This window comes from Zeus faber, assembly GCF_960531495.2.
Source record: "Zeus faber genome assembly, chromosome: 12".
Taxonomy (NCBI): Eukaryota; Metazoa; Chordata; class Actinopteri; order Zeiformes; family Zeidae; genus Zeus; species Zeus faber.
The window spans coordinates 24,773,402-24,845,490 of NC_137196.1; the positions used below are offsets into that span (position 1 = coordinate 24,773,402).

The following is a 72,089-nucleotide window of genomic DNA, read 5'->3' on the forward strand; positions in this document are numbered from 1 at the left end:
AGAGACGGTTCTCTCCCGGAGAAAACCAAGATCACCCCCAAATCCTCCCCCGTCGTCACCCCGCCCGAGGCTCCGCCCGCCGCTCCGCCCGCTCAGGAGCGGAGCCCGCCGTGCCCGCGCCAAGAGCCCGAGTCCGCCAACTCCACCCTCACTCAAGGTATCGATAAAACATGAAGACTCAAACTGTTCTGTTGGACTCAAGACCTGCTTGAAAACCGAAAAAACAAAAGAGACAGAAATTTGTTTTATATGCGGTGTGTATATATACTTTATTTATTTAATTTTAGTATTTTATCATTATAATATTAATAATAATAATAATAATAATGTTATATGTTTTGCCAATGATTTGGCGTCCCATTTGCAGTACTTTTACAACCCACTGGGTGGCTGCAGCGACAGGTTAAATATCACTGTTTAAAATAAGACTGTCCAGCTGTAATATGATACATTACAGTCTGGTGCAGAACAAAATAGGACAACCACAGCATTTACAATTCAATATTTAAAAAAAAATATTAGTAAAAAAAAAAAAAACCACATTTTCTAATCAGATCTAAATAAAATAATTAAGATAATGATGATGTGGATTTTTAAAAGAAAAAGCTCATTTCCACATCACATCAGTAAAAAATGGTGGTGATGATGTTGACATGTGTTTCACCACTCAGAGGAAGATGGGGGCACTAATGGATTTCCAGCTCAGTCACTTTACACCAGGAGAGCCCACTCCTGTGATATTGGTGCGTAGGACTTTAGGGATTGCCTTTAGGATCTATCTATGTCTGCGAGCATGTGTGCTGTGTGTATGTGCGATGTGTGATGTGCACGTCAACATTGTTTTTAAGAGTGTGCACGCACCTCTTTTCGATTGCCTGACAATCAAGTATCTGGATTATTTAGCTTCCCCTCCCCCCCTCCCACACACCACCCCCACTGTGTGTGTGTGTGTGTGTGTGTGTGTGTGTGTGTGTGTGTGTGTGTGTGTGTGTGTGTGTGTGTGTGTGTGTGTGTGTGTGTGTGTGTGTGTGTGTGTGTGTGTGTGTGTGTGTGTGTGTGTGTGTGTGTGTGTGTGCGCGCCATTTTCAGGCATGGAGCGGGAATGGTCCTCGGATGCTAAACTGCCTGTGAAGAAGCCCTTCCACCCCCAGCTCAGAAACCCTTCTCTGGACGGGAGCTGCTGTATGTACCCCCCCTCCCCAAAAAATGAGTACCATGAAGCACGTTTAATCCAGAACTCTGAAACCTTTTCATCGTTTGCCAATTTTTAGGTTTAGTTTTCAGTTTTAATGTCTATTTTATGTATATATATATATATATGTATGTGTATATATATCTGTGTGTGTGTAGATATATGTGTAGATATATATATATATATATGTATATGTGTGTGTGTGTATATATATGTATATATGTATATATATGTATATATATATATATATATATATATATATATATATATATATGTATATGTATTATCCCTGATGTAAAGAAGAGCAAAGAATTCTTCTCAAAGCAGTGACTTTTGCCATCTTGGAGTTAAATGCTACCCGTAGCACTTACCGTTGTATCGGTGAGAAGTTCCTCTCACAAGCAAGTTCCTTTTTCAAGTTTAAAGCCAACCTAAAATATTTTTGACTGTTGCCTGTTAACATACCCTCTGACAGTGTTACGCTTCTTCATTTTGTACGACAAGCTGACAGTGGAGCTGTTTCCTAGTCCTGAGCACTGAAATGTGTGTTTGCCTTTTATATATATATATATATATATATACGTATATATATATATATATATATATATATATATATATATACGTATATATATATATATATATATATATACGTATATATATATATATATATATATATATATATATACGTATATATATATATATATACGTATATATACGTATATATGTATGTATATGTGTATATATGTATGTGTGTGTGTGTGTGTGTGTGTGTGTGTGTGTGTGTGTGTGTATACATGTGTGTAACCCTGTATGAAAGGCAGAACTCAAGATGCGATTCAGGTTCGGCCACAGCCTTTTATTGCAGCAGTGCCTGGTAAATGAAAACAAACACAAAACAAAACTTTTGCACACGGACTCCTGCTTCGCTCCAAATCAAAATCAGCCCTCTGGTCCACATGGATCCAAATGTCAGCGACTTCACCCTTTCACCGTGTTACCCCGGAAGTTTAAAACTTACAAAAACAAAAGTACCAGGTCCCAAAATAAAAGTACTATGGAACATGTGTGTGTGTGTGTGTGTGTGTGTGTGTGTGTGTGTTGTTTATTAGTATACATCGTTTTGCCTCCATTTTAAAGGGCAAAAGGCTAAAATACTGGACTGTGATGTTCCGCTCTCGTTCGTCCAGGCCACGACAGTCCGCAGCGTGGAAGCAGAGAGCCGTTATGACGCCCCCTGGAGGAGCGGCACGCCCGGAAAAGCTCTTAAAACTGTGTGGACGTCCACCACAAGTTCTGTTTGCTTGTTTTTATTTCTCTTCTCCTTTTTCCTCATTGAACAAACATGCATGTCCGCTTGTATTTATTTTTGAATCATTATTTGTGGCTGTTTCTCAGGCAGGGAGGTCAAAGTTCAGACCTGGTGTTTTTGCTCTTATTGTTTTATGCATTTTGTAATAATGTACATTTTAATGATGTGCAAAAACCAAGCGCTGAATATGGTGAAACGTGTCGTCCTCATGCACTCTTTTTTTCCCTGACAATCTGTGACTCAGCGTGAGTTTGTAATTATTTAAACACAATATGTAAATAATCTAACGCACTAACCGATGTGAAAGAGTAACCAGTTGAAGCACCGTGTTTTTGTTTGTGTTGTTTTGTTCGAATTTAATTCTGTTCTGAGCTGTCGTTGTGCGTGTGCTTTTGGTGTTAGCATCACTTTAGTCATTTCCTGGAACATTTACTATTTTAATCTGCTTTTACAGGCCTGGAAATGAGTATATTTTCTAAAAATGCCTCTATGGATGAGAATAAATAAAAATTGATTTTACCAAAAGACCTGTTGAAAGATTTCTATGTTCCTCCCTGTCATTTATTTCCTGAATTTCCTGAATGTGGATTTTTGAACCAGCATTTGAATATTAAAGGAGCACTTTCTTCAAATCGTCAGAGGCCTCGTGACACCCTCTGCGATCTCTGACGACCCCCTGTGGGGCCTGGTACCGCAGGTTGGAAAACACTGCCCTAAAGTGAGGTAAGAAAATAACATTTTTTACATGTTGATTAACAGTAAGAATCGTTGACTTCTTGTATTAATTAGTCTTATTAAAGCTTCCAATTTAGTTGTGCAGAACAGGTCTTTATTAAGCACATGCCCCCAAAAAATTATATGTATATGTTTATTCATTCATTTTTTAACCCACCGCCCCCCAAAAAAAGAACAATTTTCTTCATTTTCTGCTGTCAATAAATGACATGTGCTGACTGTGACCCTAATCTGCTCCAAAAATACTCCTTTAGAAATATACATTCTTGAATATCCCCCACAAGTCATCAAAAAACTCAAATATCTTATACGTATTTACAGATTTTTTTAAATGGTGCAATACCCTTGTTTTCGCAGCAGGAGGCAGTACAGACTAGGTTGAAACGGTCTAGCTCCCCTCATCTTTCCATCCATCCATCACTGGTCTGCTGGTCTGTCTCCCGTAATGCATCCCATAATGCTCCTCAACTGCAGATAAAGCAGCAGAACAGCAGTCAGTGTCAGAGCACTGATAAAGTGGCGCGTGTTGTTGTTAAATTCAAATGATATCTTATTACAGATAATATGCTGGATGATTAAACCATTAGTGTCTGTAGCATGGACATAATATTCAAGCAACAGGTTCCTGGACACCCTGACTGAAGAAACAACAAATGCAATTAAATATTCCATTAATCTTCATTTTGTTAATGATAATTTAAAGGGAAGTGAGCTGTTTTTCACCCTGGGGTCTTTCTAAAATGCTGGTTAGATTTGATTTGTAGCTGTTCAATATATAACCTCGCTGAACACTTTACTGTTGACAGACTTACCACTCTGCTGTAGAAACGTACCACTGCTGTAGAAACGTACCATTCTGCCCCAGAAACGTACCACTCTGCTGTAGAAACGTACCACTCTGCCCCAGAAACGTACCACTCTGCCCCAGAAACGTACCACTCTGCCCCAGAAACGTACCACTCTGCCCCAGAAACGTACCACTCTGCCCCAGAAACGTACCACTCTGCCCCAGAAATGTACCACTCTGCCCCAGAAACGTACCACTCTGCCGCAGAAACGTACCACTGCTGTAGAAATGTACCACTCTGCCGCAGAAATGTACCACTCTGCCGCAGAAACGTACCACTCTGCCGCAGAAATGTACCACTGCTGTAGAAACGTACCACTGCTGTAGAAACGTACCACTCTGCCCCAGAAACGTACCACTCTGCCGCAGAAATGTACCACTGCTGTAGAAACGTACCACTGCTGTAGAAACATACCACTCTGCCCCAGAAACGTACCACTCTGCCCCAGAGACATACCACTCTGCCCCAGAAACATACCACTCTGCCCCAGAAACATACCACTCTGCCCCAGAAACGTACCACTCTGCCGTAGAAACGTACCACTCTGCCCCAGAAACGTACCACTCTGCCGCAGAAACGTACCACTCTGCCGCAGAAACGTACCACTCTGCCGCAGAAACGTACCACTGCTGTAGAAACGTACCACTCTGCCGCAGAAACGTACCACTGCTGTAGAAACGTACCACTCTGCCGCAGAAATGTACCACTGCTGTAGAAACGTACCACTGCTGTAGAAACATACCACTCTGCCCCAGAATCGTACCACTCTGCCCCAGAAACGTACCACTCTGCCGCAGAAACGTACCACTCTGCTGCAGAAGCTTACCACTCTGCCTCTGCTTCTTCTTCTCACAGCGCTTTAATGCAGTCCAATGGGGCAAACATTCATGCCTGGGGAAATAAAATAACGTTAAATCTTGTTAATGAAAACAGGAATCTCACATAATAGTCCCACGTGTATGAGTGTACTTTTCAAATATGTAATATAACATGCTAAATAATTTCTATTAAAAAATAGTTTTTTCAAGTTGCTGCATGTGGTTTGGGGATGGTCTGGGTTGAGCAGCCACACCCGACCTGGATCTAGGCAATTGGGATCAGTGTGGCTGCATATCTGTTGCTCGTTGGCTGGTCTGCTGAGCAGCAGGTAAAAACCCCATCCCCACACTCACCCAGGAGAGAGGAGCCCCGTCATGACACATGTCAATCTGCTCCTGGGCTTATTCCAACTGGCCCTCTCTCTACAATAAACCGGTGTCTACAACCCCCGTCTTCTGTGTCTCTGTACCAGAGGTCCCTGAAAAAGTCACTTGGATGGCACGTGGTGGGCGAAACGGCCACACTGCAGTATATCCATAGCCCAACGTTGGCTATAACGGGATGACAGTAGGAAGTAATGCAGCTTCCCTTTTGTAGGAACACATGCGGAATTAGCCATAAGAAGTAATTTGCAATAATAATAAAAATGATTAATGCAAGTTTTTTTATTTTATTTGGTACAGTGGAAACCGCTTATAATGATCACAGTTACAGTGATCAACCACTTATATGGATCAAAAAGCTTGGGACGGAATCAATCTTATACAAATGCTGTTTAAATTATTTACTTATAGTAATGGGGAAGTCCGCTTACAGTGTTCAATTTGGACCTTTCCATACACATTTTTTACCATATGACAACTTATGGTAAAAATATAAAACTGGTAATTATATATAATTGTTTATTTATTTTTCCTTTACTCCCATGACACTTTGCCTCGCGGTAACCCGTCTGCAGTTGCGGCGGTACGCCCCAGGCGGATCAGGATCTTGCATAGCACCACATTAAACACTTTAAAACCTGTCCGACAATTATTCTAAGTTTAAAATTGAATGAAGACTGATAATTGGTGAAACAGGCAGGTGCAGATCGATGGCATAAATGCGTAACGGAGAGGGAGCGTTCTCCGCTCCACTGCGTTTCCCTGTTTCCAGTTTGTCAAAAAAATAAATAATAATAAAAACAGTGTTTTTATTTGAGATGTGTTTATTTACCCCCATTTCCTCATTGAACTCCACAAAAAAGCCGCGCGCGTCCCGTGTCAGCCTCTACAGAGCCATTGATACCATTAGCTATTACCATTACCACTTATAGTGATCGATTTGACCGGACAGACGTGAGCACTAGATGGTTTCCACTGTAATAACACACAGACTGTCTGACTGTGTTGTGAGCTTTCTGTTTTTAAAATGGGGATTTCATTTTTTTTGTTTGTTTTTAGATTCGAACGTTCGCCCCATTGGACTGCCTTGAAGCACATTCAGAAGCTGCAGCAGACCTTTTAAATTGTCATTAAGCAATAACTATCTATACATAATGTATGAAGGTTATGTAAATGATTATACTGTATTAATATAGTGATATTGTACTGTATTTGACTAAACTCCTTCAAATATATTGTGGGTGGTGTTTTCCATCAATACTTTAGACTCGAACATGAGAACGGGTGTACGTCCATCCGCCTCCTCCTTCACGCCCTCCCTCTTGACTGATTCCTCCAACTCCACTTCCACCTCCTGCTGCCTCTCCACCACCTCCGCCCTCTCGACTGATTCCTCCACCCCGTTGCGTCTCAGACATGCCGTCGTGTCTCCAGCTTCTAAAGGCTTCCCCTGCAGCTCGCCTTGACCTCAGCGCTGTGAAGTGGCAGGAACATCCTTTCATACACGCCACACCTCCTCCCCCCCCCCCCTCTCCTGCTCTCCCTCTCTCATATGCGCATACTTGTTTTCTTTAAGGTTTCCCTAACAACCGGTAAATCTCCCAGTACGTGTGTGTGTGTGTGTGTGTGTGTGTGTGTGTGCGTGTGCGCGCGCTGAAGATGGAACGCAGCGTCGGCAGGTAAGAGTCCAGGTGCAGTCAGAGACAGAATTTATGAATGCGTGAATCGTTTCATGGCTGTTCTTTTGGAAATGGTTAATATCGATTGGATACTGTACCAACATTATATCTTTTTTTAAATATTCACATTCGTTTCGTAAATGGTTTTACACTGCTTAAAAACTTGGAAATTTTATTCTCTTCTTCTTTGACAAGGAAATACCCCACGTGACTTCTTGGAATGATGTGAGTAAGACGAGCACTTTTCAGCTAATTTTTGGGTTTATTGCGTCTTTAAATTTTTGTTTAATTCTCATAACTGTATTGTTGTTTTTTTTTACCTGTGCTGTCAGCATGCTTGGCGTACAGAGTATTTGTAGGCCAAGCATGGCAACTCTTTATTCATTCTTAAATCATCAAAAACTGCTGCAATAACTCTGTCCTGTGGACGACCTGTAGGATGACAAGAGCACAGCTTTTTATTACACACCACCACCACCAACCCCCCTCTTTTGAGAACTTTTTTACCATGTCTGGGTCTATAAACAACTAATCATTATTACTACTCCAAGAGGGGGAGAATCACCACAGGCGAGACAGATACACATAGAAACAATCATGTACATGGAAAAACGTTAACATATAAACATGTATCGACAAAACACAATTTATTAAGTAGACGGAAACTGGAACAGAAATTGTGGCACGTGGCCTCTTCCTGTCATAGTTATGGCAGTAAATGAGGGAGAAAAGGAGAGGGATGTAACCAGGAGGGTGTTCAAGGTGTGTGTGTGTGTGTGTGTGTGTGTGTGTGTGTGTGTGTGTGTGTGTGTGTGTGTGTGTGTGTGTGTGTGTGTGTGTGTGTGTGCGCACGCACCAGAGAGTTTACAGGACTTGTCCCAGTTTGTTCTGCTGTATGAGGTTGGAATTTATATCATAGCGCCTCCAATCAGCGGAAAAGGCCCCAAAGCCCCCCCTGACTCCCCCAGTCATATAGACCCTCCACAACCCCAGGAAAGCCCCGAGCACCACGCTCTGCAGCCACAGGAGACCCCCCCACGAAGCACGACGTGACCCTGCACCGCCCCCGTGGGAACACATACAACCCACATCCTCGTGCAGGCACTAGAGCCCGGGCCGGGGATGCCAGGCACTGACCATGGACCCGGAGCCCGGTCCCGTGCCGCCAGACCGGCGGCGTGGCCCCCATGCGCACCAACACAGATGCCCCATCCGACCACAGCCCCCCCCCCCCACACACACACACACACACACACACACACACACACACACACACACACACACACACACACACACACACACCCCGCCTGGTGCTCTCGGTGCAGGACACCCCAATGATTATTATATAATATTAGAAAATATCCCTTTGAAGATGAAGACTCTCTATCTTATTATCTGTCTCTATCTTTGTCTCTCTATCTCTATCTCTACCTCTACAATTATCTCTAATAAACTATCTCTTTAATTATCTATCACTCTATATCTGACTTTCTACTATCTCTCTCCCTCTGTCGCACTCTCTTTCTCCCTCTCGCTCTCTCTCTCTATATCTATGTCCTTGTCTATTCAGACCTGAATCAATCACTATCTACAGTATACAGTGTCACGTGTCCATGTTGCACATCATGTCAACTCGTTCTGTTATATTTATTTCAAAAGGTGAAACCCACGCCCTTGGTATTAAAATAGAAAACGAGGTCACGGCTGATTGATTTTACTGTGAATCCATAACTGAAAAGGAACAGTTTGTCCAGAAGTTCATCACCCCTATCAAATATTATAAATCCATAAATACAATCGATTATCTCGCTCTCCTCCATCACTTCCCGGTTTCCTCATCCGCTCGTCCCCCGTTTTTTTTCTTGCTTCCCTCCTTTCTTCTTCTTTGCGTTACTTCACTTTTTCTCTGTGCTCATGACTCATCCGGTCTCTGCTGCTGCTGCTGCAGGGGGAGAAAAACCAAACCATGTGAGAGAAACGCTTTGGAAGTGTGTTGTACACTCGCCGGCCCGCGGCTTCCATGCACAATAACATTACACTTCATTTGTTATTATATAGCGATGGGATATTTTTTTTGGGGGGGGGGGAACACCCTCCCCACTGTCTTTGAGTAGGAATTCTGGAAGCGATGATTTTTTTTTTCTTTTCATCTCCGCTTAAATATTCAGAGGCTGAAGTTGCTGTTGGCGCGTTGGAGGTGATGGAGGGAGCGGAGAGAGGCTGTAGCTCGTAATCGGACAAAAGCTTCAAATCAATTATACAGCTGCTTTATTCAAACCCCGGAGGGAAATGGCAATGTCACAGCAGTACACATCAAAAATAGACAATAAGAAAGATTCAAATTGGGGGGGGGGGGGAGAAATGGCTATATGCCATGAACTCTCTGAAGAATTAAATAAAAATAAACATGAACCACAAAATAAACTTGAAGATAGAACAAATGGAAATATGCAGTACACCTAAAAAAATGAACAAAAATAAACCCAATAATAACCAAACAAAAAAATGGCAATAAACAATAAATAAATAGAAGCCTATTTACAAAAACATTAAAATAAGCATAGAAAAATATAAATAGAATATCAACAGAAATAAAAGTATATAAAACCTGAGCAGCAAGAGCAGCAAGAGCTATGACAGGAAAAGGGCAGGGGGGAGGGATTATTCAGCTGCAGGGCTCAGTAGTGACAAGTACTTTTACTTATTTCTCTGTCTCCTTCCATCGCTGTGACATGTGTTCCCGTGTCCTTCCTTCCTGACGAGGTGAGTTGTGTCGACTAGGACTAGGCCTGATGGCTTCTAGGATCCAGGTGATCCATCCAGCAGCCACACATCAGGTGAATAATACACAAGGAGCTGCAGTTATTATTACAATAACGTGTGTGTGTGTGTGTGTCACTCCATTTATTTTCCCATATGCTTGTCATTCAGTCTTAGCTTCCTCTTAGTTATTTTCACATTGCTCACCCTCTGTCTCTCCCTACATTTCCCCCTTCTCATTTTCCCATCCCCTCTGTTTCTTCTCATCATCTTTCTTTCTATTATATTACTGTTTTTCTCTCCCTCCATCTTGCCCGTCAGGCATTCTTCCATCTCTTATTTTTGTCCATCTGTCCCCATCTACACGTTTTCATTCGTAATAATGATATTCATAATTCATAATAATGCTGTAATATCATATTAATTACTTTCTTTATTTTATATACATTATTTAGGTTTTATTTACTTCATTAATCCCACGGGGGAAATTAGTTCCTTGTTTCACCGTCCTAGTAACTTATATGTAGACACTGTAATAATTTAGTAACCACAGTAATAATTTATAAGTTGTTAGCCATGCCTTTATTATTGCATCCATAGTTATTCATCCCGTACGGTATATCCATTTATATTGGTGTTTGATAGCCATACGAGACACCACTCTGCCACTTAGCCCCTGATATTTCCTTTTAACTGAACTTGTTGTGTGCATACAATTGCTTTTTGTTCAAATAGTTTTTTATGTGTTTTGGCTATTTTTGTTTGTTATTTCCCTGTTTTATTTATAAATTTGGCCATTTTTATTTTATTTCGACTCTTGACGTCGTTTTTATGCCAATTATATGTACAGCAAGCACTAATATTCACCACACCTAATCCCTTGTTTATATGAGAATATACTCGGCCGAATAAACACATTCACATTCCGATGAAATTTCTCTCATGTTTTTCTTGCAGAATCTCCAGCCCTTTTATCCGCCCTGCATGTCCATTGCTTCCTCCTCCAACTCTCACGCCGTGACCAGACCTCCAGTCCCGAAAACCTACAAGCCCAAAACCCTAGGAGCCCCCCACCGCCACCGCCACCATGCCCGCCATCGTCAACCTCCTCTTCAACACCGTCCTCACCAACACCACCATCTCCTTCACGCTGGTGCTGCCCCTGGTCAGTGGGCTGTCACTGCTGGCCGGGCTCGGGGGTCACCTCCTGCTGTGGCTGGTCCTGGTGGGGAACCCGCGGCGCCGCTGCCGACCCAGCTCGGTGCTGCTCCTCAACCTGAGCCTGGCAGACCTGGGCGCGCTGCTCACGCTGCCCTGCGTGCTGCTCAGCGCCGCCTCCCAGGGCTGGAGGCTGGGCGGCAGGACCTGCGTCCTCCTGGGCTTCATGACCTCCCTGACGGCCGGGGCGGACGTCTTCAGCCTGGCGGCGCTTGCCGTGCTGAGGTACCGCATCGTGGTGCAGCCGGCCAGGACGCCCACCAGCACCACGCACGTGTGAGTGTTACACCGACGTACGTCGAAACCCCTGCGATGGCACCTTGCATTGCTGGAAAATCCCTTTTAGTCGACCACGAAATTGCTTTCCCTCGGAAGGCGGAAATGATGAAATTCAAACATCGGGCTGGGAAACCAGCTCTCATAGGTCCCAATGTAGCACTGCTCATGTTACCACTGAACCTCCATCGGTTTGAAAAGCACCCCTACAATTGTTCGCTGACCCCATCAGAACCAGCGTCAGAGTCCTTCACCGCAGGACCCAGGTGTACGGAGGCACGTGGCTTATATAAGTGACCTTGTTCTGCTGGCACAGAAGTGACCATTCTTGATGGCAAATAATCCTGTGGTCTCTCTCTCTGTCTCTCTCTACCCTCCTCTCAGGGCCATCACTGTTGTGGTAATCTGGCTGGTCTCGGTAGCAATGGCGTTGCCTAAGGTCACGTACATCCAGTTTGACACTGGCTGCACGTGGTCTGTGGATCGGGGTGAGTGGCTGGGCTTCCTGGTTCCAGCCTTCCTGTTTTACTACGTGGCCCCCCTGCTCTGCATCACCATCCACTGCGGCTTCATCATCTCCCACCTCCACTGCTCCCGGGGAACCCCGGCTGCCGACCGACGCAACCGAAAAGCCGCCGCTCTTCTGATCGGCTCCACGCTGGTGTTCGCAGTGAGCTGGCTGCCGTACTACGCGCTGGAGTTCGTCAACGTCGTCTCGCCCTACGTCAGCTCTGCAGCCTCTCCCGTCTACCCGGCCCCCGCTCCGACGCCGGCCGACGGCGACGCCGAGACCAAGGTGTCCCTGCTGTGGGAAGTGGCGGCCCTGTCGGCCATTTTGTTGGTGTGCCTGGCGCCCTGCTGGAACCCGCCGCTCTACTTCCTGCTGTCGCGGCCGGCGGTGCGGGAGCTCCGAGCGATGCTGCCCTCGTCCGCCCGGCGGTGTCTAGGGAGGAAACCTGTACGACGGTGGCGCATCGCTCCCGTGCCCCCACTGCACCCCCCGCCGCCACCACCACAACCCCAAAACGCAGAGTCTCAGTGAGACCACTGCATTTTGGGAACATTCAGAGGTGGAATGGGAATTTTAATTTTAATTACTTATTTTTTTCTACCTGTGCTGTCAGCGTTCTGGGCATACAACACAGAGTATTTGTTCCATGGCATCTGGGACAGAGTTAGTCTGCAAGTGGAGTTCAACTTCTCAACCTGCAATGACACTATTTATTCATTATTTAATCATCAAGAACTGCTGCAATAACTGTAGCCTGTAGGATGACAAGAGCACAGCTTTTTATTACACACCACCACCACCAATACTCCTCTTTGGAGAAGGATCTTACCATGTTTTGGTCTATAAACAACTAATCACTACTCCAAGAGGGGGGGAATCACCACAGGTGAAACAAATAAACATAGAAACAACAAACATGTACATGGAAAAACATGAACATCAGATGACATGTATCAAAAAAACAGAGTTTAAAACAGAATTAAATCCAGGAAAACTGGAACAACAATTGGGCACGTGGCCTCTTCCTGTCATAGTTTTGGCAGTAAAGGAGAAGGATATAACCAGGAGGGTGCTGGTGGTGTGTGTGTGATATGTGTGAAGTGTCCACCGATGAGTGTACGGGACTAGTCCCAATTGGTTCTGGTATATAAGGTCGGTATTATACCGTAGCGCCTCCATGCAGCAGAAAAGGCCCCGATCCCAATGACTCAGAGCACCGAGCAGGCGAGCCAGCTGGGCGGGCGGTGTTTAAAACCACTAATATGACTTGTATTAAAATTGCAGAATGGACAAGAAGCATGTGATGGGTAAGATCACAGCCACCCGCCACATCCCTACCCACATAGCTCGCGCCCCACCTGGCCCACAAACCCTAGGCCTATTGTGTGGTGTATGAAATGAGTATGAGTTTTGGCACTGGGAGAGATAGGCGAAGCACAACCATATCAACGCAGGGGTGCAGCGGCAACGCGAATCCGCCCCCACTGGACCCGACCGTGCCCCAGCGCGCCCACCTGTACCCTGAGGCACCCAACCCACAGCGACCAGCCCCGGGAGCAGAGCGGCCCGCCATGCCAGGCAGCCCCACGCCCCCATCAGGCCATCGCGCACGCGGTGGAACGGGAATTAATGCAATGTCAGTGTAGAGTTTAGTTTCACAGGCCATGTCATAGAAACATAAACCTTTTACCATATTATAGCAATATATTAAAATAAGATATCATAAATGCATTTATAATATAATAAATACAATAATACATATCATAAACATGTTACGTATTACAGGTTTCCGAGGTTCCATAAAACACATCGTATTGCACTTAGGGCACTGGATGTTCCGCTTGTGTAGTTTCGTTTAAATGTCACTCGAGGACGGTTTTTTAACAATTACGATCGTTCGTGGACCATGCAGCGCGGCCACAAAAGCAAGGGACAGTTCCACCAGAGGTTCTCGGAGCTTTCTGCGGTGCGAAAACACCTTCTGTGACCGGGTTAGCTTTCGGGGTTTTGTGAAACACAGCACGAGTTAAGGTTTTCCGAGTTTCCCCTAAACGCAGCGTCTGCTCGGCATGGCTCCAGACGAACAATTTCACCGCCGTCCCGAAAAAAAACAATTCTAACCGTCCCGAATTGAATGTGAACTGCTTAAAAATATCGAAATGTTGTTTCTTTACTTGTTTGTTGTCAGTGGCATAGTAAGTTGGTGATGAAGTTACGGAGCAGGAAAACCGACTCCAGCGACTTCCGACCAGATATCAAACCTGCTTGATATCTCGCCGGCGTCGCGAGCGGTTCACGCCACGCGCTCCTGAGCTGTGATTTTCCTCCCACCCGGGGCTTTCGCTCGCCCGTCTCCGAAGACCTGTCGGCGCGCGGGAAATCGGAGTCCGGGATCACGTCGTCCGGGGTCGGCGTTTGGTGCGTGACCTTCTGCTCCTGAGTGTGGACCGGCGATTAAATCCGTCCTATTAACCTCCGTCAGTCCGGTGAACTCACAGAGAGGTCTGCTGCTCCGGACGCACCGGCAGGTTCATTAAAGCTCGAATGCTGATCTCCCGGACTCCAGCCTTCCTAAGCTGTTTATGTTAGAATGACCGAGCCTTGTCCTGTCGCTGATGAGCCCCACTCTCCCTGACCTACCTGCATTTCTAATTGATTCGACTTTCTTGTTTAGGCTGCTACGAAATCGACTCAGCATTCCCCTTCCCTTGCCCCTCTTCTATTGCCTTACTCGAAATGATTTCCCTGACCTCTGATTTGCTTAATGCGACTTGCATATCTGTGGCGACTCCATGTAAAGCTTTGTCTCGCTAGCCCGTCCACCTCCCCATTTCTGCTCGGACCTACATGTGCCGTGACCCGCTTTAACCATATTGACATTATCCGAATGAGTCTGGAATGTACGTGTAAATAGTTTGAAAATAATATCTTGGCGGCCGGAATTGAAGGATCTCGGGCTCCAGAGGATTGAAACGGAACGAGAGCAGATCAGTGTTTCATGGTTTATTCTCCTCCAACCGAGTAGACTCGCACATCATTTGGAGTTTGCTTTATTCCAACAATTTTATTTTTTATCTGGAACTGAAAAAGCCAGCCCCGGTGGTCTGATGGTCTGGAGCTTTTGACCCGTCAGTATGTACTTGGATAATGCCGTTAACAGGTCCACTTTTCCCCTTTCTGCTCCAGCAGGCACAAGCCTGTCAGCCGCGTTGTGTGTGTCCACGGCTCAATCTCAGGAGTTACTACTGTCGGGCTCTTCTTGATATTATTAACACCCATGCCCTTTGCATATACTCTACTTTGCCGGCTCCCACCCCAAGCTTGATCTTCGTCCTCCGCCTTGTTCCCAGCACCCCCCTGTAGTTCTGCTTTCGTGTTGTCGCGTTTTGTGCCCTTTGAGGTAATAGCAGTAGTTGGTCTTTACAGTAGGTGTTTCCTTCTCATATCCAGGGGCATCTCTCCTGCCCCCGCCATTCCACCCCACTTAGACACCTCATGACATTTAGAAACTTCCCACATCCCCCATTAATTTGATTAATATGACCAACCCGTGTAAGCTTTGAATCAAAAATAATTCCTAAGCATCTGAAAACGTTCACCCTCTCCAATGTTCTTCCATCCATCTGCAGATTAATTTCAGGGAGGGCTCTTTTTCCCAGTGAAAAACGCCGTATTTGTTTCCTCAACCGAGAATTGTAATCTCCAATCGTAAGCCCACTGTTCAGGCTTTTTTGATTGCTTCTTGCAGCTTATCTTCAATATGCAAAATAGTCCTTCCCCTTTTTCCACAATGCCCCTTCATCTGCAAAAAGAGACTTCTGGTTTGACTTGAGAAAAATCATCATTGATCATTATTGAAAAATATAATGGACTTATTACACTCCCTTGTGGATTCCCATTTAGTGTGTGTGTGTGTGTGTGTGTGTGTGCGTGCGTGTGTGAACTTGAACTTGCAGTAGACAAGCTGAGCACAGCTGGTACTGGATAATAAATGGATATTTGGCGTTAAAAGTTTTTTTTTGGTCCGGCGGGCTGATACATACAAAACTCCTTTGGGATGCCGTTAGTCACGGGCCCTGCTGGGATTGTCTGTCTGCGTGGGTTGTCCGTGAACGCTACGCAGCCCTAGTGGTTGCCGCAAGTCGCTGGATGGGAGTGAGTTCCGAGAGACGAAACTTGGACTTATACGCCTTGGGATGATGATGTCACAAAGCGAGTCATTTCTCCTCATTTCTGCTCCAAATGTAGATCGATATTGATCAAACTCAAACGACAAGACGCCTGAAACGTCCCATGTCAGTGCGTGGGGAAAAAAAACGTGTGTCTGTGGCCTGGACTCCCTAATAAATAGTAGAATAATACAATAGAATAGTACAATAATAAATTTCAAATAATATGGAAATAATTGGAAACCCCCCAAAAATGACCTTTCCAACATAAATCTTTGTAATGGGGGAAGCACATGATCAGCGGCGGCCACGTAACATGGGTTGTCAAAAAGGCCACGATATGACACCGCGTCCCTCACAGAGCGTCACGTCGTGTCGGGTGTCATGTCTCACATCCCTCTTCGGAGAAGGCAACAGGGTTTCCCTCTCACCAGGAACCAGTGACAAACTAGGCGAGGCTTTGGGATGAATGATGGCACTCCGTGAACAGCCCGCGCGGTGCCATAAAAAACACCGGACCAGGCTTCCATTTCTCATCATGATGCCAGAGTCACTAAGCAACTCCGGCTCCTGGCGCTGAGCAGCGTCCGGAATGACATACGAGGACGTTTCACTTTACAGCAGAACAAACAGCTATTGGATTTCACCAGGCTCGCCCGTTTCCACATAATGCAATGTGCAAGCGACTCGACAAGAGGCTAAATGCCTCTTTTGCTCTTTTGACACCAATTGCAGGACGTCGCTGCCGGTTAACATGGCTGACATTTCAATTTGAATTTTCCTGCTTTTTCCCCTTCTTAAATCATCCAGTTTGGCATCTTGCTTTATCCATCCTCACTTATATCAGTCTATTTGCACCTGAAAGACTTGGATACATATATACACACACACACATATATATATATATAGATGGATATAGATGGATATTTAGATACACTGAGACACATAGATTTGTAGATCGATACATAAATGGAGGTATACATACTGTAGATACATGGATACATATTGATAAATGGATAGTTGCATACTGTACATAGAGACAGTACATCGATACAGTATGTAGAAAACATAGATAAACAGCATATACTGTATATACGTACATAAATGGATAAAAACACCATATTTTCTAGAGCTCTCCATAGCACAGTTTTCCACCACATCCAGTGGATTTCCTCCTGGAGCAGCCTCACAGCCTCGCAGCTTTACAGCCTGACAGCCTTACAGCCTGACAGCCTTACAGCCCTGCTACCAGGCCACCTGACACAGCAGCAGCTCTGCTGCAACACGCTCTGACGTGTGCTCTTGTTTCTCCGCAGCGGCGGCTCAATGAGGGCTTTCCTGACTCAAGGCGACTGGTCATGTCGGCCGACAGAAGCCTTTATGGAGCAGGGATCGAAGTAAAAGAACACACCAGAGTAATGAACGGGTGAAGTTAGACGTGAGTCGAGCGGGAGGGCACCCTTTGCATGCAAATCGGTTCAACGTCGCCCAATATTGGGCTGCACCGCTTACTCGCACTGGTCAGGGACTTCTGTTCGACAAATTGACTGGATACGTAATTGGATTTTGTTGTTGACGGGCTATTCATATTGAGAGAGGAGACAGTAAAGCGCTGATTTATTCCTTCTTGTTTAGAATCACTTCATTCCCCCACCACCACCTCCTCCTCCTCCTCCTCTGGCGGATGATTAGATAATGGGTTTGTTTTGTAGCAAGGGTGAGATGGAGACGGATAAAAACACGACACACATACACACACACACACACACACATACACACACACACACACACACACACACACACACACACACACACACACACACACATTAAAACTATCTTATCTACTTAAATGAAAAATGTCAAAAAGCAGATTCACAGAACATCTGCCGAGGGAAGAGGAAGCCGACTCCCATCGTCCTCGTGCTGTAGTTACAGGACGCGGCGCTGAATGGCCCAATCAGCTGGCGACGCCACTTCGGTCGCCGCCGTGGCTTTATTTTCCTAATGACGGCATTTATCGCCGCTGTGATCCTCTCAGACGGCACCGGGCTCTGGTCTCCTGAAGAGAGTTAATTAAGCCTGCCGGATTAGTGGAAGTCAATCTCAGCACGCCCATTTGAAGGAGCGGCTTTTCCGGGTTTTTTTTTTTTATTTTTTCGAAAGGCACCGACGCACGGCGAGAGGGACCCCGCTGCCGAGGGAGATGCTTTTGAGGACGGGCGGGGCCGGATCCAATTGAGCGGTCGGGATTAAAATCTCGACGCGATGGGCCACGGGCGCGGCGATTGTGGCGATGACTCCATGGGGTTCATCGCTGCGGCCAGAGGGCTCCACGTGGTCGTACCGCCGCATACGATGTTTCATAATGAAATAGTCCATCATTTGTCCCTCGCTGAGTCGCAATCTCTTGATGCTATCGTCCAGTAAGAAATGAGTCTCGATTCTCAGTCCGGTGGTTCTTGGAGTGTTTTCCCGCCTAGATCTGTCACATTGGGATGTCCAAATTTTAAAACAGTAACTTTATTGTGTGAATACTTGGCTTATTTTTATTGTTTTCGGGAAAAAAAAAAAAAAGAATGAGTAGGGCAGATGTGCATTCTTGCTTTTAGAATTAAATTGTAGTTCAATGGCTCTTGGAAAAAATTAGGTGAGAAATTCCCGCCCCCTTATCTAAAATGGTGGATACTGGATACTCTAGTGTTATAGTGATAGTGTGCCGAAGGTCTTGTGTAATACATTATTTCCTGTATTCCGAATGAAGGCGGACCCCACCCACCAACCACCAATCAATGGAAACCACGCGTGGAGGTTGACACGCATAATGCAAATACAGTGATTGACGGTTTCTTATACGGTGCCACATGAAGAGATATGGCATAAATATCAAACATGGGGATTTTTTTCACACCCAAGGAATATCACGGATTACCACTGTGCTAGGCCATCAACTAAAATAAGGAATACTAGACAGCCTTCTCGTGAGTCACGCTGCTGCATGAGCCCACATATTCAACCTTTCAAGTCTCAGTGGGATAATGGGTTTTATATCAGGAGACGCATACACAGCTGTTCAGGGTCTCCAGCTCTTGTATTGTAGCGAGAACCTTGCGTCAAGTCTGATTTAACTTCCAATCCCTTCAGCCTGATGACCCGATGGCGCAGGGGTTCCCCAAACACGTTCTTGCCTGTAATACACCGTCATGCGGTTTAACATTTCTGACAAAAAATGCAAATCTCACAACAATCTACCAAATATCCCAACGCCATTGGTGATGATGTGTATTTATGTTTTGTTTGGTCTAAAAAAAAAAGAAAGAAAAAGATTGGGAATCCCTGAGATGGAGGACACCCAGAAAATTTACTTTATTAATTCCCGGAGGAAGATTATGGTGTTGGTGCAGCTCGCATCGCAACAATAGACAATAATAATAATAAAGCAATAAGAATATAAAATAGAAAAAAATACTATCAAACAAACCTAATAAGAAACAATAATAATAACTGCAGTATACAATTAACCTTAAATAAAATTGAAAAATTTACAATATACAATAATCCTATTAATTGACAATAGAGCCCCTGTATAAACAACTCACATTCAGTCATAAATAGAAAATTTTTCAAATCTACATACATATAAATAGACTAAATACACATATGGTGGAAAGAAAATGGTTATAACAATACAGCATAGTGGTACGGTACCAGTACAAGTACATTACTACGGAGGAAAACATGGATTTGGCGCCCTCTAGAGACCACTACACAACCTGCAGCTCGAAGAAAATAAAAATCGATCCCTTTCCGTCCAAAACGCAGACACCGGCGAAAGGCACCGTTTTCAAAGCGGTTGTCACCGATTCTATTCGGTTTTAGTTTATCTCGTTTTTTATCTTTTGGGGGGAAAGTTGTGCGCGTGCGGTACGTTATGGGCTCAGGGCGTTTGACCAGCATCATCAGGACCAGGACCCGTCCAAGGACGCGCCCCCGGTGTAGTGCGCACACTTAGAGAGAGAGAGAGAGAGAGAGAGAGAGGTGGAGAGAGGTGGAGAGACCAGGTGGTGCTCTTCTGCAGGGGATTGAGGGGCAGAATTGGGCGTAGTAACCCGGCAGGGGCTGAGGTGCGTGCGTGCGGGTGGCGCTCCTTTCACACCGTGCGTGCACAGCGCGGACGCACCTCCCCAAGACGCGCTTCTTTGGGCGGATTTACGCACCAGGAGGGGTGGAGGTGGAGGGGGGGGGACTTAGAGTGGGAAAAAAAACAAAAAAAACCACACGATGTCAAATCCTGCTCGCCGCGTTTCTTTTGTGAGTCTTCTACCCAGGTTGAGGCTGTGAATCTGCACCGGGACGAGCACATGATGACACAGACCAGAAGGATTTGTTAAAGGGAATTCATTATTAACCTGAGCCATGACGGACCAGGTAAGCAGATTCCTTTTTTTCACCACCTCCCGTCTAGTCTACCTATATAGGCAATACTTCCTATTAATAGTCCCACACCCACCTTCTGGAGTGGGGAGAACTGTATGAGCTCATTATTAGACTATACACTTTTTTAATCCAACACTTTTTGTTGTTACTCATTAATGTGTTTATGTGAATTGTCTGTGTGGGAATTTTCTTTACCAGCCCTTTGCCTTTTTGTAGGGGGGGCATTTAAGAATGTATACATTTTGAATAACAATGAGCCAACATTTTAATTGTAAAAAAAAAAAAGCCAAAAAGCTATATTTTCTCTCTACATGAATGAATGAATGCAATTTTTATTTCTATTGTCGTGCCACAGAAGTGGCCCATCCCACACGGGACCGGAGAAACCATTATAGAAAACAGAAGCCTGTGCATGTGGGCTGGTGCTCCTCACTGGGGAAAGTCCCACTGAGCACATGCTGGAGCAGAACGCAGCCAGGCGCAGCCTTTAGCGAGGACCCCTAACGTTTCAATAAAACATCCCAGTAGACAATGAAGACATCTACACATGGACTGGAACCGCTGCTGCACGCTTCCAAGAACATGGGTCATAAATAGACCGCGTAGCCCTGTACAGCTCTACAAAGTACTCTTTTACTTCATAACTGGGCTAGGGCGTCCTGCAGCATGAGGCAGGCATGTGACCGGGCAGCGGTATAACAACACGGGCTGTAGTATTAATTTTGTATGGCGCGGTGGCGTTTGCCCTAGTTTCTGGACAGCCGGTGTGGTGTGACCGAGGGAGATTAACCCGTGACACAGATCGTTCACGCCGCACCAGAGGCTCCCGTCTGTCCCCGCCCGGCTCCCGTGACACTAAAAGCCATGGATAATTGATTGGACCCTTTTCAATTAGCCTAATTGGTGCCGGGGTTGGATCCCTCCTCGTGCTTTAGCAACTTGAGGGAGTGAAAAGTGAGGGGGGTGGAAGGCGGACACACCTGCAGAAGGCCACCGAGGCCCTGGGCGCTGCTGTGGACAGATTAATTGGAGTATCAATATTGATGAAGGTCTTCTGTGGCGGGCCTGCCGCGGTACGCACAGCGGAAGGCACGCTGTCGCGCGCAAACAGATGAGCCCCCACGCGGTGACACACACTCATGCATGCATTGTTCCCAGAGCAACCACTGTTCTGGGGATTTGCAGCCGTGGGGCAGCCCAGCTGGCAACCCACAATTTCTACAGAAACTAGAGAAGACAGTCTGGTGTAGGGATGGACAGCGCCAATGCAGGGCCCCCGCACTGACTTTTAGAAGTGACTTGCAGGTTGGTGACCGCGCCTGAGCTTTTGGTCGCCAAGTCTGGTTGCCAAGTTTTTTCATAATTTAGTGCTAATGGATAGATTGGTAGATTTTAGACCGGCTTTACTAAAGGACTGACGTTACTACATTTACTGTGTTTACATGACACTGGATTTAGCAGGGTGAATTCAACTATTGAGGCTACTAGAGAGTTGATAATGACCGGAATCTGGTTGCCAGGGGCAACCGGAAAACTGTTATAGTCATGCCCTCGAATTCCAAGTGCTAAACTTTTAAGTATCGACTGATCCTAAGAACCTATCTAATCCATCAGACTTGATATAATGAATTTGAATTTCTCCATTATGTCTTACATGATAATAATACGGTATCTGATACTGTGTGTGTGTCTGTGTGTCTGTCTGTCTGCGTGTTGCCTAGTGCAGGGGTCACATGTTTGTGTACTGTGAATATTTTCGTGTGTATACTTGTTTAGGAACATTCACCCTATGCATATTGGGCTATTGAAGCGGAGACTTCTCAACCTCAATGTCCCCATATATACACACACACTGTGTATGGAGACATTCAGGACATTGTGTCTTCTTCAGTGTCCACACAATTTACACACACACACAGTATGCGGGACATTGGAGCAGAGACTTCTCGGCTTCAGTGTGTGTGTGTGTGTGTGTGTGTGTGTGTGTGTGTGTGTGTGTGTGTGTGTGTGTGTGTGTGTGTGTGTGTGTGTGTGTGTGTGTGTGTGTGTGTGTGTGTGTGTGTGTGTGGACTTCCCACGTTGTGTGTGCGACCGGGGACAGAGGTCGGAGCTTTGATATATTCAGTGTTTTTTCCGGCTAATGCACTGTGCGTCCACCGCTGCGGTCACCGGACCTTCGCCCCCTCAATATAATACACACTAAGCTGGAGGCCTGCCCTCCCCTCCCTCTTTCTAACCTTTCTCACTCGCTCCATCTCTCTCTCTCTCGCTCTCTCTCTCTCTCACCCGTGTTATCTCGTCACTTCTCCTTCCCCCACCTTTCAACTGACCTTTCTCTCAGTTGTCTCTCTCTCTCTCTCTCTCTCTCGTGCCACTTTATCACTCCGCTCCACCGTTTTAGCGTCCCTCTTATCTCACTCCCTTCATTTTCGTCGGCTCTTAACACGTTTCTCGGTCCCCCCCCCCCCCCCCCCCCCCCCCGCCCCGTTTTATTTTATCTCATTTCATTCTTTGTTCTTCTTATCACGGCTCCACCGACTCACGTCTTCTATTTCTTTATTTCCCCCTTTAACCCCTTCAATGTTCATCCCATGAATACTGTTTCCGGTGCTGTAAAAATGCTCACCTCAAAACGCTGAGATCAGCAGATTGAACCTCCTCTAAAAGTCATTGTTTCCATTGATCATGATGCCACTGACTGTCATTGCAAACTTGACCAGATATTTCACTTTCTGTTGTACTGACAACCGCTCGTTTTTCACGACAAAGCACACAACGTGCACTAAGCATTCGTCCGAACTGGCCACGACGGTCATAATGTGCATGTTATATTTTTGATTTTCTGTCGTGTTTTTGCCATCTTACACGTGTGATATGTGTCTTGCGTTTGATGAGGGGCACGTTTGGAACACGAACATTTATTATGAGGAGCCGTGTCCCCCACACGAGAACAACAAACGAAACTCACATCAAAAGAGTCATCCGGATCAGTGAATGTGTTAATAACAGGACAGCACGCTGTAATAAATATATGAAGCACCGTTGTCAACTGACAGTCTTGCCTGGCGGGGGCGGGGGGGTGGGGTTGTGACCACGCTGTTTCCATCCCATCAGCACGGCCTCCCTTTCAGTCGTCTTCTTCTTCTTCTCCTCCTCCGCCGGAATGATTCGTCGCACTCTGAGTTATGTCGAAGACCGTCCTCAGTTTCAGACACTTCTTCCTCTCTCTCGCCGTCTGAGATCAGAGCGAGGGCGTAGTTCGCCTGAGAACCCTCTGCTCGCGTTTCCCCTCCCGCCGAGCGCTTCTGAGTGAGTGGGGGGCGGCGAGCGGGACCTTATTATTTTTTTTTTTTAACGTCAGCGCCGGTCGGTCCACGCGACATAGATCTGCACCCGTCTCATCACCATGTCCACGAGGCAGTGGCGAGCTTTTGGAAGTTCAGATATATCTAGTACTTTTAGTTCAAATAAAAGAGGTGTGTGTGTGTGTGTGTGTGTGTGTGTGTGTGTGTGTGTGAGCGCGCGCAAGCTTGAAGAGAAACGGAGCGTTAAAATTAAGAAGATCCTGGGGCCTTAATTCGGAGCTGATTTTTAAGAATCATAACAGGCTGTTATTTAAACCAGCTGCTGGTTCATAAAGGCCTTGTGGGCAGAACTGACCGAAGCGTCAAAATGGACTGCAAAGTGCTTGCAGACATGAGCAAAAAATACCAGGATGTTCGTGCTCTGTATGGAAGATCATGACCCCCGACGAGGCGGAGTCACCTGGCCTCAGGCTGAAGCAATGTTCACCAGCCTTTAAAGCGCGACAAACACCTCCATTCAGGTCAGATGTGTCCGACATAATACAAGAGATGATATCTTTCCTTATCAGCGCTGCCCCTCGGCTTCCTGCTTCCTCCGTCACGACTCCCATGGTTTTTATCACCCCCTCCCCTACATACATGCCGCCAACATGGGACACGCACGCACGCACGCACGCACGCACACACACATTAGTATAGCCAGCCCTTCCCCCCTCCACACACACACACACCACGGTGACAACACAGACATGGACAGACAGTGTCACAGGTAGATTAACAGCCTTTAAAACCGCTCTAGCGTCCAGTGCCGCCGCACCATATGTTCAATACCCAACGGGTCAGAGCGCTGTGGAACGACACCTGCCTCAACCCCCCACCCCCTCTCTCCCTCTCCCTCTCTCTCTCTCTCTCTCGCTCGCTCTCTTTTCTCTGCCTCCAGTACAGTATGTTTCTCACCACGGCCGCCCCCCTGCGCCGGGGCAGCACGCCGCTGCCCGTCAAGCACCAGCTGAGGCGCGAGGAGGCCGTGTCCGACGACTGCGATTGGATGCCGGGCCTGGACGCGCCGGCCATGCTGCCCATCAGCGACACGGGGCCGCCGCGGGACCCGTCGTTCGGGCCGCACGTGCACGTGCAGGCGCCGGCGGTGTCGCCGCCGCCCGGTTGCCAGGGCCACGGCCAGGGCCACGGCCACGGCGGGGCGCTGAGGATCGTGCTGCTGGGACAGAACGGCGTGGGCAAGTCGCTGCTGGCGCTGTCCCTGGCCGGACAGTCGGACAGATCGCTGTCCATAGACTCTGAGACACAAGCCTGCGGTAAAGACCTGGACGTGTGTGCGCGTGTGTGTGTGTGTGTGTGTGTGTGTGTGTGTTCCTGCGTGTGTGTTGTCGCCGCCCCCGTCACAAAATTGTAGTTGCCAATCAATTGCCATAGATTTATTTTTCAATGTTTTGTTCATTTCAAGCCATCATCACGGTATGAGTTATTATACCGTAATAACACACGCACCTGATGATGAAGAGACATTTATTGACGTACTTCATTTCCCTCCACCCATTAAATATTTTTCCAAAATGAATGCATTCTGAATTGTGTGTTTTTTATTTTTATTATTTTTATTTTTTTGGTGGGTGGGTGGGGAGGGGAGGGGGAGATTTTACACACTGCAGACAACAGCCTTCTGCTCCTCTTTGTTTTTCCCCGTAGTCGGCACTTCTGCCAGTCCACCTCACCAGAGCAGTTTGGGGACAGTGCAGTGCTGGCCATCCGAGCAGCCGTTCCATCCGCCAGTGAATCAATCCATCAGTCAATCAATCAATTAATTAATCAATGTCACAGAGGGACAATGTTCTTGTCAGTCCCCAGTCAAGCTGCATCTCCTCAGTGTTCCTCACTTGGACGCATGCGTCATAAATGGACAGGATACGTTTTTTTGTTTTTTTTTCTTTTGTCGAACGTACCTTGTTTGAATAAAATTTTCATGACGTGGAAAACGTCCCACATCCCAAACCCAAGCTCGCTTCACTTTCAATAATACAATATATAGCAATATTTCATAAGCCTGCGTTGGTTGTGTCTGTAAACTGATGGTGTGTGCGTGTGCGTGTGTGCGTGCGTGCGTGCGTGCGTGTGTGTGGGCGGTTCTAGGCGAAGGCTACGAGCGCACGGTGACGGTGGACGATGAAGACAGCAAGCTGATCATCTACGACAACTGGAAACAGGTGAGACGGTCTTCCTCCGTCCTCACCTCCATCTCCCGACGCTCCGTGCGCTGTCGTTCTGTCGCTCCTCCCTCTCCTCCCCCCGCCCGCTCCTTTCCCCTCGCCCACGGCGCCCTCGTCGGCCCCTCGAGGAAATCAAACCGGGAGAAATTCCTGTCTTGTTTGTGTGGTTTGTACATTTCGGCTTTGGTGTGTGGTGTGTGTGTGTGTGTGTGTGTGTGTGTGTGTGTGTGTGAGTGTTAGTGTGTGTGTGTGCATGTTTGTATGGGAGCACAGCAGCTGCGTCTTAATCCGACCTTTTTTGAAGTTCGGAAATAAGCACAAAATTACTTTCTCTTCAGCCTTTTCATCCAGATCATATCTGTGGAGGACGGGGACGGAACATTTTTTTGGAGAAGGCCTCAATTTGGCCGTTGGTGTCACACCCCCCCCCCCCCCCCCCCCCCCCCAAGTCTTCACACGGAGGGCATTATGCAAAACTCCCAAAAAACGTGTCGACGCGATGTTCAATGGGCTGTCAATGCGGCGGTCGAGTTCCAGGGGACTAGGCGTTCAGCTCGGGGGACCGCTGTCCACGGCTTTCCTCCCGTCACGGCCCATCCTCCCTCCCTCTCCCGCCGGAGCGAGCCCCTTTGCCGTGCTCGTTAAATCTCTCAGTGAGTTAATTACATCTGTTATTCTGTGCGTGTTAAATGCGAGGCAGGGTATTAGGGGCCGCGGCGGCAGAAGTCGGCCCTCGGGAGTCCTGGACACACTCCAGGGCCTCGCAGCGAATTGGGGAGGGGGACATCGGCGTGGACGGCGTCCCACATTAGCGACCCATGCATAAACACACACACACACACACACACACACACACACACACACACACACACACACACACACACACGATGACACACACACATGAATGCAAATGCAGTAGTAGTACAAGATAGACTCCTGTATAGACATACATCACACACACACGCACACATGCACACACACACACACACACACTAATCACATTCTGTCGCCCAGAAATATTGTCAGATGGTCGGCCCAAGCCCCTCCCCGCCGAGCTGCCTCATGTCTCGTGAAACGGCCTTGGAACGAGCTCGGCGCTAGCGTCCCGAGGATGCTAACTCGCTGCTGCCCTCCCCGGCCTTGGCAGCTCGGCCGCCAGCGCTCTCCGTGGGGGAAGCCCCGACCTGTGCCCGCGTTGCCGCGGTAACGCTTAGGCATGGTTAGGCACAGACTCTTGGGCACAGAAAGCGCAAAATGCCCCCGCACGCACGCACGCACACACTCTCAGGGATAATCAGTCAAGCATCAGATCATGTTAGCACAGTCAGTCTCCGAAACAGCTGGCTGTAGGGCGAAGGCCATTCTGCGGTCAACCCCGCCCCGCCCGCCTGGCCGCCTCCTCTCCATCAGTCACAAGAGCGAAGAAACACCAAGGCAGAAGAGGCTGTGAATCATGGCTCGTTGGGACACACGCTCGCACACAAAAATGAGAATTTACCCTACCCCACTGTGGCCTATTTGGCATTTCTCCACGGCTGTTTCACACCTTAGAGGCGCTCTTTGGTCCATGACAGTGAGACGGATTGGTGTGCAGCGAGTGTGGCGCGTGCTCGCCTCAGAACCAAAGAGTCCTCTTCTCTTGGTTCCTTTAATTTATCCGGCTTTAGTTTATTTCTTGTGTTTACGGTGTACGTGCACTCCATCCAGGCGAGCGCAGATGGGGTGCTCACAAGTCCGAAAAATCGTGTGCTCACGGGGGCTCACATGTTACCTACAGTAGATCAGCCCTGGGGGAATAGGGGGTGTGCGCGCGCATCACAAACACACAAACCGAAATGCAAACGTCTCTGTGATGCCGCGCTCCGGCAGCGAGACCCCAGGGTGATGGCAGAGACGCTGACGTCAGTGAAAAGAAGGGTTTAAATAAGTCATCCAGGGTCCAGAAATAGACCACTCTGACATCACGCCTGGCCTTGACCCAGTCCAACACACACACACACACACACACACACACACACACACACACACACACACACACACACAGTGTCCTTGGCCGTCAGAAGTCCATTGGGCGTTTGATGTATATGGTCCTTGAATGACCAAATCGACTTCGATATGAGGAGATTGCTTTTGAGGGGTTGGGGGTGGGGGGCGGGGGTGGGGTCACTGCTGGCCAAAGGGGCTTTCTGTACTAACCCCCCCGCCCTCATTTCGGCTCACGTGTTTAACCTTCAAAGCGGTCACACCTGTGTGTGTGTGTGTGTGTGTCTCTTTATTTTGTCATAGCAGATGTCCTGGTCCGTCTCCATATTGGATTTGTCCATTACTATTTGATGGCGCTAAATTAAAATATTTATAGTTTAGAACCTGAGGTGCACCCTCCAGGCAGGAGACATGTAGGCCAGTACAGTAGTGTGTGTGTATGTGTGTGTGCATGCGTGTTACTTGTGTGAGGACTGGTCTCTGAATTGCCAATTAATCAGGTTTTAAAGTGCACCAGGAACATGGGTCCTGTATTTACTCGGACCTCGTGTGTGTGTGTGTGTGTGTGTGTGTGTGTGTGTGTGTGTGTGTGTGTGTGTGTGTGTGTGTGTGTGTGTGTGTGTGTGTGTGTGTGTGTGTGTGTGTGTGTGTGTGTGTGTGTGTGTGTGTGTGTGTGTGTGAACCTATAAAAGAAAACTGACATTGTTATACCCACACAGTAACATTCAACATACTTCCACATGTAATCTTTAGAATCATCCCGGTGGCTGAACAGAAGCAGCAGCTTCTGGAAGTTTCATTACGTTTTTTCTTCAGTAGTTTTTATCGACAGCGTCTCAACTAATGTCTGTAAATGACGTTTGAGCGAAGGTGGAGTTTAGTGTCATGGTCCAGTAGTTTTCATGGTTGTTTAATGTCAGCTGTGTATCTGAGTAGAACAGTCAAACAGGACCACGTGCAAAGCCAAATCGATTGTTTTTACAGTATTATAAGTGGTTTGATTATATTATATGAGGAAAGTACTTTATTAGCAGCTCAGTTGGAAGCATGACTTACAGTCAGCGGATATATACTCAATTCATAATATATACATTCAGAAATAATAATAAAACATCAAACAACAGCTGGCCCACTAAATATTGATAAAAATATATATATTATATCACATTACATTTTCTATTTAATTTAATTGAATTTATTATACTATTATTATTATTATATATTGTATAATTATTTTTGTTAATTATATTTTACCATGGATGATACTTGGCTGACAACTGTGTCTATTTATGGACCAAAGACCATCAGTGAACTCTGGAGTGAACTAACACGCAGCCATTTAATGATTAATGGAGCAGCACAAAGAAAGAAAGAAAGCCGAAGATGTTCCTGTCACAAGATCCCATCAAACGCACTTTAAGCTTTTACAGACGCTGTGACTGATGACAGGGAGCTGGGGGCACCGGGACCTGGTGCCCACGTCGACAATGCAGCCATTGACCGGAAGGGGACCGTGCCAGAGCTGATTCTGTACCGTCATCAAGCGGGCGTCCTCACCGTCGTCACAATGCCATCCCACAGAACAATTTGTGGGATGGCTCCGAGCGCCGCAATGGTCTCCATCACACTGGGAAAGAGAGGATCGTGAGTCATCCGATGCTTCGGTTGGCACGCTTTCGGGGGTTTTCGGGCTACCCTTGTGTATGTCATCGAGGTGATTTTTTTATTTTTTTTTGAGCAGCCGCAGAAAAAACATTGATCCCTTGAGCGATCTTCCAAACATCACAGAAGATAAAAGCACATCTTTTGCCAAATGATCTGATTGTGTTTTAGGGAAGTGTTTTCAATAGACTGAGCGACAAACTCTGCATTTTAACGGTGAGAGTCCATGGTGAGAAAGCTCACCTTGCATCAAAACTACAGTAAATTAGCTGCATATGCTCGCTCTATAGACGATAGATGGATAGATCCACACACACACACACACACACACACACACACACACAGTAGATTTTGGGGGGATGCAGGGATGTGTCCCCCTCAATAATATGAACACGTGCATTTGTCCCCTCCAATAAACACATGTGAGAAGCAGAGGACTTTTAATTTGAAATAAACGCTATAACGTTACTCACAGACGCCTGTGATAGGTTGGGGGTCTTTCTGCTTCAGCACTGGGGCTTTTTTTATTCCCAAAATATGTTCATGATTAATATGTTTTCCGAAATTATTGAGAGGCTTTTACAAGGTCTCATTCCCAAATAGATTTGATCAAAGTTGTAATCGGTTCATCGGCCAAAATGTGTTGCAGTCTTGTTTTCAGTTGGCTTCAGTAACATCTTTGAGATGTACATGATCACTAAATATCATCCCAAAACACAAATATGTGTGACGTGTTCTGAACCTGAGCAGAAATCTTGCTCAAACACATACAGTATGCGCTATTTAAATCCAGGGGTTTAGAAATGAATTCAAATGAATAATTTTATCAGTGACGTGAATAGGTGCCTCACGCACATTTAAACAGCAGAGGACAGAAGCGTAAATCATGCTGATATGTGTGTTGAATCAGCAGGGATGGTTGTTAAACGAGAAAGGTCGATCTACAGGAGAGTAAATGTTGGAAAGCCATACAGAATGCCTGAGAGCCTCGCTGCTTTATGTGCCATTATATTTTGAATTCTCACCTGGCGGCTGAATTTAGTGTTTTCCATTACATGCGTAAAGAGATTTCCACCACAAATTGACGCGGAAAAGAAAAAAAAATGGTGCATAAAAATTCACCAGATTGGAGGAAATAAAGTGTTTCACGCTCAAATGTTTCCGTGGGAAAATAATTAAACATTATATCCTTATAGTGTTTTTCTTACAATTGGAATTCTCATTTGGGTATGTCTTTTAGTTCTGTGGCTTTGTTCACTGAAAAGAGCTGCCTCCAAATAGTTTGAGCTGCCTCCAAATAGGGCCTCACATTTCCTCCATGCCTGGGGCCCCCGAATCACCAGAACCGCCCCTGTTTATACCTACAAAGAAATCGACATAAAACTAAATTGCAGTGCAGTAAGAACACACTGCCCTGCACAAAAGAACTATGGGATGGATGCTGTCTGTGTTAGCGTCAATGCTCCGGTATCGCTTTCCACTTTTTGGGAGAACTTTATCTCCCCCCGCCCCTCCCCTCCCCCCTCGGGAACTATGTGATGTGATGGACGAGGGGAGTCGGGAGTTGTTGGGATGACAGGACGTTCCGTAAGGGACGTTTAATTTACCCCGAACATGAAGGACATGTTGCATAATTCTCCTTCCGCCATCCGCAGAGGCAAGGTTTTATTTTTATATATATTTTTTTCTAAAGGATAATTCTCCTTTTTATTAAATTTTATATTATGTTGGAGGCAGAAAAAATAGACAACACAGCTTAAAATCATCTGGCAGGGATTCAGGATGCTCGTAATGTGTGCGTGTGTGCGTGAGCGCGTGCGTTGGTGCATGCGTGCGTGCGCTTAGTCAGCATGATCCACGTCTCAGCCATGATGCAGGCCTTCAGCCAGAGATGCGCTCATTTACTGTGAGGTCAGTTATCGCGTGTGTGTGTGTGTGTGTGTGTGTGTGTGTGTGTGTGTGTGTGGCCAGCTCGGGCCAGATGGCCTCAATAATATGTTTTCTTAGGGCGTGTTTTTCTTAGATGCAAGGAAAGACTGAGGGACAGATGGCGAGACACAAATAGAGAGGGTAGGGATGGAAAGATAGATATGATTGAAGGACTGAAGGACTGACTGGAAGATTTAGGGACAAGGGGAAAGAGAGAGACATAGTTTAGTTTTATTTATTTGGACCGTGAAAGATGTACACTGATCAGCCACAACATTAAAACCACCACTAATAACCAATAATATTGTGTAGCTCCCGCTTGTGTTGCCAAAACAGCTGTGACCCGTGGAGGCATGGACTCCACAAGAGCTCTGAAGGTGTCCTGTCGTATCTGGCACCAAGACGTGAGCAGCAGATCCTTTAAGTCCTGAAAGTTGTGAGGTGGGGCCTCCATGGATCAGGCTTGTTGTTCCAGCACATCCCACAGATGTTCCATCGGATCGGACCCTAACCCCACCCATCCACATGATGTAGAAGAAAAGGTGATTCATCAGACCAGGACACCTTCTACCATTGCTCCATGGCCCAGTTCTGATGCTCACGTGTCCATTGTAGGTGCCTTGGGTGGTGGACAGGGGTCAGCATGGACACTCTGAGTGCTCCCATACGCAGCAAGCTGTGATAGACTGTGTGTTCTACACCTTTGTATCATAGTAGTATTAACTCCTTCACCAATTTGTGCTACAGTAGTTCTTCTGTGGGATCAGACCAGACAGGCTAGACTTCACTCCCTACGTGCATCAATGAGCCTTGGGCGTCCATGACCCTGTCGCAGGGTTCACCGGTTGTCCTTCCTTGGAGCACTTTTGGTAGGTACTAACCACTGCATACAGGGAACAGCCCACAAGACCTGTGGTTTTGGAGATGCTCTGACCCAGTCGTCAAGCCATCACAATGTGGCTCTTGTCAAAGTTGCTCAGATCCTTACGCTTGACCATTTTTCCTGCTTCCAACACATCAACTTCAAGAACTGACTGTTCACTTGCCGCCTGATACATCCCACCCCTTGACAGGTGCCATTGGAACCAGATGAGCAATTTTATTAACTTCACCTGTCAGTGCTTTTAATGTTGTGTGTGATCGGTGTATAAAGTGCAGTTGAAGTAGAAATAGATAAAAGCAAAATATAGGTGCAGGAGAGGTTTGAAGCATTGAAGTGGCTCAGAAAATACTCTGTACTTCACATTCTGGGAATTTGGCGCTTTTATGGCCCAGGCCGAGTTTTGTCAATACTGGAATTCAATACAAACATTTTGATACCCAAATAGTTAGGCTCCTCGGGGTCTGTGTATCCAAAGATAAAATTTCTATTGGGGGGGGGGGGGGTGAACTTGGTTTTGGAAAAATTGGAAAGGAGTAATTTTGTAAGTGATATCAAGGTCCTGAAGCATCAGGGCCTGGAACTGCTTAACCACACATGCAGAACAATACAAGTATGTATTTCCATAACTGCTATTTCAAAACCAAACAACAAACAGAATCCAGGCGGTGTGTTCCGCCTCACTGAGCCACGGCATCCTGTTGTCAGGTTTTAACTTGACTGCTGCAGCACACTGCTCTTCTCCTGTATTCTCTCTCTCTCTCTCTCTCTCTCTCTCCATTGATCACCCTAATTGTTCTGTCTGCTGTTTCATTTTGTCCTCGAGTGCGGGGCGACACGCCATCCCTCCTTGTAATCTATGAACAGGCATTAGCTTTTAGCGGAATGTGTCAGTGTTTGAAACAAAGAAATACAAGAAGAGGACGGACGGACGAACCAACAGACAGACAGGCAGGCAGATGGATCGATTGGTAGACAGCTAGATCGGTAGACAGATAAATAGGTCGGTAGATCGATACATGGATGAATAGATCGGTGTGTGTGTGTGTGTGTGTGTGTGTGTGAGTGACCTACGTTCTGGGGACCTTAGGGCGTAGATGAAGAAGGACATGTTGCTCTTAAATGCACGGCCACGTGATCTGCTTTGTCCAGGCCTCGTGGATCTTTCCTCCAGGCGAGCGGACCCTCGTTAAACGGTCATTAACCGTCATCCAACCATATCAAAATATTAGGGGAAAGCCCCTGTTCGAATATTCGCATTGAACAGCCAAATTGGATTCCACTGACAAAAGCACTTGATATTATTATTAATAATAATATTAATAATAATAATAATTAGACACACGCAAAATAAATCCCCCATGTGTTTAATGGACTGTCCCTCTCAGCGACGAACAGAGCAACTATAAAGTTTTCCCTGAAGCCCTTGAACGTAGCATAGAAGACAGTCAATGAGGATAACTAAACAACGATTGTTTTTTATGTTCGATCACTCCTGTAACTTTCACGAGCAAAAAAAATATATATATAGATTTAATTATTTGTGGTGATAAGGGCAATGAGCTCACCCCTGCAGTGACAGCGGTATTGCGGAAATCGTCACACTGCCTAGTGTAGTTGCACGTGTCACCCCAGGAGTTTTATTTAAGAAATTGATTGTGTAGCCTATTGTTCTTTTACCATGCAACTATTTTTTTAAATTCATTTTCTTTTTAATTAATTAATTATTTTTTTGTTGTGTATTGTGTATTGTTGGTTAACGGTTAATTATTAACATCCCTATTTTGGACAAAAAATATACCCACATGGCTAAAAAAAAATCAACAACACAGGATAGTTTATCCAGATGCAGTGTTTTTTTTTTTTTCTGTCCTTAAAAAGTCTCCGCGGACACCATGCGGTGACGTTGGTCGGAGCCGTTCAGAGCTGACGCAGAGAAGTAGAGCGATTAACCCACTAAACGATGGTGTTAATTTATTTAGTCGCTCATTAAGCTGTGTGTGTGTGTGCGTGCATTCGAATGCTTAAGTGTATCTGCTACTGTGTGTGCAAGTTTCAGTTAGATTGCTGCGTTACAGCAGCTCATGTCAAAAGAATAATAATGATAATAATAAAGTTATAACACGAGAAAGAAAAATGGCAAATAAAAAAAATAGATAAAATGGCCATATACAGTAAATGTATAAATGTTTAAATTTGTTTAAATGTTTAAATTTCATTTAAAATTAAAATAGAAATATACCTAAAATAAACCTAAAAATGTAATGTAAACCTAAAATGTAAAATATTTACAATAAACCTCGATATTATCAATTCACACTATCTTAATAAGGAAGTGTGTGCGTGTGTTTGCATAGTAAACATACCCTGTTAGTGTAATGCGGTGGATTTGATGAAGGTAGGCATGTTGGCTGCATGCGAGGTGAAAATCGTGTGTGTGTGTGTGTGTGTGTGTGTGTGTGTGTGTGTGTGTGTGTGTGTGTGTGTGTGTGTGTGTGTGTGTGTGTGTGTGTGTGTGTGTGTGTGTGTGTGTGTGTGTGTGTGTGTGTGTGTGTGTGGACAGATGGTCTGCACTCTCTGAACAGAGGGGGTCCACATAGAGAGAGTGGGGCAAGAGGGTGTTGGGAGGGGGGCGGGGTAATCTATTTACCGCGTTGTCGGAGGAGATCCCTCCATCGCGGCATCGTCTGTTCTCCCAAAGTTTGGTGTTCCCTTCACGTTTTAGGCTAGAACAATCGAAGCGTACATCAATCATTGGAGCAACACTGAACTTCAGTGCATGATCTCCTTGTTGTTAAATTCAACCAGATACAAGCGCAAGATGCTGTAAGTAACCATAGTGTTTTTCATTTTTTTTTTTTATGTTTCTCTCGATGTTTGGGCATTATGTCAAATAACAACCTGACAGCTACAGTGGTCAACGTCAACAACTCCCGCGTTGTTCGTGTATCGTCAACACAACCACTTAAGGCTCGTCAACCGCAACAGAATCAAGAACAGTCAGCCGTTACGTCAGTCATAGCTCACATGGGATCAGGTGTTCCTGAAAGAGCAGGGTGTTCAGGTGTCTCCTGGAGGTTGCGGGTGTCCCCGCAGAGCTTGGCGAGCCGGGTCGCTTGTACCACCACCGGCCGCCACTCGTTTGCGGACCCCAGAGAGCGGGGTTGCCTGGGGCCTGATACGTGACGCGGTGTGTGTGGGTGCAGATCCAGTGACCGCCCTGGGGGCCGGCGTCAAGGATTTCAATTTGATGTGGGCAGCTCCAGGGAGCCAGCGGAGAGAGAGGGGGAGAGAGGCGTGACCCAGGCGCGGCCCTACATTCTGAACCACCTGCAGAGGCTGAACGGTGCCGCGCCGGTAGAGCAGCCAGTAGAGCATTGCAGTTGTCTAATCGTGAGGTGGCAAGCGCCTGGAGAAGGAGCTGTGCCAAGTGCGCCGACGGGGTACCGTCTACCTTCCTGTACAGAGGGAATCTGCAGCATCGGGAGAAAGAGGGGAAATTTGATCAGATGAGGTCAGATGGTCGTCAGTCAACGCCCCAAGATTTCTGGCAGAATCGCACGGTATCGAAGGGTTGGACTCACCGGGGTGATGAGGGGTTCTGCCCCGGCGGGAGGCGGCGTTCCCTCACCCGGGCAGAGATCGACGGCGAGGCGCGCCGGGATTCTTTTCCCGAGACGGCGGCATCCCCCGGAGGAACGGTGGCGGCGGAGCGGGGCCGGCGGCGCCGCGGGAGAGGTCGGCGCCGCCGGACGAAGACTGGAGGGCCGAGGGCGGATCCCTGTGGGGCCCGGGCGCCTCTCCCCCGCCACGGCACCCCGTAGGCTCTACCCCAGAGTGTTACCATCTGTGTGTGCAAGTCCCTGCGATACCAGGACCAGAAAGACCGAGACAAGAGAACGGGAGGATTTAAGCTGATTTAACCTTACGAGCAGCTCTTACTGCCCACTTTATTTACTACTCTCTCTCTCTTTGTGTCTCATTGATCTCTCCATCTCCAGACAGTGACAGGTGGCCTGGCTCAGGTTCATACTGGTCTCTCCTCTCCTCCTCTTCTCCTCCGCTCCCCTCCCCTTTCTCCTCCCCTTTCTTCTGCTCTCTGCTCGCTCCTCCCCCATCTCCTCGTTTCGCCTCCCCCTTCTGCTCTTACCTCCTCCTCTCTCGTCCTTTCCTCTCCTCCTCCTTGACTCCCCTCTCATCTCCTCTCCTCCCCCATCTCTTCCCCTCCCCTCCTTCTACCACCTCTCTTTTTTTCCTCGTCTCCTCTCCTCCCTATTCCCGTTTCCTCTCCTCCTCCTCCCCTTCTCTCTCTTCCTTTTTTCTCATCTCCCTCCCTCCTCACCTCCCCTCCTGCGCTCCTCTCCCCTTTCTCCTCTCCTTTTTTTCCTGCTCTCTGCTCGTCTCCTCCACACCTCCTCCTCCCCTCCTCTTTTCCTTTCTTTTCCTCCCCTCCTCTCCTCCTCCCTCCCCTTCCTCTCTCCTTCTTTCCTCTCCCGCTCTCTCCCGCCCTCATCTCTTTTCTCCTCCCCTCCCATCTCTAATCACCGCTCGTCTCCTCTTTTCCTCTCCCGTCCTCGGGCCTCCTCTCCTCTATCATCCTTTCCTCCTTCCTCCTCCCCCTTCTCCTCTTACCTCCTTCTCTCTCTTCCTTTCCTCTCCTCCTCCTCCCGACTCACCTCTCGTCCCCTCCACATCTCTTTCCCTCCCCTCCTTCTACCACTTATTTTTTCCCTCCTCTCCTCCTCATTCCCCTTTCCTTTCCTTCCCTCCCCCCTCCTCTCTCCTCCTCATCTGCTCCCCCTTTCCTCTCCCGCTCTCTCCCCCCCCATCTCTTTTCTCCTCCTCTCCCATCTCTACTCTCCGCTCCTCTCCTCTTTTCCTCTCCCGTCCTCTCGCCTCCTCTCCTCTATCATCCTCTCCTCCTTTCTCCTCCCCCCTTCTCCTCTTACCTTCTCTCTCTTCCTTTCCTCTCCTCCTCCTCCCCGACTCCCCTCTCGTCCCCTCCACATCTCTTCCCCTCCCCATCTTCTACCGCCTCAATTTTTTTCCCTCCTCTCCTCTCCTCCTCATTCCCCTTTCCTCTCCTTTCCTCCTCCCCTCTTCTTTTCCTTCCCTCTTCCACGCCGTCAGAGTGCCAGGGCACTCCCCATGCACTTCCTGTCCTCTCCGTCCGATCCAATCCCCCGTCGGCAGCTTGAGAGGATGTGAATTTTTCAAGCGTCTCGTTCCCTGGAGGGCTGGAACCTCACCTTCCGGGGTTGTGTATCTGGGGCATGAGCGAGAGCGCGCACACACGCACCCGCACGCACACACACACACACACACACACACACACACACACACACACACGAGACAGCAAGCAGACTTGAATTAATCTGCCAAACTTTATGTGGCTCGGCGTAGACAGTGCAAGAGAAAACTGATTTTTACATTAAAAATAATAATAAGCAATGAGGAATGTCTTTGCTTGTTTTGTTATGGCGCTCGGGGCTTTCCCTGCGGTGGTGTGGTGTCTATACGGCTGCAGCACTCAGCGGTGGCTGCTTGGAGCCTGTACGGTATTATTCCGACCTCATACACCAGAACTGAAGTCCTGTGCACTCACTGGTGGACACATGACACACACACACACACACACACACACACACACACACACACACACACACACACACACACACACACACACACACACACACACACACACACACACACACACACACACACACACACACACACACACACACACACACACACACACACCCACCCACCCACCCAAGCGGACTCATTACAGACACACACACACCACCAGCACCTGCTTTGAGAACACCCCCAACACCCTCCTGGTTTCATCCCTCTCCTTTTCTCCCTCAATTTGGTCCATAACTATGACCAAACAGGCCACGTGGCCAATTGCTGTTCCAGTTTTCCTGGACTTCATTAACTCTGTTTTTCCATTTCCATTGTTTGTTTCTATGTTTCTATGTTCTATGAGGGTTGGTGGTGGTTCTGTGTAACAAAAAGCTGCGCTCTTGTTGTCCCGCAGGTCGTCCACAGCACAGAGTTATTGCAGCAGTTCTTGATGATTGAATAATTAATAAAGAGTTGCATTGCAGGTTGAGAGAGTGAACTGCACTTGCAGACTAACTCTGTCCTAGATGCAATGGCGTACACATACTGTGTGTTCTCTCGAGGCATGCTGACAGCACAGGTTTAAAAAAACAAAAAAAAACCCAACACAATAGTGCAAAACAAACATTTTTTTGGTCATTATGTAAACGGGTCATGGTATGAAGTGAGAATGGGGCTTTTTAAATTTAATTAAATTATTAAAATGCTCTACTTGAGAGAGCCGAGAAAAAACACCAAAATGCGATTCCTGAAACCTGCCGGCCTTTCAATTTTGTGTGTGTGGATGCCATCTTTTCCAAACTGGGTGTGCCTGTTCATGCCGGTTTTTGGAGGTAAACATCCTGTCAACTCAATGCCATGTGATCAAACTAGCCATCAGTAGCTCCCATATCCTCACAGGATGTTCTATATAAACACTGATCTCTGCGAGCAGGCTTTGTTCTTTTGGTTCTAATCAGTAATGTATGAGGTCTTCTGCTGTGACGCAGCGTAATGAAACTTTTAGTTGTTAAAATGAGGTTTGGCTCTGCGACTATACTACTCTACTGCTATAGAATAGCTGATTAAGATATCTGAAACTGAGGCAGGCTTTATTGGTGTATGCTTTTAATTTTCATACAAATACAAAACAAAGTAAGGCAAAGTTAAAAACTGTACACAAAGATATATATATATATATATATATATATATATATATATATATATATATATATATATATATATATATAAATTCAGTATAATAAAGTATACAGTGAGTGCAACCTGCTCTTAAAATACGCTGACGAGCAAATCTAAAAAACTGTATCCAGTGTTTTTGTTTACATGAACAGAATTTGCCTCCGTTCCACTCCTTTTTTGTTGGTGTGTCTGCATGTATTACAACACTGTTTCAACTGTGAGGATGAGGAATGACTTTAAAAAAACACGAGTGTGTGTGTCTGTGTGTATACACAGTATATAGAAATATATAAAAACACAGCATGACACCAATGGAGGGGATTGGCGTTGGAACTTAATTAAAATTTGAATTCAGGAGTGTGTGTGTGTGTGTGTGTGTGTGTGTGTGTGTGTGTGTGTGTGTGTGTGTGTGTGTGTGTGTGTGTGTGTGTGTGTGTGTGTGTGTGTGTGTGTGTGTGTGTGTGTGTGTGTGCGCCCGCATATGCAGTATATATATAAAAACAGAGCGTGACACCAATGGAGGGATGTGACGACCAGTGCATATTTAATCCATTCATACAACTTGAGGGGCGTTGGAACTTAATTAAAATTTGAATTCAAGAGTGTGTGTGTGTGTGTGTGTGTGTGTGTGTGTGTGTGTGTGTGTGTGTGTGTGTGTGAGACTTATTTAGACTAGCTGCTAGTTCATAAAGGCCTGTTCCCGTTAGACTTGAGCGCAGTAATTGGCTCCCAGTGGACCGAGCACCAGAGGGACGCTGATGGCCGCGGTTAGACGGTTCAGGGGAGTCGATGGTGGAGCGTGAAGTTCACAGGGCCCAGTCGGGGCCCAGGCTCCTGCAAGTCGTCTCATGGGGAAACAGTGATTATATCTGTGATAGCAGCCGGGTTTTATCATCTGTGATAGCAGCCGCTGGGGTTTAAATTGTTCTGTCTTTAGTCTCGGTTCCTCGCTCCATGAGGCGACGTTGTTTTCAGGAAGACCAGCATGATGCTTTTATTTGCATCATCGTTGCTGGTGTTTTTTTTTTTTTTTTTAATAAAATACATCTTAAAAATATTCAATACAATATTATTATTACCCATAAATAAAACGCCACCAAGAAATTCCAACATAGATTTAATAACTTGCACTGTCTTTTTGGAAGGAAATAGACCACTTCTATTTTGTAGTCAACGAGTGAAGTTACACGACACACTTAAATACTTAATGTGGGTTCCTAATGCACTTTACGTCATAATTTAGAGCCTGCACGATCATGAAATGTATCATGATTGTCATACAAATAATTGCAAAATTTTCTTTTTTTTGTTCATTTTATGCTCCCAAGAAAAGACTGAATAAATATTGAGGTAGACCGTTAATGGTATTGTTGGATTAGACTGTTGGAAGCTCACCTAATTCCCATTTTATTTATTGTGACATCTCCAACATCGGTTTAAAATTTCCCTTTAAGTTTAGATGAAAACACACGGTTGTTGCAAAAAGATCGCGATCAGCTCAAGTAATTGCGATCGGGCGATTATGTAATAATTGTGACAGCTCTGTTGTAATTGTTGTTATAACCCTAGGATGCTGTCGCAAACTGCGAAAAGAAATGTCTGCATACCGTCAATGATAACGAATGATGCGTGGCTTGCAGAGCCGGTTATGTCAGACAACTTGACCGCGCCACATGCTGCCACACCCGTACGGGCCGGCCTGTTTAAGCAGCCGGTCCCTCCCGCTCTGCCTGCCTTTGCTGCCTGCTCTGCATGCTGCGTTGCTGCACTCCCTCCACCTCCCCTGCACCACCTGTTGGGTCGTACTCTTCTATCCAGCGGGGGGGGATTTGAGCTCATCACTCCTATATTTCCAGCTTAGTGAGAATGCCTTTGTCGTTGCTTGCGGGACACCTCGCTGGGAGTGATGAGCAGCGGAGCACAGACGCCCAAACTCAAACGATGCAAAATCAGTGACGATCATTTGAAAGTTAATCTAAGAGTTGTCCGTCAGAAATACAATTACAAACAATAAGAATAACATCAACATATCATCATACTATTCGGCAATATTGCCCAGCGCTGCTTCACTCTATTCTACTGTCATTGGATCTCTCCTCCTCTGTCCTGTTGAATTCTAATTTCCTGAGCAATGTTATTAATTACGTTATTAATGCAGTGTGTGTGTGTGTGTGTGCGTGCGTGTGCGTGCGTGCGTGTGTGTGCGTGTGTGTGCGTGTGCGTGGCTGCAGGACCTGTCCACGCTGCAATGCGACGTGTGCATCCTGGTGTTCTCGGTGACGGACCGCCGAAGCTTCCACCGCATCGCCCAGCTCCGCCTCCTGCTGCGGGAGTCGCTGCCAAACACGCCGATCATTCTGGTGGGCAACAAGAGCGACCTGGTCCGCTCGCGGGAAATAAGCAGCGAGGGTAGGCGGCGGGTGGGGCCAGACCGTGCACGTGAACCTGGTGTAACGTGCACGCTCATGCACACGCACACAATGCACACAAACACCCACATACAGTACTTGAAAACATAGCCGGCTACATCTACAGGGGCGGGGGAACCTTTGGCTCTGTAGAACACCCAAATGGTCATTTCAGTTGTTTCTGAATAATGGCTGCCGGTGTGCTCATGATGACCACTTCTCCACCTGGTTTCACGCCGTCCGTGCCCTCTTGTGAACACTAGCCAGTGGCGCCGTCTTGTGACGCTGCAGAGAAACTGCACTTGAAGACTCGAGGAGATGAATGCGGACGTCAAAATCCACAATTAATGTAAATTTTCAATTGAACATCAATAACAGTGCGTGGGTTAGCCACACTCAGAAGGAATTGTTCCTTTCTATTGTGAACTTCAACTAGTTATACCAGTTATAAAATCCTTTTAAATCGTAACTGTATGAAAGTATTCTTTAATTTCTTTTATTTCGTAAATGAGCACCCAGTCGGCCATTATTGCAAAATAACCCCCTTCAGAGTGAATCAAGAAAATGATCACTGATTACTCTGTCGGGGGGTTGTTTTGTGATAATGCTCGGCTGGCTGTTCATTATCATTTACGTTATACTGCATACAGGCTGCAGACTATGAACTAAGATGTTCATTTCCCCGTTGTGGTACTAATTATGATTTATCTTAATTACAAACACAGCTCTTGCATGCTGTGACATGTCTGACTGTATGTCAATGCTCATAAATTTGATCTTAACTCAACATAATAATAATTAAAGCCCATTTAAAACAAACAGGATGTTTTTCAATAACAAATTGTTTTTAAATTAGGTATGGCTGACGACTTTTCAAAGATAGTATCAACTATAATGGCTATGGTATGGTATGATGTTGACTGGAGGGCGGCAATAGGCCCTCGGACCAGAGGTTTCCCACCCCCGACCGAGAGCTTCAGCGAGTCATTGGGCCCATCGCCTCTCTGCTGAATAACTGAGCTTCACATCTGCTGATTATGGTCTAGAAATTATTATTTTTATTCTCCCCGAGAGTCATTCTGGTTGAGGTGCGAGTTGGATGGATAAAATATGAATCTCTATGTAAATTTGCACATTATCATTAAGTAATCACACACACACACACACACACACACACACATGCACATTCCCCAGAAGGCACCTCCTCCACAAAGTGCATTTTCAATTCACCTTTCCGTCCTTCCTCCTCTCTTTGTTTATCTTGGGTTATCACTTTCTATTTCATTTCATTGTGAGTCCCACAGAGCCTCCATTTAAAAACCCTCCAGAGGCTTTATCGCTGATTAGCACGGTCTATTCCTTTCTCTTTTGCTTTTTTTTTTCTACCCTCCGTGAGCCCCATAAAGCAGGATAAATGCCTTCCTGCCAATCTTTCTATAGAAGGAGACATGCATCACGTGTTATTACCATAGCAGACAGATGGAAACACAAGGCCAGTGTAAATTAAATGATTCGTCTCCTCCTCCTCCTCCTCCTCCTCCTCCTGCTGCCTAGTGGTAGTACTGTGCAGCCCGTTTACCCAGAAGCCCTTGCTTCATGACCGTCTCCTGGGCCACGATATCTCTTAGGGCACAAAAAGAAAAGCTCCGAGCATGATTTACGTCTGACGAGGGCTCCTTAAAAAGTCGCAGCGTAACACAACACTGTGGCTCGCCGCTTAAAAGGAGCATCCGTGCCCTAAAAGGTCACTCATCCACTCGCCCATTGTATATATTCAATAATCAATATTTATTGATCAATTATCTTTTGTACATTCTATATCCTTGCATACGCTGCTTCCCTGTTGCACACATTGCAAAAAAAAATGATCACTTTTATTGATACATTACTTTTTATTCACTAGAGTTTTATGTAAATATTTTTACAAGATTTAGCTTTACTTCACTTTTTTATGTTTGTTTGTGTGTTCTGTACCTACTCAGTCAAATTCAAAAACCTTCAGCTGGCTTCACACCGAATATGTAATCGCAGCAGACAGTCAGAGCCTCCCCCTGGTGGCCATTGGGTAAACTGCGTCTGAGTTCCACGTCATAAAACATGTCCAATGGGAAAATGGGGGACGGCTTGTTTTTCCCAGAACAGCAGGGGGTCGTCTGCTCAGCTGGACATTTACCATTTCCCGTGAATGACGGTTTAAAACGTCCTTCATATAGTGTTTGCAAAGTGCGAACATAATAAAAAAAATACTCACAATGGAATGATATAAAAAGATGTATTCATAGTGAATATGGAGACATCCAACGCTCCGTAGGAATCAATGGACTTCCGCTTTCTTGTTGTCGTTTTTCGTATTTGATGTAAAACGGGCGATTCAATATAAAACAAAGTCAGAGTGGAGTTGGACAGATTTAAGGACGACGGGGCTCAACCTCTCATCCCACCGACTTGCTCCCCCGTCGTCCCCACTTTCATCCCCCCGCCGGCCCCCGCCGTCCCCCCGCGGCTCGGCCTCGGACACAGCTCCGCCCTCCGCCTCCGTATCCGATCCCCCGCGCCGAGGGTCCCGTTGTGTTTGGGAAAGAGAGCACTTTATCTCTGTTTGGATTATCTCACCCTGTGTGGAGGGTGGGTGGTGTCACTGCGAATACATACACACACACACACACACACACACACACACACACACAAAACGACTTTGTTCCACGTGTGGACAGCCGTGATAAGAGGAATAAGAGGGATGAAAAGGGGCGGAGAGGGAGGAGTGTGTGCATAGGGATGACAAATAATGTAATCGTGTGTGTGTGTGTGTGTGTGTGTACGTGTGTGTGTGTACGTGGGTGTGTACGTGACGGTGTGTGTGTGTGTGTGTGTGTGCGCGACAAGAGGTGACACTATGATTTGGAGTATTTTTTTGGGGGGCGGAGCTGCGTGGTCCAGGGGTCACACCTGGTTTTGTGTGAAATGACAACGCAGCGCTGACCTTCCACTCTGGTTTGGTGGCGGCTGCTGGTGGACAGATGGAGACGTAAGGGTTTGGAGGTGGAGGAGGAGAGGAGGAAGATGCAGGGGGAGGCAGGGGGGGAGTAAGGGAGGGAGGTGGGGAGCAGTGGAGTGTTGGAATAACGTCAGGATGCCTGGAGTTAGAAGAAAGGAGATGAGAGGAGGCTCGCGGGGGGAGAGGATGGATGGATGGAGGGAGGGAGGAGAGGAGGAGAGAATGGTTGGGGAGGATGAAAGGGTAGGAAAGGAGGGGAGGAGAAGAGTGGAGGATTAAAGTGGAGGAGAGGGGGAGGGGAGAGGGGGATGAAAGTGGAGAGGAGGGGAGGGGAGAGGGGGATGAGGTAAAAGCAGAAAGAGGAGAGAAAGGTCTGAGGTCAAAAAACATCTTGATTTATGGCGTCGACACTGACACTTTAATTCGGCCATCGCTCTCCCTCCTCCCTCCATCCCTTCATCCCTTCATCTCCATATCTCCTCCACCTTCGCTCCATCCCTCTATTTCTATTCCTCCCTCTATCCATCAAACTTATTACTTTGGTCTTCCATCCCTCTCTCTCTCTCTCACACACACACACACACACACACACACACACACACACACACACACACACACATACACACACACTCACCGCCGTGAACATATTTATCATCAGCCAAATGCTCTCTGCTTACTCTGCATCTCTCTCTCTCTCTCTCTCTCTCTCTCCCCACCCCCCCTCTCTCTCCATCCCTCTCTGGTGACCCGGGTGCTGACTCCTCCACTTTGGGGCCCAGGAGTCTTCCCTCGTCTTGTCTTCCGTGCCTCTCCTCCTCCTCCCCTCCTCCCCTCCTTCACTCCTCCTCTCCTCCTTCACTCCTCCTCTCCTCCTCCACTCCTCCTCCCAGCCTCCCCTCCGCTCCTCCTCCATTCCTCTCCTCCTCTACTCCTCCCATTCTCCCCTCCTCTCCTCGTCCACTCCTCCTCTCCTCCTCCACTCCTCCTCTCCTCCTCTACTCCTCCCATCCTCCCCTCCTCCCCTCCTCTCCTCCTTCACTCCTCCTGTCCTCCTCCACTCCACCTCCCAGCCTCCCCTCCTCTCCTCCTCCACTCCTCTCCTCCTCTACTCCTCCCATCCTCCCCTCCTCTCCTCATCCACTCCTCTTCTCCTCCTCCACTCCACCTCTCCTCCTCCTCTCCTCCTCCCATCCTCCCCTCCTCCTCCACTCCTCTCCTCCTCTACTCCTCCCATCCTCCCCTCCTCCTCCACTCCTCTCCTCCTCTACTCCTCCCATCCTCCCCTCCTCTCCTCGTCCACTCCTCTTCCCCTCCTCCACTCCTCCCCTCCCATCCTCCTTCCCTCCTCCCCTCCTCTACTCCTCCCCTCCACCTCCTCACCCCCTCTTATTCTCCGTCCTCCCTCATCGCTCTCCTCCTCCTTCCAACATGTCACCCCACCTCATCTTGGCCTCTCCTCACCTCTCCCCTCCTCCCCCCACCCCCCTCCCCTCTTCTCTCTCCTCCACCCCTCCTCCGTCTCTCCTCCCTCGTTTGATCCTCCTCCATCTCCTCTGTGTAAGAGCTCCTAAACTCAGCTCAATCAGCTCTTAGTGCTTTTTGGGAAAGTGCCGCTGATCCCTCCCTTCGGGTCGGGTGGCGTCCGAGCTTTATTATAGCACCAAGATCAGATATTTCTATTAAAATATATATTTAGTTATTTTTCATCTATCTCACTGTACTGTGTGTAAGACGACCGGGTTTGTGGTTTTAGGACAGTGACCTGATTCCAGGGCCCATCCTGCTCCGTCAGCAAACACGAGACTGCCGCTGTGTGTTTTTTGTTTTACTTTGCATTCACTGCTACAACCTGTAAGCATATTATTATTAATCGGGGGGGGGATTATCATAATGTACTTATACATAGTATTATTGGATACTTACAATCCCTTGCTGTGGCTTAACACCGGGGATTGAGGCCACGGGAGGTAAAGCCCTTTCCCGAAAAATCCACATCCACTCCGGCTCGCCTCCAACCACCGCGCCTCGGATTTAATGCTGCGTTATGATGTTTGATGTATATATATTTTTTTCATTTTCAATTTTTCATATTTTATGTTATTATTACTATTATTTTTAATTTTTAATTTTTTTTTACAAAAAATATGAAAAAAATATAATATATATTGTGATGTGAGACTAGATATAATTTGGGGTAATTCTTAATCATCTTTACTATTATCGTAATATCACAATGGTAATAATATTTAAATGTTGTCTGTAAGGCTCCATCACAGTAAAGTAATGCAGTTTTCTGAACGTCATAGAATGCAGCTTTTCTCATCAGTGGTCATAATATCCACATTGATTCTGAAATATTTCCATAACTAAGTCGCATTAGTCGTCCCTTAAATATCTTCAAATGACCAATCCTAAGTATTTTCGTGAATTTCTAGCGCTTTGTAATGAACCTGCTTATTAATTTTATTAGAGTTTAATAGAATAAAATGCAAATGTGTGCTCCGATCGACGGCACCGAATTCACCAAATTTGAACCACACACGGTGTGACCAAAAGGCCAAATTGGAGCTGATGGTGTGTGCACAGCCATATTTGCCGCTGAATACTGTGTCCATCTGTTTTTCCTTTATCATCCGTCCTTTGTTTGGTCAGAGGGGCTGCAGCCTCAACAAGCTGAGCTGTCGTTTGTCTGTATCCTCCAAAAAAAAAAAAACTACAGCGGCAACACAAACACAACAACCCCGCTCGGCCCCGAAACCCAGAGACTTGAGCTCGTACTGGAAACTGCCGCCGTTTAATTTAAAAAAAAAAAAAAAAAAAAAAAAAAAAAAAGTATTTGACGTAGAGGCCGACTAAAGTACTGATAATCTATGCCGCCATCCTCCCTGCACGCTTTGTGCTGATTCTGACCCCCAGGGGGCGCTTCCGAGCCACACTTTACGATCGGGCAATGCCGATTTGATCACCTTTTTAAAGAAATGTTATCAATATGACCAGGATCGATGTCATATATTTGTATTTTAATTTATTACAGCTCAAAAAGACGTTATAGTGTGTCCAGTATCTCTTTAACCTGCCTCTCTCCCTCTCCTCTCTCTCTCCCTCTACCACCAGCTCTATCACTCTTATCCCCTGTATATTTTTAGCTTAAGGTCACATCAGGTGATGTGTTCTCTGGGATTTTATTCCCAAGGCTGTTTTAATCCACAATGAGGGGGAATTAAAAAAAACAAACAAAAAAAAAAAGTACTTTTTAATGATAGGTTCTTTTTTTTCTACTTCCTGTCTTGGTATCCAGAGGCCAACTCCAGCGCCATGATGTTCGACTGCCTCTACCTGGAGCTGTCTGCCTCGCTGGAGCACGGCACCGCGGAGCTGCTGGAGGGCGCGGTCCGGGCGGCCCGGGGGGACTGCGTGGGCCCCGGCTGGACCGACGGCGACCCGGGCTCCGGCCGCCGGGAGAGCCTGACCAGCCGGGCCAAGCGCTTCCTGGTGGGGCTGGTGCCGCGCTCCTACGGCCGGGACCGCGACCGCGACCGGGGCCGCTACCGTGAGATGAGCCGGCACCGGGGCAGCAAGATCCTCCGGCAGAAGTCCCGGTCCTGCCACGACCTCAGCGGACTGTGACGCAACTCATGCGCACACACGCACACACACGCACACGCACACACACGCGCACACACACACACACACACACACACACACACACAAAACATCCAACACACACACACGCATACATTGCATTGAAGCGGGAGAGATGAGTGTTTGGAAATGGAGGTGGTTGCGGACGACTGGACAGAAAGGACCGAGCGGGTGGACGGCAGGAGCTGCGGGTTGAGAGGGTGGATGGAGGGAGGTGCAGATGGAGAGGCATTGAAAAGAGAGGTGAAAGTGGGGAGGCTGTGAGGCGGGATGGAGCTAGAGCTAGAGCAGAGGTAGAGCTAGAGCAGAGGTAGAGCTAGAGCAGAGGTAGAGCTAGAGCAGAGGTAGAGCTAGAGCAGAGGTAGAGCTAGAGCAGAGATAGAGGAGAGCTAGAGCAGAGGTAGAGATAGAGTAGAGCTAGGGCAGAGCAGAGTAGAGAGAGTAGAGATAGAGGTAGAGGTAGATTAGAGCTAGAGCAGAGGTAGAGGTAGAGGTAGATTAGAGCTAGAGCAGAGGTAGAGCTAGAGTAGAGCTAGAGCAGAGGTAGAGCTAGAGTAGAGCTAGAGTAGAGCTAGAGTAGAGCTAGAGTAGAGCTAGAGCAGAGGTAGAGTAGAGATAGAGCAGAGGTAGAGTAGAGCTAGAGCAGAGGTAGAGTAGAGATAGAGTAGAGATAGAGCAGAGGTAGAGCTAGAGTAGAGCTAGAGTAGAGCTAGAGGTAGAGCTAGAGTAGAGCTAGAGCAGAGGTAGATTAGAGCTAGAGCAGAGGTAGAGATAGATAGGGTAGAGTAGAGCTAGGGCAGAGTAGAGATAGAGCTAGAGGTAGATTAGAGCTAGAGGTTGAGGTAGATTAGAGCTAGAGCAGAGGTAGAGGTAGATTAGAGCTAGAGCAGAGGTAGAGGTAGATTAGAGCTAGAGCAGAGGTAGAGATAGATAGAGTAGAGGTAGAGATAAAGCAGAGGTAGAGCAGACTCTGGGGTCCCGCCCGCTTCCTTTTGGAGCAAATCTGCTGTTTTCCAGGGTCGGGGTGTCGACGCCTGTCATCACGGATTCCCTCTTCGATCCTGACGCGATGTTCGCATCGACGTTGAAAAATAAAACCTGACCGGGGAGTTTGCTGAGATGCTGGTGGTCGTGGCTTTGGGGCTGGACGAGTCGGGACGGTCCTCCCAGCTTTTCGCCAAGCGGATGAAAAGCAGATTGAAAATGCAAGCCAAATGCGCTCCCGACGCCCCCAGTCCCGTGGAACCGCGGCAGCCGGGCTGTGATTCTCCGCGTTTGAAGCGCGTTCCCCCGAAGCGAGTTCCTCCTCATGACTCCCGCCTCGGTCGCGCACTTTTTCCGTTGTCCCACTCTCGCTTATGCAGCGCACGGGCGCGCGGGAGCCGGCGACAGATCACGACGCCGTGGCATGCCCTCTGCGCTGGAAGACAGTTACAGGATTGAACGGAGTCATCGGCCTGCGACTCATGAGTCTACGAGAGGGAGCGAGGGGAAGGGAGACGGCGAGGAAGAAAGTCTGACTCGGGGATACAAACGGAACGAAAGTTGGAAAGAGAGAGAGAGAGAGAGAGAGAGAGAGAGATTAATGGGTTTTTGAGTCCAATCAAACCTCTTCTCTCATTACCCTGATGAGAGCGGCGGAGGAGTCTCATCAAGACACTGATTGGACAGATTATGGCGGCAGACTGAGACGGAGGTGATGGGATGATGGGGGAGGAGGGGGGGAGACAAACAAACAAACGAGCGATCGCCCGCCGATCCTGCACAGACTCGACGGCAGTCCCACCGCCAGTCTGGTCTGATCTCTCTTTCTACGGCGCGCCGTCCGCACCACGCGTCCGACCGCGGACCCACGGGCGGGTTTCCCCCGAGACCTCCGTGGCCGACCGGCTGACGCGCGGACGAACCCGCGGCGCAGTTCAGCGCTGATTCTTCTTCTTCTTCGTCTTTTTCGCCGCCTCCTCGTTCTCCTCACGCCGCACCCATTTCAGAGACTTGTTTCGCTCACTCGGCACTCACCTCTGACCTCTCCACCAGGCGGTGGACCGTCGCCGAAGCCATATTATTATTATTATTATTATTATTATTATTACTACTACTACTACTACTACGGAATCCATTGTGAACCAACACACACGCACACACACACAGACGAAGAGCCCTTTACAAGAGATGGAGATGGAAGAGGGAGGATAGACAGATGGACGGACCCCTCTCGCCTTCCGGTCGCCGGAGACTGGGTTTGGGTCGTGACGGACGATAAGGAGAAAAAAAACAAAAAAACGAAAAAAAAACAAAACCTTAACTACCTGTGGCTGTTTCATGTTTATGTCACATCCATGTTTACTTTGCTGTCTTTCAGTTGTGTTTGTTTTGTTTTAGTCTTTTCTTTCCATGAGGGAGGAGCTCACTTTTGGGGACTGCGGGGGGCGTGGGGCGATGGTAGCGGCGGTTGTTGTTGAGGAGAGCCAACGTCTCGTTGTGGGGTGGGGGCATGAGTGGCTTTCCCCGTTTCGTCACCTTCTACTTCGACTAAGCACTTCCTGTATTTTCTGAGTAAAAAAATAAATAAATTCCTTTTTTCCCCCTTTTGACATCCCTCCCCGCCCCCCCACCTCCGATCAGGCGTCCTCCGTCGATGCTCGTGCCCTCGCCGCGGTTTTAAACGGTGAATGACACTTATGGATATTTACCGTTGGGGTGCGGGGCGGGGGGGGGGGCGGCGGCTTAGATTATGAGTTGCGGGCCATGACGGGATCACTTCTTTCTTTTTTTTTTTTTTCCCGTGCCGTGAAAACGTCTGGAATATGAGACTCTGCAGCCGTCGAAAACGCGCCGCAGGCCGTGGAATGAACCCTCTGCCTGAGGGGCGTCATGGAGACGATCCTCTTATTGACTCCAAAAGGGCGTTTAGTTCCCGCCGAAGAAAGGGTTTGAGCGTAAGCCCAAATAACAAAAAACCTCTCCCTCGCGCTCTGCCTTTCCACCTCCACGGATACTCCTCTTTCTTTCTTTCTTTTTTTTTTTCTGAACGTACCGTTACGTGATGTCTGGGATCCCGTTGCGAGCGAGATACGATTTTTGATTGGGTCGCGGCCATTGGGGGGGGGGGAGAGGGAGAGAGAGAGAGAGAGGGAGAGAGAGAGAGAGAGAGATGGGGTCGGAGAAAAAGCTTAATGGTTGCTGGGAGACCGTTGTCAAGGAGACAACGAGTCCCAGAGTCCTTTGGCATCTCTTTCGTCCTACATTTGTTTTGATATTTGGAAAAAAAACAAAGATGCAGGCAGTCTTTTTGTTTGTTTTAATTTCGGGATACTCGAGGGGATGCGATCACGTGGCCGTCGTCCTGTTTAAACCCAGAGAAGATCAAATGTGACAGCGCTTCCTCTCGATGCTGTCGTCCATCTTTGGTTTTGTGACAAATTCCTTCTGTCTCTCTCTCGTCGCTCTGTCTCTCTCTCTGTCTCGTCGCTCTCTGTCTCGTCGCTCTCTCTCTCTCTCGTCTTTCTCTCTCGTCGCTCTCTGTCTCTCTCTCTCTGTCCTGTCTTTCTCTCTCTGTCTCTCGTCGCTCTCTGTCTCTATCTCTCTGTCTCGTCGCTCTGTCTCTCTCTCTCGTCGCTCTCTGTCTCTCTCTCGTCGCTCTCTGTCTCTCTCTCTCGTCGCTCTCTGTCTCTCTCGTCGCTCTCTGTCACTCTCTCTCTCTCGTCACTCTCTCTCTCGTCGCTCTCTGTCTCTCTCGTCGCTCTCTCTCTCTCTCTATCTCTCTGTCTCGTCGCTCTGTCTTTATCTCTGACTCGTCGCTCTCTCTCTCTCTCTCGTCGCTTTTTATCTCTCTCTCGTCGCGCTCTGTCTCTAGCTCTCTGTCTCGTCGCTCTCTCTCTCTCTGTCTCGTCTCTCTCTCTCTCTCTCGTCGCTCTGTCTCTCTCTCTCTCTGTCTCGTCGCTCCCTGTCTCTATCTCTCTGTCTCGTCGCTCTCTCTGTCTCGTCGCTCTCTGTCTCTCTCTCATGTCACTGACTCATTCTTCGGGCACTTTATGAAAGAGTCTGGAGCAAATGAAAACCTTCAGACAAAATCTGGGAGCGAGGTAATGACGGAAGCACCTGCTTAGTACGGGAGAGAGGGAGCGAGAGAGAGAGAGAGAGAGACTCCCCCCTTGCTCCTAATTTACACCGGGAATAGAGTATTTTCAGTGTGCACTGTGCATAACTAATGAGAGGAATATTTTCCTGAGGTGTCGGTGGCTGGAAGGTTTTATTCTAAATGGTGTGTGTGTGTGTGTGTGTGTGTGCGCGCGCGCGTTGGGGTGTGTCGTTAGGGATGGTCATGCAGTGATTCCGGCGCCGTGCAAAGACTCCGAATGGCGTTGCGAGAGAGTTGCGTGGCTGGATCCTCGGGGGCGAATCAGTGCGATGTGTCTTCATGGAGCGTTGCCTCATTGTACCCCAAAGGTCATCGTCCCTCCGCGCCGTCTCCGCGACGCGCAGCGGTTTATATTATGAAACATTCACGGGACTGTGACGACTGAGGGCTACGAAAGCCGGGGCCGACTCGCCGTCGCTGGACACCGTGCATGAAACCAACGGAAATAATTATGCCGACGGACCCGCTCTCAGACTTACGATCTTTATTCATTTAGCATCGATTGAGTCTGGGCGTCTGGACTCCACCGCTCTTCGCTCCCGGGGATGTACACAGCAAAACGTAGGGACTGAGTGAGCTGGAAATATAGGAGCGATGAGCTTGAATCCTCCAGTTGGATAGAAGGGTAGCGCCTCCCGACAGGTGGATGCAGGGGAGGTGGAGGGAGTGCAGCAAGAAAGGCCGGGGGGGAGGGACTGGCTGCTCAAATAGGCCGGCCCATATACGGGCGTGGAAGCGCGTGGCGCCGTCAAGTTGTCTGACAGATTTAGCTCCACAAGCTAAGCCCTATAAAGGTATTAACAATATGAAATAAAGCCGGTTCACTCAAAGAAGAAAGGCCCAGAGCCCCGGCCCGTTGCACCGGGCTTAGTGGTTTATCACAACAGAGAAAAGAAGAGGCGAGTCAGACCTCGCAAGGTGCAAAAACACCTTGTGTAGCAGCGATAAAGTTTGCAGCAATGCGGATCACTCGAGGGTCAAAAAGCCACGGGGAAACGAGGCGTTCCGTCTGGGAGGTATCTGACGAGAGCCCTTCAGAGGATTTGTCTAAATTTTTTCTATTATGGAGAGGAACATTTTCAAATAGGCCAACGTGTCGACCACAGAACAAGTTTTTCAATAATATATGAAAAACGGTGTGAGGTCGCGCTGAAACCTTGGATAAAACCTTGATTTTTTTTTTTCCAATCTATTGATTGACAAAGCCTGGGTCAAAGTGCTGAAGCAAATAATTGGACAGAAAAATATAGATATTCACCTTGATTTCCAGCATTCACCATAGACTGAAAGGGGAAGTATCGTTTAAGTATTCAAGGTAGCACAAGTGAAAAGCTTAAGAGCTTTAACCAGAGGGAGGCCGAGGCTGCTGATGCCACACTGCCCCCCGATGGCCTAATAATGCACAAAGGGCGCGTAGAAGCACTATGAACATTAAAAACCTCAAACCCTCTACATCCCTGTTCATATGAGGCCAGCTTTGAGGTTATCCAAATGATCTCGGGCTCCCTCAGAAACCGTGGCTCTGTTTTTCTAAATTTTACCAGAGGATAAAAATAATCTTTAATCCTTGTGTTTTGAACCCACATATTGCCTCACATTACCAAAAAAAAAAAAAAATCCCAAAACTTTAAAAGAGGGCGGATTCATAAGAATGACAGAAAATTGTTTTTTTTTATAAGAGCTGTCGAAAAAAATAAAAAATAAACCACATCTCAACAAACCTATTTATTCAGAAAACAAGTGTTCAAATTCAATTAAAAACTTATTTCTGGCGGGCATTTCCAGGTTAATACTTTGTACCAAATGTAATGGTTCATCCAAATGTAATCCATTGTCTCCTAAGCCTTTCTTTCCTTTAACAGGCGTCTTTTATTATTATTGTTTCTTTTTGACACCTGTCTCTTGCGTCTTTGTCTTGGCAACTGATGCTCCTATCAGCTGAGAGCCACGCTATAGAATGAAAAGAAATCTTGTAAAATCAATCTTTAATTATCCTTTTTATCTTTGACTTAGAATTTCTCCAGCTGTGGTGAGAGAATGAAAACGCAAATTGGCTCTGGGGGGAAATAAGACATTTCACAAAACAATCTGGCAACAATCGGGCAGAGGCAGGGCAGCCATGCTGTGGATTTTAAATTAAACAATGGGGAGAGTCTCTGCTCGCAGATTAATTCCCTGTTATTTACAATACTACATTTCTGAATAAATTGGGAGTATATGGAGGCAAACAAAAGGGCTAAGAAACTTCGCCCTCCCTGTAATCAGCCGAAGAGCGGCTTTTAATCCTTTGCAGTGTCTAGCACTGGAGCTGTCCATGGTGATGATCCACAGGAGCCACCTGGGTGCACGGCCAACAACATGGCCGTGCAGGGAGCATTTTTGGGGAAAGGATGAAAATCAGATTAACAACCTTGTTACGGTCAACTGGGATGTCCCTCTCAATGGACAGCAGCATAAAATCTGAGTGTGTTCTATCGTTCTATCGTATGGACACCTCAGAGGGCACTACACAATGTTTTCGCTGTCGTAGGGGCGCTCTAGAGGGCACTTTATAATTTTTTTCTATCATAGGGGCAACCTGGAGGGCACTTTACACCATTTTCTCTATCGTAGGGGCAGGACACTTTACAAGATTCGCTCTCCATCATAGGGGCACTCTAGATGTCACTTTACTCCTGCCACCCCGGGTGAGCTATTGCAAGGCGGCACACCGAGGGCCCATTTATAAGCGCTGGGGACCGGGCCCGACCATGAAGATGAACTGTTGGCATGATGCCTTCCAGCGCTGCCGTCACGTGGTTCACGTCTCGATTCTTCGGTACGGAGGTTCCTTTAATCAGGTGATTGGAGGAGATGGCTCAGCTCAAAGAGTTAAGCCGCTGGAAGCCGACGAAGTCAGGATTCGATGCCAAGCGAGCCTTTGAAAGGGGGTGACCCCCCGGGGGCGCTTTTAAATGCGGGGTGTAGTTGCATCTCTCCAATAAAGGTAAACTCTGGGGTGTTTCAAAACTCCGGCCGCGCAGGGTTTTTCTCCGGGAAAACTCCCCCCCAGCCTCATCGTTCCCCGGAGCGGGCACCAGCCCCACCCGGACCCGCCGCAGCAGGGTTTCGATTGATCCCGTTCTCCGGGGCCCTTTTAAAACGCGTCACAGGGGCTGCCGACTTTCGGGCGCTCACTCAGCTTTGAACACCGGGCTCCCCAAGCCCGAAGTCCTCAGTTCCTGTCAGCTTATCTTTTTTGAGCCGATGAGTCTCACGGAGCTTTTCAATCTCCTCCAATCATTTGATCAAAGGAGCGGGAATCTGGACTTGAACCTGTGGCAGCGGCGTCTGAAAACGCTGCGCCGCCAAGTCGCCTTCACGCTCGGCCGCGGCCCTGGGGGTCCCGCCTCTCAAAATCTCACTCGGCACTAAACCTGGAATCCCTCTGAAGCCGCTCATCTCTTTGTGACCCCAAGTCTCGTCCGATCAGTAGATTTTTTTGAGGAACAATGGTGTCGACTCGAAGGGAAAAATCAGGACTTGAACCTGTGAGAACGGGTTTTAACCAGTGAAAATCAGAAGAAGGTCACCGCACACGCACGCATGTCCTTGAAGGCGCTTTTTCTTTTTTTTTTTTTCCTTCTTGTATCAACCGTAGGGGCATCTAGAGGGCACTTCATATTTAATTTAGTGAGGAGTCGTGCAAAAGGGCACTTTAAAGGGGGAACTTTCAAATGTGATCTCTATTGCAGGGGCACTTTAGGGGCCAGGGATCTGACAATAATAAAGAATGTGGCGGAGTTAAGTTTCCATTTTGAATTCTATATTTTGACATTTTCTGAAAAATAAAATACACACACACAACTAATAACCACTTATATTGTGTAGCTCTCCCTCATGCCACCAAAACAGCTGTGACCCGTGGAGGCATGGGCTCCACAAGACCTCTGAAGGTGTCCTGTGGTGTCTGGCACCAAGACGTGAGCAGCAGATCCTTTAAGTCCTGGAAGTTGTGAGGTGGGGCCCCCATGGATCAGGCTTGTTGTTCACGCACATCCCACAGATGCTCCATCAGATCGGACCCTAACCCCGCCCATCCACATGACGTAGAAGAAAAGGTGATTCATCAGACCGGGACACCTTCTTCCATTGCTCCATGGTCCAGTTCTGATGCTCACGTGTCCATTGTACGAGCTTCTGGGTGGTGGACAGGGGTCAACATGGACCCTCTGACTGGTCTGCAGCTACACAGCCCCATACACAGCAAGCTGTGATGCACTGTGTGTTCTGACACCTTTCTATCATGGCACATTAACTTTTTCACCATTTCATGCTACAGTAGCTCTTCTGTGGGAGCCGACAGGACGGGTTAGAACAGGGGTGCCCACATTTTTTCGGCTTGGGAGCTACTTTTAACATGACCAGGTCAAAATGCTAAAATATATGTATTTACAATATATGTTGGCGTACCTTGCATCACTGCATGAACTCTTACATCCCAATACAATTAAAAACATCTTTGGTCACTACCTTACTCTGATGACTTGACTGAATGGAGGCGGCCGGGGTTGCATAGTCCGGACAGTAGCTGCTGGTAGCCAGCCTCAAGCAGGCTTCCAAAAGATCATCAGTCATGGTGGAACTTAATAATCTTCATGCGGGTAAAGGCTGACTCGCATAAATAAGTAGAGCCAAAAAATGCACTCAAGGAGGCAGCACATTTCCTCATGTTTGGGTACTTTTCCTCTCTGAGTAAGTTCCAAAACTGTCCATGAGCCCTGGGCTTCAGCTGAATGTAAACCTGTAGTGTTAACATCTCATCCTCCACCGTAGACCAGTTCAGGTGGAACAGTGTTGGAGTGAATCAACCTCAATATCTTCCCTAAATGGGCGATGGGCTCGAGTAAAGCAAAGTCTGACAGACTCAATCTGCTCTGTGTAGCGCTCACTGTCAAGTTGCGCACACGCCTTCCCTTGGGTCCCCAGCTCTGCCGTGAGGTTTTGAAAGTTCCCCAAATCATGGCGCCGCAGCTTTGAGGACAGAAGTTGCCTGAACTGAACTGATCATGTTGACCACGGTTATTTTCTTTTCCTTGCAGCTCAAAATTTAGCTCATTCAACATGTTGGTCAGCTCGGTTAAAAAAAATATATATATATATATTTATAGGGTTTTTTTTTTGAATGGTGCGCGATCTACCGGTCGCTCGCGATTGATGTATTGAGCACCCGTTGGTTAGACTTCGCTCCACTTGCGCATCAATGAGCCTTGGGCGTCCATGACCCTGTCAGCAGTTCACCGGTTGTCCTTCCTTGGAGCACTTTCGGTAGGTACTAACCACTGCATACAGGGAACAGCCCACGACACCTGTGGTTTTGGAGATGCTCTGACCCAGTCGTCTAGCCATCACAATGTGGCTCTTGTCAAAGTGGCTCAGATCCTTACGCTTGACCATTTTTCCTGCTTCCAACACAACCTCAAGAACATGCCTGCTTCAAGTCATCTTTGAAGAAATGGGGCTCGGCAGACAGCGCGGTCTGTGTGAATGTGGCGAGCCAGAGCAGACTGCCGAACACATAACCACCACCTGTCCTCTGGACAAACCACCGTCAGAGACCGGCCTCTTCCAGGTGGGACCAGAGATGAGGGCGTGGCTGCACAACACCGAGTTGGACATCTGACCATTGCCATTGGAACGAGATGAGCACTGTTATTCTCTACACCCGTCAGTGGTTTTAATGTTGTGAGTGATGTGGTGTCATATATCCACCCAGTTAAATGGCCACGAGCCGCCACTGGATTCTATGAATGCAGGTTTAATAAAAAGTCTCTTGTTCCTGTTGGCATCGGGTGGCGAAACAAATCCTATAAAAACAAATGACGATTGTAAAAGCATCATAATAATAAAATTAATTTAAAATACAGAAGTAGAAGAATATACAAATAAAATGGGAAGTGGGTGGGGGGGGGGTCTGATCCTTGTTTAGAGAGTAAGTAGCATGGTGTTTATTTCCTTATTTGGCAAAATAAATGCTATATAATGCAGCTTTACGGGGGAGCAGCCAAAATCCTCTAGATGCTTATATTGCTGCTGTTCAGCTTCTGTACTCCACACACTCAACTCAAGGTGGAAAGGACGGAGTTTCCTCCTCTGCGGTTTAACAACCCAGACATTATTTTAATTTTTTACGGGGATGTGTAAAATTCAGGCCGCGCTGTTCTCCTGAAACAGAATTGAGTTGATGAAAGTCAGAGACAAGTACACACGTATCTCATAGATCCCTCAATATCCAGTGATTTTTTTATAACACTAGAACACATAAAAATAATTTAGTCGTTACATTTCTGCTCCATTAGACTTTATAGGGAGCCCATGTTTCAGCTTTTATGTATTGCCCTCCCAAAAAGAACAAATAAAATAAATGTGTCATATGCCCACTAACGTACATGTACTCCTCACTTAACGACCGTGTTCCGCGCATAGGACCAGGTCGTTAAGTGAATTGGTCGATAGGCGAGGACCCGTGTTATTTCACGGTAAAGGGGCGTGGCTAGTATATGTAGTATATATAGTGTGTATATATAGACCACGGGAACAAGACAGACTGAGAACGGTGATGAGATTAAATCTATACAGTGTATACAGTGTGTGTGTATATAGTATATATCGGGTAGCGAATATTGACAGACAGTGGGAAGGAGACTGAAGGGTGATGCAATGAGATGTATACAGTGTATATAGTATGTACAGTATATAAAGTGCTATTTCACGGTGGCGTGGCAATTGCGAACGCTAGTGAATACTGACAGACTGTGGGAACGAGACAGAACGGTGATGAGGCGACATGTATACAGTGTATATAGTACATAGTGTATAAAAGGGTGATGGGCGATGAGGTGCTTGACGCTTAAAGGGTCGTTAAGTGAGGAGTAGTTTAGAGTGAACCAGGTGGAGCGGCCTCGTTCTTTTGCGGCATTTATTGCCCGTCCACACAGGCTGACAGGGGCAGAAAGGTGCGCAGGTAATGAACAAATAAAAAATGAAAACAAATAATGATCAATTGAAATATGAAGAATTAACTATTATCATAACTTTAAATACCCGGTGAGCATATTTGATGACATTTAATTTGTCATGTCAAATGAGCGCTTAGAATATTTATTGAAGGCCTAATTTTTTCCCCTCGTCTTTAAAGCGAATGTTTTCTCATGGAGACGATTTCTCTGCGCCCCACTGGGGGGCCCCCCGCAGTTTGAATACCACTGATGTAATGGTACAAGGAGGGAAAAACCAGCTCAAAGTCCTTGTAATACAAAATATTAACAAATATGTGTTCAGGGTTAATTTCATAACGATTAACACAAGATCACACACCATGTCCACGGCGGACCTTGAATTACAAAATCGACTTCCTGTTAAGTGGATTGCGTCCTTCTCCTATAAGCAGAATCAAATACACAACAGAAGCATTTTATGGTTCATATTTTTACAAAAAAAAAAAAAAAAAAAAAAAAAAAAAGGACTTATTTATTGATTTCAAAACATTTCCTCGTGAGAAGAAGCAAGAGGTCACTCCAGAATGTCGTGGAACAGCTTCCTCTTCTTGGCCTCGCCGCTCTGGATCTCCTGCCATCGCGCTCGCCTTGAGGTGAAGTGCGACAGAGCGAACTTGTTCCAAACATGGCGAGCGAACTGGTCCGACCTGAGGCGGGCTTCACTAGGCACTGGAACACAGAGCGGGTGGGAGGTACGGAAAATAAATAAATTAAAAAAAAGCTAAAAATGGCACAATGCCTTTTTATTTTCTCATACCAAAACTGAAATTTCTCTTCAAATGCTTTAATTTTTTATTGATGCACTTTGCTCAAGATGGCCGTTTAAAAGATCAGACTGCTCAAACAAATGCATTCCGCGAAACTGCCCGCAAAATGGAAATTCAAACCCGCTGCTGTTTCATTGAAATTAAAACACACAATAAACCACAACAGAAATATCACTTCATGTGCAGGGTTTTTTTTGCAAACTTTTAGCATTTAAAAACAAAGATGTGGACTGTTCAGGAATGAATCCCCAGAGAATAGTATAGCACTATTACCATTATAGGATAGTACTATTATCATAATATAGTAGTATTATTATTATTATTATTATTATTAGGCTCATTGAATTTAAACTAAAAATCACTTCCTTCTATTCCTCCTCTTACATTGGGCGGGGCCCGCTCTCAGTGACCAATCCAGGCATTATATATATATATATATATATATATATATATATATATATATATATATATATATATATATATATATATATATATATATATATATCATCTTCATAATTCATGAAACAAACTTATATAACTCTTCATAAATGATTTGGCGCCAACAATGATAGTACAGTAGTACCGTATGTTACCTAGCTCCTGTGCGATGCTCTCTCGGTGGCTGACCGAGGCGCTGTTCCACGTGGCTTCCAGCAGCCGACTGCCCAACCTGGAGCAGGCGATCTGGACCAACTGGCCCTGGAGGAAGGGACGGGACAAGACGTCAAAAACTCTCCGGAACCCGCCGGACCACGTGGCTCCTAAACCAGGACCCCCCTTGCTTGAGTCGTACCTCCAGCCTCCTGAGGATCTTGCCTCGGCTCTTGTCGCTGGCGGTGGTGACGAGCGCCTGCAGCACGTGGCTGCCCGCGGCGTCGGTGGCCAGCGTGAGGAGGTCGGCCGGGGTGAGGGAGCGGAGGCTGTTCATCAGCAGGGAGCGCTCCTTGAAGCCCGACAGAGCTTGGACCAGACGGGAGCCGTGGTAGCAGATAGAGGACAGAGGGACCTGAGAGGACGAAACAGGAAAATACAATGTATGAATGGGTGAATGTGAGGCATGTACTGTAAAAACACTTTGAGTAGTCGCAAGACTACTCAAGAGATTAGGAAAGTGCTTTATAAAATGCAGTCCTTTAGCCATTTATCCATCTCTTACCTCTGTCTGCACGGCGCCCTCTGCTGTCTCGGTCTGGTAGTACACTTCGTAGGTGAGCAGGGACATGAAGAGGGGGAGGCAGGAGACGTGCCTGGTGCCGGGATTAGCGCAGTGGAATGCCTGAGGAAGGAAGATATAAGCTGCTTTCACACATGCACTGTAACCCTGAAATTATCCGGACATTACCCGGAGGAGCTGTATATGTGAACACAAATGTCCGAATCATTTGACCCGGACTTTACCCAGCCAGCACCCTGGTACAAAGTTCGGGTAATGTCCGATTGAGCGGTATGTGTGAACAGAGCAGGCGAGTGTCTGGATCATTCAGCGATCGTATTGATGACGTCTCTATCCTGCACCAGTTATTTACCTTCACGCGGATATTCATGCACGGAGCGAAAGAGAGAGAAAGATCTGTGTTGAGTTTTGTGGGGAAAAAAAAAATCAAACTAAGAAAATCCAAAATGGATTAAAATCACCATCACGGTGTCATCTGTTCTAGCAGATGAGCTTACTCATCAGCACACACAATTTACATGACCGCCTTGACCGTTCTCAAGATGATTTTGCCATATTTTGTATTTGTAATTGTAAATTCCATTTGAAAGAGGCAGAAAGGCCATTGCTTTAGGATGAAAGCGTGAAAAGAACTAAAAACTATGCAAAATGAACAAAATATGCAAAAGGAAGTATGGATGTGCTACTTCGGACCATTAGCATAAAAAAAAGGAAAGTAAAAAATAAATGCCAAATATAGGCAACAAATTAGGTGAAAAATACAACACAAAACTTGTCAAATATTTAAAATATACAGAATATACAAATGCAACGCTATGCAAGTAAATGGACTTAAACTTAATTTGGCAAATGTAAGGGTCCTTTCAAGTGCCAATTTTACCCATGACCCGTGTGGACATTCAATTCTTCCTGAGCTCATCTCAATAGTGCTTCTCGGGTAAAAAAGGAAAAGTGAAAATAAATCCTGCGGTGTTTGGAGGAAGGGACGGAGGTCCACGGCAGCGTGCTTTTCAGCGTTTCCACTGTTCTAGTGCCATTGTTAACAGTACAAGGCACTTTATGGCGTTTACAACCCCCCCGGAGCGACGTAACTAGGAATTTGCACCGGTCGATTAAAACCTTTGATTTACAGGAAACACTCACAGCGAGGAGCTGCTGCATCATCTCCACCTGCTTCTCCCCGCTCTGGGCGCAGCTGTCGGCCATCTGGACGATCACGCCCATGTGCCCCGCCGCAAGGATGGCTTCCAGGCCCTTGATCAGCTCGTCAAACAGCCTCGGGAACTGCGGCGGAAGGAGAGGAAGTTGATGGAAGGAGCGGCGACGTTGGCACCGCCCACGGGGGAGACTACGAGACCCACCGTCTTTAGCTTAGCCGCCGCCGCCGCCGCCACCAGCCTCTGGACGGGGAAGTTGGCGACGGGGTGGAGGGCGAGGTCCACCAGGTGACCCCTGAGGTGGCTCCTGTAGACGTCCCGCAGGAGAGCCTTGGGCGAGAGCTGCAGGACGACCTCGACGAGGCGGCTGGAAGCCTGGTCCTTCAGGAAGACCAGGAGAGGACTGCGGAGGGACACCAGTCAAACCACCGCACATGTTGGCCGCTATTTGTCCGAAATTCTCCCCCTCCCCCCCAGTTAAAAAACGTTTTAGAAAATCTAACAACACTACAGAAGGACATTAGGATCATCGGGCGTATTGAGCTTCTTCATAATATTCAGACACAACACGTATGGACGCAGTTCGTAAAGTTGGAGAGACTTTTAGCTTTTGATGGCGACGCCCGTAGGTTCTTGCCGCAGGTTGAGGTCCTGAGGTCAGCGTTTTCAAAAAGCTTCCTTTTACTTCCTCCGCACGGAAAAAAAAAAACCCTGGGTTTTTAAACAATCTCCAGCCTGGAAGGTGTTTTCCAAAAGCTTTGTTCCAGTGAGCTGAAACGCGGTTTCCATGTGGACGGGCGGCCAAAACGCGGAGGAAATACTGTCTTCTTGACCGTACACGAACAATAACTTTGTGCATCTGCTAAGTATGCCAAAGCGGCCATTATCACGTCATTGAAACATCAATTTCAAATTTGAAGACTTGTCAAGTACACTTTTTTTTCCTTTTTTTCTTTCAATCCCCAAAGTAGAAGCTGATCGGCCGAAGTAACAGAAACCAAACTGAGAATCCTCAAAAGTCTGTTCCCCCGGCGCGTCCTGCTTTCAGACAGCTTCGGCGCGGCTCCCCTCCCTCACCTGGTTCCGGGGGCGGCGCTGCGGGTGCTCAGATACTCCACCACGCCTTTCAGGAGCTTGTTGCAAAGCTTGGGCCTTTTCCGGTGACACACGGTCAGCATGGACTGGAAGACGGCGCTGGCCACCGTGTCGGTTATGCTCACTGCGAGAACGACGACGGAAAAGGGGACGTCACGAGGGGCAGAAGAATCAGGTGAACGTAGTAGTGTTCGTTTTTGTTTTTTCTGATCTGAGCGACCGAGGGAAAAAAAACAAAAAAAAACACACATTCGGCCGCGCCGAGCTTGGCTTTTTTTAAGTTATGAATTCCGTTGACTCACCATTGACGATGCTCATCAGGGAGTCGGTGAGACTCCTCAGTTCGTACCAAAAGGACGTGGGGGCCTCGTAGTCTGTCAGCTGAGGAGCAGCGTTTCGGTCCTTGGAGGCTAGAGGAAGTGAGGAAGGTAAAATAGGTTACATCGCTCCGAATAACTCTGCATGTCGAATTTATAGCCGGCGTGAACAGGGTCATTTCTAATTCACGGTAAATTGTCAAGAGTTGCATTTTAACAACAATTTCATGATCCTATTGTCTTTTTTTTCATCTTAATCCATTACCGTAAAATAAGTACAGTATCAGTCATAAAATGCATCGACATTATGAGGAACAGCCAACATTGGAAAGTAAAAATTTGGATTAACGGTTCATTTTCCACCACCCAACCGATGGAGACGTGCATAAATGTACATTCCATTTGTTGCAATATTTCAAATGAGTGAGACTGTACTGTGACGAAGGGCTACATCAATAAACTTGACGACTTCCCAATACAACCGTGATCAGCGGCAATGTTTGCGATCGGGCGGCCACGTCATATTTGCGACTGCTCGCGCCGAACATGCATGCGCGATTGTTGGCGGCCCCCACCTGGGCGTGTGTCGGCGCGGGGCGGCCCCACGCAGCCCGCCAGCACCTGCAGGAGCGTGCGGACGATGTGCGAGCCGTGCGTGTGCTTGACGAACTCGGCGGCGTTCTCCCTGACGACACGACTCAGCGACAGCACCTGGGCCTCCAGGGCGCTCTCCTCGCCGCTCTCTTCCTCCCCCGCGGACTCTGAGGTGAACGACAGACAATTTTACAACACCACCACACCCCCCACCCCCCCCCGCCATTCCTCTGGGAAGGCTTTCCACCACATTCTGCAACGTGGTAGCAGTGATTCCAGACGGCAGGGCTCTCAGTCAGACAGGAGAGCATCAGCCAGGTCAGGCACTGATGTCGGGCGATGGGGCGCGTGGCTCGCAGTCGGCGTTACGGTTCATCCCAAAAGGTGTTGAGCGGGGTTCTGGTGTGGGCTCAGTCCTTCCACAGCAGAGTGAGTCAAACATTTCTTTATGGACCTCGCTTAGTGCACAGGGTCACGTCCAAACAGAAAGGGGCCCTCAAAGTGGGAAGCGCACAGTTCTCTAGAACGTTATTGTACGCGGTAGCCTCCCTTCACTGGAATTACGAGGCCAAACTGCACAGTTGGTGCTACGCATTCGGGCAGGTAGTCCTGGCGTCCGCCAAACCCAGATTCCTCCGTCGGACATCGAATGGCGAAGTGTTCATCGCTCCAGAGCCTAATGGCAGCGTGCTTTACACCAGTTCCGGTTGACGCTTCGCATTGCGCATGGTGATCTTAGGCTTGTTTGCGGCTGCTAGGCCACAGGAACCAAGTTCATGAAGCTCACGACAAACAGTTCTTGTGTGCAAGGCTGCAATGGCTGAGGTAGCCAAGCCCATTCATTAAAAAGGCTGCCCACATACTTTTGATTATCCATCCGTCTTTTTCTTTGCAAATTCAAAAAGAGGTTGTATGACGTTCACAGCAACATAATCAGATTCCTCTCTCCATTTTTCTCCAGTGTTTACTTGGTTAAAAAAAAAACAAAAAAAAAACAAAAAAAAAAAAAACCCAAAAACAAACAAACAAAAAAAAATAACAACTGAAAGTGCAGCTCTACCTTCGCAGCGGGACATCTGTCTGAGCGCGCTCTCCACCACGTGTCCTCCGCATCGGTCGCAGGAGACTGTCTGGAGCTCCAGCGCCGCCTCCCCGCCCAGTTCGGCGAGCAGCGCCCCCACCTGCGCGGGTTCCGCCAACGGCAGGAGGCGCTGCAGCGTGATGCTCCCCGTGCAGTCCATGGCCACCAGCCGCGCCTTCCCCTTCACCTCGGCAAGTACGTTCTCCACGAAAATCACTGCCGAGGGGGGCGACGACGACGACATTAGAAGAGGAAAATAAGGGTTAATAAAGGCAATGAGGGGGGGGGGGGGAGAGGTAAAAATAGGATATCGTGAGTTACAATAAACCACTTCAATTAAGTCATTTTCATTTTTTAGGGGTATAAAAAATAAGTTTAAAAACACAGGGCATATCTTTGTTCAGCCGATGCAGTGATACACAACGTGACTTCAAAGTAAGGAAGTGAGATTTTTTTTTCCCCCAAAACCCTTTTCCCATCTAGGAAGAGGTAAGCCATCAAAAACCACATCGGATTCTGGGGATTGGTATATGCGGGACCAAAACGTAAGTATTTAAAAAATAAAAAAAATGAAAAAAGTATATATCTAGACACTGTTTCATACTTTTCAAACTAAAAATGACATTTGTCATTTTTCTATTCTCAATTTTGTGAAAAATAAACAGGCTGCCAAGTGTTTAATGAGAGATGCTTATGCTTTTTGATGAGGAGTAATAATAATAATAATAATAATAATAAATAAAAATAACAAATATAAGGCAATCAAATAGTAACAATAAAACCAATGCAAACTGCAATTAATAAAAATAGCCCAATATAATACTATACTCATTTCAGATTTGGGTCTTAAGACTTTAGAACGATCTTGGTTATTTTTTTAACATTTTTTTATGCCAAAAGAGTCTATATCATTCCTCAGCAAATGATTTCCCTAAGGTAAATCTATTTCAAGTTTGAATAAAATATGCACAACTGTCCAGTGATCCAGAAGGAAGTCACTGGAAGAAGGCAATAGCTACTTTCCATGTAGCTCAATGGGGATGGGACTCACTCGGACCTCCTCCAAAATCTCTTTTTCTTCAACCCACCTCTCTCTTCGTCCTCCTTGAACCCCTGGCTCAGTCTGTCTCCCACTCTCCTAAAATATCCCACACTCAGGGCGTCGAGGCGAGCCTTTCCGCCGCCTCCTCCTTCCTGTTCACCAGGGTTCTTCCTCCCCCTCTCATGGGTTCCATCTCCGCCGTGCTCTTCTTCGCGGTTCTTCCTTTTCTTCTCTGCAACGGCACCATCTCCACCGCCGCCGGGATGAGTCCTCTTCCCTCCCCCCTTCTTATCGTTGGGTTTCTTCTTCAACACTTTTTGCTGCATATCTCACACCTGCAGAGGTAGGAGTAACTGTTGAAGGGCCATGGTGGGAAAAAAAAAAAAAAGATTTAACTGCAGAGAATCAACAAGAGGAAAACAAATAAATGGGAACTGTCCAGACAGACAGACAGATAGACAGATAGACAGATGGACAGATGGACAGATGGACAGATGGACAGATGGACTCAACCAAATGATAAACAACAAACAGAAGCCCTGTTTTCCCACCTGGGGGGGACATGAACTGTCTGGTGAGCCTGAACAACCATACTCTCACAGGCGACCCAAGCTGCCAGAGCGGACGACATGCGCAGCTGATCCAGACTTCTGCGCTCTGAGCAAAACCCGGCTTGGTTGTAATATCGCAACCAGTGTGATTGATGTTCCCGGCGTATTTTTTTTAATGTCAAAGACACTTTTAAATGTAACAAAATCAAACTGGACACATGTTTAGAATGTCTAGCCTTAAATGTAGTATCGTCCCCCAAGATGAATTTTAACGTTGTGAAATAATATAATAAAATAAAATGAGACGTTGTGTGATGGTGGATTAAACAGGAGTATAATCCACCATCACACGACGTCTCATTTTATCATAGTTTGGATGAATTGCTTAAACTGTTAAATTGACGCTCTGAATCTCTCTTTAGACTTTTAACATAAATTGGTTAGACAAAAGATGCAAACAAAAGTTGAAAATTATAACGTCAAAATACTATTTTTCGACAGATGGTAAAGGGTCCAACAAGAATTACTCGAATGGGTTAAACCATGATTGACTTGATAGTCACAAACAGACCCGAACGAGTTACACGGACGTATATCTTAATAACGGGCCTTTCTGACCATAACATGACCCTGATTGTCAGAAAACTAACAAAACAGCGTCTACCAATGTTTATGAATGAACATAGACCAGGTAATGCAGTCATTCCCAAAAATAAAATGCATAATTTGAAAGCTAACTAAATAATATTGACTGGAATGACTTTGATGAAAACACTCAAAGAACTGATCGAGAAATATACTAAAATCTTTAAATGCATGCGACGAAGAGTCTCTTTACCCTGGCTGAATAATGATATTCACCAGTTAATGGAAAAAAAAAAGATTGTGCACTGAAAAAGGCGCTGTCCATTAAAATGAATACGGACCTCCTTATCTTTAAGGGACTGAGAAATAGGGCAGTTAGGGAACTGCGCAAGGCAAAAACCACATATTTTACACAACGGATTGTGGAATCTGAAGGAAATAGCACCTCTCTTTGGAAACACCCGAATAGTCTTACTAAACTTAAGCCCAGTCAACGAAATTCAATAACAGAGCTGGAAGTTAATGGAGTGAATAGCACTGACAGTATAGAAATTGCAAATGCATTTAATAATTACTTCAATCAATCAGTGGAGGAGCTTGCTGAAAATTTTGAACCAGTAAAACTATCACAGGTTAATACGACAGACTCATCGCAGTCTTTCTATATTAAGAAGGTTGACCAAAACAAAGTAGGTAAAATTATCAACCAATTTAGTAACTCAAAGGCAAAGTATCTGTTTGGGCTGGATACTGCGCTCATCAACTACACGGCTCCAACCAGGCCAAACCTATAACGCATTTGATGACCCTCTCCATCAGAACTGGTGAATTCCCACAAAGCTGGAAAACAGCGGTCATGACGCCAATTTTTAAGGCTGGAGCAGCAGACCACGCAGGCAACTAACTATAGACCAATTTCTATTCTACCCGTTCTCCCAAAGATCTTGGAAAAAAATTATTGCAGAACAACTGGTCGATCACCTTGAAAGCAATGAACTAATTTATCATAAACAATTTAGATTTAGGCCAGGGTACTCAACGGAAACAGCCAACTGCTATTTCACTGAAAACACCAAGAGCTCATTAGGCAAGGGTAATGTAGTGGGAGCGGTGTTAATAGACCTTAAAAAGGCTTTTGACACTGTGAACCGTAAAGTACTTGTGAACAAACTTAGCACCTTTAACTTTTCTGAGCAAGCAACCGGCTGGTTTGCATGATACCTCGAATGTAGAGAGCAACGCTTTAAAACCAATGCGGAACATTCGATCCCCCGACGATCCAGAATGGGCATTCAACAAGGGTCGATCTTGGGGCCTCTGCTCTTTAGCTTATACGTGAATGATTTACCAACATGCTGTAAAAGAGCTGGTTGTCAAATGTACGCTGATGACACAATCGTTAATGTATCGGCTAAAACTCCTTGTGTAGAAGCAGAGATATTAACAAATGAAATGGAGGGTGTGCCCCAATGGCTCAAAAACAATCATCTAACCTCGAATCTTAAAAAGACTCTGTCAATGTGTTTTTCCATGAGAAGGAAAACAAAAGATAAGCTTACAATTAAAATAGATCAAGAGGAAATACAGGAAGTCAGTGATTTTAAATTCCTGTGTCATTTTGGACTCCAAACTCAAATTTGATAAACAGGTTAAAAAGCTATGCAAGACCGTAAAGACAAATCTGAACTGTTTTAGAATGATAAGACATGACATACCTCTCAAGGCAGCTCAACTGTTCATGCATGCCATGATATCTTCACCGCTATCCTATTGTGTTGCTGTATGGAGCCAGGCTTCACAGTCGACTGTCAAACCATTTCATTACGATACAATGATACGGCACAATGATACGGCACAATGATACGGCACAATGATACGATGAAAATAATGGATCAAAAACAAATGAAATGGCACCACTGTATAATTCTGAAAAAGTACAATTTTCTCAGTTGTGACAGCTTTATCAAGTTCTCTTTTATTAAATTGATTTTTAAATGTGTGGACAATCTCGCCCCAGGTGTACTTTGTCCATATGTGACAAAAACAAACACCAATAGAATCGCCACTAGGGGACCAGCAAATAACAACTGCCGGGTGGCACAGCGCAAAACCATTTGCGGACAGTCGTCTTTTTCAGTAGAAGGGATACATTTTTGGAATGCCCTAGCAACTGAAATAAAAACACAAACTGATCTGAAAATGTTTAATGAAAAGGTGAAACACTGACTGAAACAAAACCAAACCTGCGATCATTGATCATTGATCACATACACAACACATGTAAATGATTGTAATGTGATGTAATTATTGTACGATCATGTAAAGAATGCCACTTCTTAGTATGAACTTATTTTAACTTACGTACCTAACACTTAACCTACACAGCCTCATACACAGAAAGCTGTGATGCACTTTGTGTTCTGACACCTTTCTGTCAGAGCAGCATTAACTTTTTCACCAATTTGTGCTACAGTTGCTCTTCTGTGGGATCGAACCAGACAGGCTAGACTTCACTCCCCATATGCATCAATGGGCCTTGGGCGCCCATGACCCTGTTACCGGTTGTCCTTCCTTGGACCACTTTTTGTACGTAGTAACCACTGCATCCCAGGAACGCCCCACAAGACCTGCTGTTTTGGAGATGCTCTGACCCAGTCGTCGAGCATCACAATTTGGTCCCTGTCAAAGTGGCTCAGATCCTTACGCTTGACCATTTTTCCTGCTTCCAACACATCAACTTCAAAAACTGACTGTTCACTTGCGGCCTGATACATCCCACCCCTTGACAGGTGCCATTGGAACGAGATGATTGATGACATTCACTTCACCCTTCATGACACCACCTATACTATTTTATTGTAAATTTAAATCAGGATCTGCACCGATCAGGATAAAAAAAAAAACAAGGTACAGCAACTCACTTTGTGCAATAGTATAGACTGTCATTATATAAGGGCATAAAGAACTTTTACTTTCAATACTTTTAGTACATTTCGAGGCACGCATGGAACTTGGGATTTCCATGGTAATGTATGGGCTAGCATGCAATAACACGGGCACAAACGATACTTTAGTACGAGGTCAGTAATCATTGAATTTTGCGAAGCATACGCGAACGGGAAAATGCGTCATTATTATTATTATTATTAGTAGTAGTATTATTATTATTATTATCGTGTGGTGGTAATAAACCAATTTAAAAAAATTATAATCATTTCAACTCACGTGTTGAATCTTCTCCGTCCGGGGTCTGTGTGCCGTCGTCGCGTAATGATGACGTACTTAGTGGGTTCGTCTCAATCGTGACGCAGCGACGAGATCTCGATGGCTGCGTCTCAATGGTCTCTCCTTCCTTAATTGATATGTAATTGATTATATTGAGATCTATATTATTGTGATTATATGTATATATAACGTACATATTATATTTATTTAATACATTTTTATTTACTTTTTATATATGTGCAGCCGAGGGTCGCTGCACCAAGTTAGGGCTCAGATCGGTGGCTCGGGTGCCACGGATGGAAGGAAGGATGAATGGATTGAAGGAAGGATGATGGAAGGAAGGATGGATGGATGGATGTAAGGAAGGAAGGAAGGGTGGAAGAAAGGAAGGATGGATGGATGGATGGATGGGTGGGTGGATGGATGGATGGGTGGATGGGTGGATGGATAGGTGGACTGGAGGAAGGATGGAAGGATGGAAGGATAGATGGATTAATGGAAGGATGGGTGGAAGGATGGACGGATGTATGGGTGGGTGGATGGATGGATGGGTGGGTGGATGGATGGATGGATGGATGGGTGGGTGGATGGATGGATGGGTGGATGGGTGGATGGATGGGTGGACTGGAGGAAGGATGGATGGATGGAAGGATAGATGGATTAATGGAAGGATGGGTGGAAGGATGGACGGATGTATGGGTGGGTGGATGGATGGATGCATCGGCGGTAGGAGGGATGGGTGGATGAATGGATGATGGATGGGTGGATGGGTGGTTGGATGGATGGATGGATGGATGGATGAAACAGCAGCGATGCAGGTGTGGCCACAATGTGATCACAACCTGCTCTGTCTGGTTCTGCTCTGTCGGGTTCTGCTCTGTCTGGTTCTGCTCTGTCGGGTTCTGCTCTCTTTTCAGAATTAACAACATACTTATCTCGTCATTCGGAAAAAAAACAAAGAAAACACAGGCTGATTTCCTGTCTCAAGTGAACGCATCGCGCTCCCGTACTTGTGTCCAGTTCAATGGAATGAAATGGAATCAGTGAAATGTGAAATGTGAAAAGCAAAAGGAGGCAGCGACGCGGTGGTTGCAACAGAGGGAGCAGGCGCCAGCAGGGGGCTCCTGTTGGTCCTCTGTTTGTCTCTGTTCCCA

General features: G+C 46.7%; 4 protein-coding genes across 4 annotated transcripts in view; 3 read left to right on the forward strand and 1 right to left on the reverse strand.

Moving 5' to 3' along the window:
• The window catches only part of carmil3 (capping protein regulator and myosin 1 linker 3), a gene marked incomplete at its 5' end in the record, with an annotated part of 82,143 nt that extends 79,261 nt beyond the window's left edge, over window positions 1–2,882 (forward strand). Inside the window, 4 exons of the mRNA XM_080010477.1 lie at window positions 1–157; window positions 672–743; window positions 1,090–1,182; window positions 2,380–2,882. The exon at window positions 1–157 is cut by the window's left edge and continues 18 nt beyond it. Of these exons, the coding sequence (XP_079866603.1) occupies window positions 1–157; window positions 672–743; window positions 1,090–1,182; window positions 2,380–2,420 (363 nt within the window). The 3' untranslated portion in view covers window positions 2,421–2,882. The remainder of the gene's footprint in view (window positions 158–671; window positions 744–1,089; window positions 1,183–2,379) is intronic.
• Window positions 2,883–10,812: 7,930 nt separating this feature from the next.
• On the forward strand, window positions 10,813–12,261 carry LOC307237715 (somatostatin receptor type 5; the record flags this gene model as incomplete). The annotated part of the gene is made up of 2 exons (XM_080010478.1): window positions 10,813–11,219; window positions 11,604–12,261. 2 exons carry the CDS (start codon window positions 10,813–10,815, stop codon window positions 12,259–12,261), a joined length of 1,065 nt encoding a protein of 354 aa, XP_079866604.1.
• A 12,323-nt stretch (window positions 12,262–24,584) lies between these two features.
• Window positions 24,585–48,154, forward strand: rem2 (RAS (RAD and GEM)-like GTP binding 2; the record flags this gene model as incomplete). The annotated part of the gene is made up of 4 exons (XM_080010895.1): window positions 24,585–24,954; window positions 25,787–25,860; window positions 41,356–41,533; window positions 47,826–48,154. 4 exons carry the CDS (start codon window positions 24,585–24,587, stop codon window positions 48,152–48,154), a joined length of 951 nt encoding a protein of 316 aa, XP_079867021.1.
• An 11,666-nt stretch (window positions 48,155–59,820) lies between these two features.
• nop9 (NOP9 nucleolar protein) lies at window positions 59,821–66,900 on the reverse strand (the record flags this gene model as incomplete). The annotated part of the gene is made up of 11 exons (XM_080010479.1): window positions 59,821–60,016; window positions 60,708–60,813; window positions 60,908–61,120; window positions 61,271–61,390; window positions 62,432–62,572; window positions 62,650–62,848; window positions 63,523–63,664; window positions 63,843–63,950; window positions 64,433–64,618; window positions 65,512–65,748; window positions 66,621–66,900. 11 exons carry the CDS (start codon window positions 66,898–66,900, stop codon window positions 59,862–59,864), a joined length of 1,887 nt encoding a protein of 628 aa, XP_079866605.1. The 3' UTR covers window positions 59,821–59,861.
• Between the last annotated feature and the right edge of the window lie 5,189 nt (window positions 66,901–72,089).